The 55,473-nt window shown below is 36.4% G+C and overlaps 2 long non-coding RNA genes and 1 pseudogene across 3 annotated transcripts; 2 read left to right on the top strand and 1 right to left on the bottom strand.

Annotated features, from left to right (window-relative positions):
• Positions 1–22,971: 22,971 nt before the first annotated feature.
• LOC121241904 lies at positions 22,972–36,073 on the bottom strand. The gene is made up of 3 exons (XR_005935839.1): positions 35,936–36,073; positions 32,803–32,805; positions 22,972–22,982 (listed from the first exon to the last, which is right to left on the bottom strand). It is a non-coding gene; the product is annotated as an uncharacterized LOC121241904 (long non-coding RNA).
• On the top strand, positions 32,742–38,863 carry LOC121241903. Of its 2 annotated transcripts, none has more exons than XR_005935837.1 (3): positions 32,742–33,161; positions 33,397–33,494; positions 38,312–38,863. It is a non-coding gene; the product is annotated as an uncharacterized LOC121241903 (long non-coding RNA). The 2 variants fall into 2 exon arrangements; XR_005935838.1 differs by lacking the exon at positions 38,312–38,863 and adding an exon at positions 34,985–35,020.
• A 14,040-nt stretch (positions 38,864–52,903) lies between these two features.
• LOC121242408 overlaps positions 52,904–55,473 on the top strand; it is a 3,797-nt pseudogene continuing 1,227 nt past the window's right edge.

Below are 55,473 nucleotides of genomic sequence, written 5' to 3'. Positions count from 1 at the left end.
GAGGGTAAAGCCCTAACTTGGTTCCAAGATTTAGAAGAATCTGTTATTGATTGGGACTCTTTTGTTAAAGCACTTTTAGTAAGATTTGGCCCTAATGCTTATGATGATCCTATGGAGACACTCACTAAGCTAAGACAAAGTAGCACTGTTGAAGAATACAAAGCCAGTTTTGAGACCCTATCTAATCGGCTCAAAGGATTGTCCGATGCCTACAAACTAAGCTGCTTCATAGGTGGTCTTCGGGATGACATCCGTTTAACTGTTCAAATGTTTAAGCCTCAAGACTTAACCTCAGCCTATAGTTTGGCCAAGTTACAAGAGGAAGCCATTAACTTAACCAAAAAAACCCAAAAAATACAGCCATAGCTTCAGCCCAAGCTGCTTCCCTGATCCAAGAATACTAAAAAAACCCAACCTACCAACCTTCCATCAATCCAAACAGCCACCAGAAACCACCAAAACCTTCTCCAAACCATCACTACCCATATAGAGAGTTAGCCAACAACAAATGAAGGAGAGATGGGAAAAAGGGCTTTATTACTATTGCGATTCAAAGTGGAAACTGGGCCATAAGTGTGAGAGGCCCAAATTGTACATGCTAGAAGATGTGATGCTTGAAGGTGATAATGAAGTGTTGTGTGATGAAGAACAGTGTGCTAATCCACAGAAAATACAACAACCGAATTAATAGTAACTCAAGGAGGTCCTGAAATTTCTCTCCATGCACTGACAGGTTCTCACAACCCGAGAACCATGAGGCTGAAAGGTAAAATTGGTACTCAATGGGTGACCATTTTGGTGGACACAGGATCTACGCATAGTTTCTTAGATCCAACAATTATTAAAAGGATCCAACTTCCACTAAATCTCAGGAAAAAAGTGGAGGTGAGAGTGGCAAATGGGCAACTTATTCCCAGTGAAGGGAAATGCAATGGTGTGAGGGTCCTAATCCAAGGCACTGTTTTTAAAGTGGATGTGCATGTCCTAGTACTAGCTGGATGCGACATGGTGTTGGGAATTAATTGGCTGAGAGAATTGGGATTCATCTTGTAGAATTTTAAGAAGCTGGTGATGAAGTTTCACTACCAAGGGAGAGAGATTTCAATTCAAGGGTTGGAAGCCACAAAAATGATTGAAGAGGGGTCCTTAAGAAAGCTGAATGGGTTTGAACAGAAGGGAGTGTTCTTGCAAGTGATTGAAGAGGTAGTGAGCAAAAAAAATACAACCCTAGAAGAAATTCCAGATTCTTTACAGCCACTGTTAAAACAGTTTGAGGAGGTATTTTCTGAACCTAAAGGCCTTCCTTCATCATGAACCCATGACCACGCCATAAATTTAATTCCCGAGGCAAAACCCATTTCTTTAAGGCCTTATCGCTATCCCTATTTCCAAAAAAAAGAGATTGAGAAAATAGTGCGGGACTTGCTGTCCACTGGTGTTATAACGCCTAGCCACAACCCCTACTCATCCCCGGTGTTCCTGGTTAGAAAGGCCAATGGCACTTGGAGGCTTTGTGTGGACTACCAGGGCCTTAATAATGTGACCATCAAGGATAGATACCATATCCCTGTAGTTGAGGAGCTTATGGATGAATTACAAGGAGCCACGATTTTTTCAAAGCTGGATTTGAGGTCGGGTTACCATAAAATCCGAGTTAAACCTGAGGATGTGCCCAAAACAGCGTTTAGGACTCATGAAGGACACTATGAATTTTTAGTTATGCCATTTGGGCTGACTAATACTCCATCTACCTTCTAAAGTTTAATGAATGAGGTATTCCAGGACCATTTGAGAAAATTTATACTTGTTTTTTTTTATGATGTACTTGTGTACAACAAAACTGTTAAGGAACATGTGGAGCACCTCCATACCACTCTTGCGCTGCTTAAGCAACACCGGCTATATGCTAAGCGATCTAAATGCAGCTTTAGTTGCAAGGAAATAGCCTATTTAGGCCATTTAATCTTTGTTGAAGGTGTCCGAGAAGATCCCTCCAAGCTACAAGCTATGAAGGAGTGGCCCTTACCTAAGTCCCTTAAAGCTTTAAGGGGATTTTTGGGATTAACGGGGTATTACCGTAGATTTATATGGGGATATGGCGGGATTGCTTCTCCCTTACTCGGATGTTGAAGAAAGAGGGTTTTGCATGGAGTGAGGAAGCTAAGCTAGCCTTTCAAAAGCTTAAGGAGGCTGTTACACAGCCCCCCATGTTGGCCCTTCCGGATTTTTCAAGACCATTCACCATTGAGTGAGATGCCTCGGGAAATGCCATTGGTACTGTTCTTATGCAGCAAGGCAAATCCCTAGCATTTTTCACCCAAGCTTTGAAAGGAAGAACACTTATGATGTCAACCTATGAGAAGGAGTTGTTCACCCTAGTTTTTGCTGTGGTTAAGTGGAGGCTCTACTTGCTTGGGCAGGCATTTGTGGTGCGTACTGACCAGCAAAGCCTCAACCACCTTTTAGAACAAAAGGTGGGAACACCAATTCAGCAACGGTGGATTACAAAGTTACTTGGGTACGATTTTTTTGTGGAGTACAAGAAGGGGTCGGAAAATAAAGTTGCCGATGCGTTGTCAAGGAAATCTATGGAAGGAAAGGGGGAATTAATGCTGATCACGTTTCCCAATGTGCAGTGGATAGAAGAATTAAAGGTTGCCAGTGAGTCTAATACACAGGTACAGGGCCTCATTTAACTCTACAAGGAAGGGAAACTAGATGCTAAATATGCTATGAGGGAAGGACTCCTGCTGAACAAGAACAGGTTGTACATTCCCCAAAATGTAGATTTCAAAAATAAGCTATTAGAGTTGTCACACAGCAGCCCGTGGAGAGGCCATTTAGGGTATGACAAGACAATGCACCGGGTCAGGAGGGATTTCTATTGGGAGGGTTTGAAAAGAGATGTCAAGGCCTTCATTAGAAACTGTGATGTATGATAGCGAGTCAAGGTTGACAATACCCTACCAAGTGGACTATTACAGCCTCTACCCATTCCGACAAAATCATGGACACACATCACCATGGACTTTGTGGAAGGGCTGCCTAGTTCACAAGGGTTCAATGCATTGTGGGTTGTGGTCGACCGGTTGACCAAATACAGTCACTTCATTCCCTTGAAACACCCCTACATAGCTAGAGATGTTGCTGAATTATTTTTTAAACATGTCTTTAAATTGCATGGGTTACTACAATCAATTGTATTTGACTGTGATAGCACATTCACAAGCCAATTTTGGCAAGAATTTTTCTCCTTGCAGGGTGTTCAATTGTCCTTGAGCAAGGCGTACCATCCACAAACTGACGAACAGTCCGAGGCCGTGAACAAGACGTTGGAAAATTATCTTCGTTGTTTTAGTGGGGACATACCCAAGGATTGGTCCAGGTGGATCCCCCTAGCGGAGTGGTGGTACAACTCCACTCAACACCCATCCACTCGGATGACTCCCTACGAGGCTTTCTATGGTCAACCACCACCACGACTAGTGGACTATGTGCCTGGAACAACATGTGTAGACACTGTGGCTGCAACTCTGAAGACTTGTGATCAGATTGCAAGAGTGCTCAAACATAATTTACACATGGCACAAAACCAAATGAAAAGATACTCAGATCTCAGGCGCAAGGAGAAGCAATTTCATGTAGGGGAAGAGGTATGCCTGCGGCTTCAACCTTATAGATAGAGCTCAGTGGCACAGCGAAGCAACCTCAAACTGTTGCCTCATTTTTTTGGACTATTTCGAATCACTCAGAAGGTAGGCCAGGTGGCTTACAAGCACGATCTACCAGCATCTTCAAAGATCCATTCCACATCCCATGCCTCCCAATTGAAGAGGAAACTCGGATCCCGAACCATAGCTCTTCCCACGCTACCTCCAGTAGATGATAAGGTAGTGTTTCGGCCAGACCCAGAATAAATCTTGAGTCGTTGCATGATCAAAGCAGGAAACCAAGCTCGGGTGGAGCTTCTGGTGCGCTGGCAGGGCCAAGGGGTCGATGACGCTACATGGGAGGTGTACTCGCGCCTCAAGGAAGATTTCCCCCACCTTGCGGGCAAGGTGTTTTGAACGGGGAAGATCTGTAACACACGCAGCAGTTGAATGTGGAAGAAGAGAGAACGGCGCATGGGAGAAGATGGATGAAAAAGGAAGGAAAAGAAACTGACCTAACTCAAAGATCTACGGAACTGAAGGCAAAACTGAGATTCTAGAAGGAAGAAGTACTTTGGTCGTGAGTTGGAGTTTAGTTGTTATTTGCTTATTAGTTGTTGTAATGGGCTGTAGCCCTTTAGTCCTTTTATTGCAGTCTGTTGAGTTATTTTGTAAGGCCCAATAAGGCCCAGTAATGACCTTTTAATTTTAGAGAACCTGGAACCTGGGAGCTATCAAAAGTTTAATCAAGAAACCCTATTCTCTCATCTATTTTCTCTGGAGGCGCCTACCCTCGAAGGAGGCATTCATCTGATTTCTGTTCCTTTCCTTACCCTATTTGCAGTAGTGTTACAATAGGTCGACCTCGTGCAATTAGTTCCCTAAAGGCCAATATTAGGGTTCACAACCCAGATGTTTTCTTTCTTATTGAGTCACTCCTTAATGCAACTGATACTTCTAATATTGTAAATACCTTAGGTTTTGCTAAGTTTGTAAATGTTCCCTCTACAGGGAAATGGGTTGGTCTTTTGCTTCTCTACCACCCTGGGTTTGACGTTGAATGTGTGAATATCTCTCCTAATATAATATCTATGTTAGTTTATTCAGACCCTCTGCATATGCATGGTTACTCAACTTGATTTACTATCCAGCCTCTTACTGCAAGAAAAAAAAAATTTGGGATTTGTTAGAAGGGATAACTGAGTCATTCCCGGGGCCAGTGCTATCCATAGGAGACTTTAATTTAGTGCTATCTCAATCTGAAAATTAGGTGGTCAACCAATGGCTTCTTCCTCTGTCCCTTACACTTGGACTTGGACTAATAATAGACAAGGACCAAACAATATCCGAGAGAGATTAGATAGGGGTGGCAAATGTTAGCTGAAATTCACTTTTTCCAGAAGCAAACATTACAAACCTCAATAGAACATCTTCTGACCATTCCCCGATTCTGTTAAATACCTCAAATCCAAATACTCTCTCGAAAACTTTTAAATTTGAGGAGTTTTGGACTCAAGATCCAACCAACTTTGACATCATAAAAAAAGCATGGAATCTCAATGTTGAGGGAACCCCGCCTACATCCTCTCAAAAAAACTTAAAGCCACAAAGCTTGCTTTAAAACTTTGGAATAAGGAATGGTTTGGTCACAGACAAACAAACATCAATAAACTGAACATCACTCTCAATTTAGTCCAATCCCAATCTCCATATGATATCCCTCCGAATCTGGAAACAAATCTTAAGGAACATTTGAATTCTCTCCTGAAAAGAGAGGAAACTTTGTTGAGACAAAAATCAAGAATCACTTGGCTGACAACAACTGATCTCAACACTAAATTTTTTCATGCTTCCACAATAATTATACGAAGGAGAAACAAAATTGAATGCTAAAAAACTGGCCCTGGTCAATGGACCACCGATTCTCAAACAATAAATCAGAAATTTCAGGAACATTTCTAGAAAATTTTCAAATCCACAAATCCAACTGTTTCTGATGAACTAGAATACATTTTCCCCAATAAAATTTCAATGGAGGAGAATTTTAACTTGTGGCAAATTCCAACAGATGAAGAAATATGGGCAATTGTTAAACAAATCCACCCAACAAAAGCTCCCAGACCAGATGGGTTCACAGGCCTGTTTTACAAGACTTATTGGGAGGTCATAAAGCTTTATTTTATTGCAGCAATAACAAGCTTTTTTATTAATGGGAATCTTTTAAAGGAGTTAAATCATACCAATATTGCTCTGGTGCCAAAAAAAGGAAATTCCAATGAAGTTTCTCATTATCGTCCAATTAGCTTATTGAATGTTTGTTATAAGATTATTGCCAAAATTCTTTTAAACAGACTTAAGCTTATCCTTCCAAACATCATCTCTCCATACCAAATAGCTTTTGTCCTTGGAAGACTTATACAAGAAAATACCATCTTAGATAGGAGATTTTCCATCATCTTAAGAAGAAGAAGAAAGGACAAAAAGGACAAATGGCCATTAAAATAGACATGGAAAAAGCTTTTGATTATATGGAGTGGTCTATTTTGAATATTTTTCGAAATCTTGGTTTCAACCAAACTTGGGCTAATTGGATTAAAGAGTGTATAACCACAGTCTTGTACTCAATCATCAGTAATGGTTCACCAAAAGGGTTTTTTAAACCCACAAGAGGATTGAGACAACGAGATCCTTTATCTCCCTTCCTGTTCATTTTGGGTAGTGAGGTGTTATCTAGACTAATTCATAGGGAATAAACGCAGTCACATAAAAGGGATTAAGCTATCTAGTAGATGTCCCTCCTTAACCCATCTGCTTTTTGCTGATGACATCATTCTCTTTGGAACAACCACAACTCAAACAACAATGGCCTTTGCTAATTGCCTGGAGATCTACAATTCATGGTCGGGTCAGGAAGTAAATATGGGAAAATCCTCCATTCATTTCAGCAGCAATACCCACACAAATTCAAGACAAGAGATGAAAGAGATCTTTAAAATGAAAGCCTCACCCCCTAATCTCAAATACCTTGGCCTTCTTTTGTTTATTGGATCCAATAAAAAAAATGTTTCTTGTTGAAATCCAAGAAAAAATTCAAACCAAACTCCAAGCCTGGAAATCAAAGCTTCTTTCTCAAGCTGCAAAAACAACACTCATTCGAGCAGTTGTAAGTGCAATTCCCTCTTATGTGATGGCCTCAACTATGATCCCTATTTCCATTTCTAATAACCTGGACTCAATGTTTTGAAGATTCTGGTGGGATATTGATAATCAAAACTCTAAAAAATACACACCAAAATCTTGAAAAAACATATGCACCCCAAAATCAATGGAAGGACTCGGGTTGAAAGAAACTTCTCTTTTTAATAGAGCCCTGGTTTCAAAATTGGCATGGGGATTTATCAAAGATTCCAACAATATTTGGAAACAAATACTAGCTGGAAAATACTTTAGAGATTCTACTTTCCTTGAGGTAACCCCTAAGTTTTCTGACTCTTGGAATTGGAAATGTTTGCTAAAGCAAAGGGATTTTCTAAAGTCAAGCTATTGTTTTCAAATCAACAATGGTGTGCAAGCTAAAGTTTGGTTTGATCCTTGGATTCGCACTCTTCCACATTTCAAACCTGTTGCAAATCGTAATAACATTCATAAAGATCCAAACGCCACTATCTCAGAGCTCACCCTTGAGGAACCTAGAAGATGGAATACCATCTTCCTACAAGCTATGTTCAACTCAAAGACAGTCAAAGAGATTGAAAAGATTCCTCTCTCAAACTTAAGATTTCATAACACTGAGAATAAAATTATTTGGAATCACCATACCTCAGGTATCTTTTATGTGAAATCTGCCTATTCAGCTCTCGTTTCCAACCAAGCACAAATTCAGATTGATTATGTCAACCGAAAGAAACTTTGGAAGATTAAAATTCAGGATAGACTAAAGGTTTCCCTTTGGAAGGTTGCTCATAATATTCTTCCAGCTAGGTCCAACCTAAAGAGAATAATCAACTTGGAAGATGAGCAAACCCGCTGTCCTTTGTTTGATCTAGAGGAAGAAAATCTTAGCTATCTCTTTTTAAAATATACGCATTCTAGGATTTTATGGAGATATTCTCCCTGGTCCTTGGAAATCTTCTCTTTATCTGATCTTTCAATACCAAATTGGATCTAGATCATAATAGACCCCTCACTAAGTCTTCGTCTAGTTGCAAGTGAACATCATTTTTTCCAAATCTTTGCAACTCTTGTAATGGAAAAACTTTGGTTTACAAGGAACAAAGTCATCCATAATATTGAAAAGCCTTCACCAACAAATTTTCTCAATATCCTGACCAAGAGTTACACTGAGCATAAAATTTTATGGTCTCTAAAAAGCCAACAGATGGAAAATGAGAGTCATTTGCTCTTTAAGGATTTCTACCTCCTCTCCTTTGATGTGGCAATAAGAAACAATGGCAGTATCCTTGCTACTTTTGCTAGATCAGATTCATGTTCAACCATTTTGTCTAAGACAGATTACATCCATAACACTAATCCAAATGTAGGAGAAGCCTATGCAGCAAAAATGATCATACAGGAGGCAGCAACAATGAGATTCAAGAGAATAATAGTAGCAGGAGACTCCAATCTGGTAGTACAGGCCATCAACAATCCAAATCAATCAATGGACTGGAAAATGCAGCCAATTATTAGTAATATCAAGCACTTTCTTAGCAATTTTGAAGTATGGAAAGTTGTTAAAATTTATCGATCTGAGAATTGATGCACGCCTTGGCCCAATGGACAATTTCAATGCAGGCCCTTGAAAATATCCCTTTTAGTTTTATTCATTCTAGTCTTCTGAACTTCTATAGTGAAAAAGACTCCTAATATCTTGTAATATAATTAGATTTATTATATTGCGTAAGTTATTTTATATGATATGCTTGATTAAAAAAAAAAAAAAAAAGAGAAAAAAAGTAGCTGTTATACGTAAAAGTGGTAGCTAAGATTATTAAATAATTTCGCTTTTCTTTGTTCTCTAGTGGTATTTTTATTACTATATGGAGGCAGGTAGATAGCAATCAATAGGGGCGTAAAGACAAAAGGCATCACTTTTGTCGTTAGTTAAAACATGTGAAAAATCTCAAAATTGAAAAGGAATTGGTCTTTGGATTGAAGACTAATTTCCCTTTTCTCTGTTCTCTAGTGGTAATTTTATTATTATACGGCGGCAGGTAGATAGCAATCAATAGGGGCATAAAGACAAAAGGTATCACTTTTGTCGTTAGTTAAAACATGTAAAAAATCTCAAAATTGAAAAAGAGTTGCTCTTTGGATTGAAGAGTGTTTTACCATATAGATCTCAACTCATCTTTCAATTCAGAAAAGAGATTATTGGGATGAAAAAGTTATAGGTAGTCGCCTAATGCAAGTGCGGGGCAAATATATTTGATGTGAAAATATAAAAATACACTATTTCACTATCTCTTTGCATTTTTTCAGATCTTTGACTCTCTCTTTCCATTTCTCTTCCTCTCTATGTTCTCTCACTTGAAGACGAATTCTATTTTGCCGAGACTCTCTATGTTTCTATCCCTTAATGTTTGCGACCCATGACGTGCCTGACTCCGTCTCGAACGAAAACAACCCTAATTTTCTTGTATTTGAAGAGCAATTGGATCGGTTCGTAGATTGCCCATTTGTTCTGTCTTGCAAGTCTATTCCTTTTGTACAACAAACCCATATAGATGGCCATGAAAACGAAGTTTGATGCAAATGCACATGATAGACCCAGAACAAGAGTTTTGTTTTTTGATTTTGGGTTTTTAGTCCTGGGGTTTATGTTCAAATGGTTGTGTTTTTGGATGGGTTTGCGACTGTGAGGTGGGGTTTTGGAATGAGGTTGGACTTGAAATTTTGCAGTTTGAAATTTTGAGGTGCACTAGCTTGGTGAGGTTGGCGAACCCATAAGGCAAAGCTTGGAAATTGTTGCGAGGAGGAACCATTTCTTGTGGTGGGTTCAAATCCAATGCTCCCTCCAAACCGATTCTTGGACAAATTAACATATGCCAAGCTTGGAAGGGACCAAAATCAACCAGGCACAAACCCTTGCAGAGAGTTCCCAGAGACAAAGATCTAGGGAAAAGATTTGGAAGGTTTGCCTTCTAGTGTGAAATTGCATCGATGCTCAACTATTAGTGTGAAAGCAGTTTGTTTAGATTGCAATGAGAGTGTACTATTGTGATGCTCTCAATGGCGAATCTCATTTGAGATGTTATTCCCTTGCAGCAATGCAATGCTCAACCCAGAGATAGTGATGCTCAACTACTAGTGTGAAATTGTAGCGAAATGTTTGCAATGCACAAGCTGGCAGGATTCTTTTCCTCTTCTACTTCTACATATAAATATATATATATTTTTTAAATCTAACGTGGCGTGAACGACTGTACACTGATTGTTTATAGAAGAATTGTATTGGGATTATTTGGAAAACACATCTCATCTTAAAATTTTTCATAATTTTCTTCTCAAACACCACTAAAATAAAAATACTATTGAATTTTAAATCTTCAACTTTTTTATTTAATCATTATCTAATCATTACAACTTTTCTAAATTTTCAAACAAATAGAAAAAATAATACAAAATTTTCAAATTTTAAAATAAAAATTATATTCTTAACTATATTTTAATTTTATAATATTTTAATTCAATTTTTTTCTATCATTTACCAAAATTTAATAAAATGTTTTAATTCAAACCATTCACTACTATTTATAAATTATTTCATTATTATTCAAACATTTCTTATTTCATATTATTTCCTAAACATCTCTTAAAGTCCAAAACATGCAATTCTTTGAGTGGATTAACATAAAGTTACTTAAACATGTGTTTAAGGATATTTTTGCATCTTGGACATGTTACTTTCCCAAATTCAAAAGGGCTGAAACAGGCCCCATGAAACTGGGTGATTTTGAAGTTAAAGCCCATCAAAAGATGACATAGGTAACAGCTTAGAAATTCTACCGCCCACCCACCATTAAAGAAATATTGTCATTCTTAATTGTATTTGCTAGGTGGTATTTGTGAAGTGATTGACGGATAAAATCATTCTAAATATACTATATCGATAAGTGTAACTAATAATTAGAATTTAGAGTTGTGCATCCGAATACAGGGATCCATATTCGGAAATACCTGCATCCACATTCAGATTTTTAGACCCATCAGTCAAATCCAAGCGGGTTATCTGGTTTTAGAACTTATAAGGGAAACTTGATACTCAAGTCTATGACCGGACACTACAACAAAACAGGGTCGTTGCAAGGGATTTATTGGAGAAGGCCACTTTCCCTTTGTCTTTTAAGTGTCTGCAATGGCTTTCCTTCGTTTCCCGTCCATGGAAAAAGTCTAATGGCCAAGCCTCACTTCCAACAAGATTTGTAGACCCTACTAATTGTAGTGATTTCAACCAATTCCTCGTCGAGGCCCTTCCAATATCTCGTCGTTGCTAGTATCACATGGATATGTTGGAAGCTCGTTGGTAATTAGGCTATAATAGCCTTGAGGACTCCCTTGTCGTTGGTCATATACCTTGTTTCCCTAACAAGGAGGTTCCGTTGTGTTCGTTGATGTTCTCGACGACGTATGAGTCGTTAGTAATGTCCCTCAACCACTTTCAAGTCCTTGGTGGAGTTCTCAATGAATTGCAAGTGCTTGGCAATGTTCTCAAATATATACCTACACACATCCCATTAAATTAACCAACATTCACCAATATACATACATTCTATATATAGATATTGCCATATATATAGAATAATGTTATATATATATATATATATATATATATATATATATACACACACACATTCTATGCACATGTAGAATAGGGCAAATACCATTTCCATTGAAATAAACAAGGATAAATTAATACAAGATCAACTTTTATCACAGTACAAAATGCGACATCTCCCCATGGATGTCTATCATTCAAAAACATTATTCAGCAAATACCCTATACACATAATTGCAGTTGTTGGATAATGTACATGTCTTACCGATTCGGTTTCTTGGTAATTATCAATACCCTTACATCGGCCAATACATGATCTAAAGTACCACTTCCCTATGTACCTACTGTGACTCACACATTGAACATATATAAAACATGTGCCACCTTATCATGTCCATCTCAAACCAACCATGTAGTTTTACATGCCTCCTATACAAAACATGCATTTAATTCCTACACCACACATTTTCCCTCAAAAGCCCAAAATATGCATATATAACACCCTTCAGAATGTCGTTCACCTGTTAACAAACCCCAAAACCATCAACACCTATATATACATGTACCTGAAGATTCCTAGCCACGCTAGGCGTCATCTTCCGCCCTTCTTTCAGACTCCATAGAGCTGAACCGGAGGTTCATCCGTTCTTTATACTCCGTTTGGGCCTCCATCACAGCCAACAACCCCCGTCTCAGCTTTTAGCACTTGGTCTTGTACATCTCTACTTGATCACGATTAGATTATTGATAAAGGGAGAGCTCATTAACAGTTCCGGTACAACCGAACGTCCCAGCCCTCTGATGTATCCAGATTGTTGCCCAAGTACCTCCGTGAATACGTTCTTCACGACTTTTTTGGAGTTTCCGCTCGGGTCTCTCTCTTTCCATAGATTCACTATCTTGTTCTGCCACGATGTAGCACATTTGGATAAGTCCCATTACCATATAACAATCAATATGGTTTCGTATATTAACATTGACAGCTTTTTATATACCATTTTGGTATAGACATAGATCATGACCATATTACACAATTATATTATAAAACCATTAAATCATGCAGTTTCAAAATAACTCACAAAGGTCACTTCAGCCTATTCTGTCACAAATCCACCATTCACCTGAGACCAATGGCTTAACCGATAGAAATCCACCAAATTATCTACACTATTCACGCTGCAACAATGTATGTAGCAAAATCATCATTACAAGAAGTATTGTGAATAAGCTATCTTACCACGAATAGATCATTTAGATGCACAACCATGCGACCCTTACATTCTCTTGGATGAGCCTTAGAAAGGATCGTGATCCTGGTATATGGTTTGAGCGTGGTGCGTCCCGATTCTTTTAATTTTGGCTCGATAGTTGAAATTACCCAAATGTCCTTATATTGTAACGCAGTGGAAATATCTATCAATTCATTCAACAAATTGATTAGTTGTTAATCATGTAATTATTTAATAATTAAGTAATAACGTAAAATAAATAAATTACAAAACACCAAGATTGGTATCGAAGGAAAACCCTTTAAAGGTAAAACCTTATGGGGCAGCCAAACCTAAAAAATTCAATTTTATTATTTGAAAATCAATTACAAGTAAAGCTCAATTATAAAACATTTGTCAATTGACACTCTTACTTGACTAGACAAATGACCCATTTGTCTCTACCGCAATAGTAGCTAGAACCTTTGACGATCTTCAAATATTGACTTTTCTCTTGAAACTCCAATGGCCGAGTCATGATCACTCCATCTCAATCTTAGATCAACGATCACACTCTTTGAGAGAAACAGTATGGAAATTCTCCAAGAAATTTTTTCACAAAAATATGCACTGGAAAGTACTCTAAAAAAATCCAGAACTAAATCTCTGCAAATCCTAACTAGTAGGATCCCTTAAATAAAAAATCTGATAGGAATTTGATCAACAGTAGGACTCTGTTGATAGAATGAGTCTGGTAGAAATTTGATCTACAATAGGACTCTACTGACAGAAGGACTCTGCTGATGCGTTTGTTGACACCTTGTGCTAAGTCTTCTCAGCAAATGTAGTTTCCATTCAAATTCTTTACAGGATAATTTCAGACTTCTCATAATTCAAATACATACAGTTTTGACTTATTTGCAATATTATCTAACAACCACTAGATAAAATCAAAATAGCCCTAGATAAAATTGAAGTGCTTTTTACATTCATCCAAATTACAAAATCAAAGATAATATAAACTCTATCATCTTATTCACTTAGTCATATACAAACTTATCAATTTAGTCACCTAATCCTAACCAAACTTTTACATCTATAATAGTATTTGTGAACTCAATCATAAAGAACAAGTAATTCCATACTGTGTTACAAATATAATAATCACAAGTTTATGTCTCTTCAATTTTTGAAATTCTTCTTGATGGTTTATTTTTCAGATTTTAGCATGCATGCATAACAGTTTCATTAATATCTCATTGTATTTCATTAAAAGATGTACATCTAAACACATGCCAAACCAAAATAGGTCATCAGTAGTCCCGCTAACATGCCAAATATAGCTTTACGATAACAAAAGCTTTAACTGGAACAATTAACTTTCTCAATGTGCAGATGCAAACATTAGTGCCTTTCAATAGTAAAAAAAGTCAAGACACATTCCCCACTGCATATGTCTCCAACTCCAGACTCTCAAAATAATTACTTCAAAATCTGTATGCTTATCATATGGCACTATATAACCATTCGACATATATATATATATATATATGCATATATACCCATTTACCTGAAATTTAGGGGTTGCCCAACATGCACACAGCTTCTGTCAAACAAGTGCACCGACTAACTTGCACCCTGTCGCCATACAGCTGATGATAGAACATATTGTAAGTGATTTGCAGCTACTTCCTCACACATTCATGATGGTTTCCCTTGTCCCAATCTAAAATGAAATCTGCCTAATAATCATGGATGCATATAACAAACATGTGAAATACCATTGTGGGATGGGGTTTTACAAAGGTACACTAATCAAATCTGTTCAAGGTAAAAACCAGTTTTGAGTACACATTGCTTACCCTCACATGCTGGGTCGACAGCTCCACCTCATTTTCAGCGAAAAAACTCCAACTGGCATGAACCATGTTAGCATAGTGCTTCACAATCCACGTATACTCTGGGTATATATCTTACTGTTAAGGACGTGTTCACAGCTTCTCACACGTGATCATCTACATCCATTACAAGATATTGGATTTTTTGAGACAAAAAATTGTCTCAAAAAATCCAAATTTCATCCCAAATTATATTTGGAGATGAAAAAATTGTCTCTATTTTGTCTCGGAAAGACCATCTCAAAAAGTTTTTTAGAGACAAAAATCAAATTTCGTCTCAAAAATCATTTTTAGGGACGAAATTTGGTGGATCCAATCGAAACCGTTTGAGCGAAATTTTTTTTTGAGACGAAATCGGTTCAAATGAAATATTTCTTGGTTTGAACCGACACATCCATTCGAACAATATGAAATATTCATTTGAACTAATGATCATATTTGATCTTGTTCGAACGAACGGAGTGTTTGAACAGATTTTATACATTCGAACTAAGAAAATTTTCAAATGACTTATGTTTAAACAAAAATTATGTCTGTTCGAACAGAAATCTTATTTTCAAAAATTATATCCATTCGAACGGAGTTTGCATATTAATATTGTTCGAACAAATATTTTATTGTTCGAACATCCGTATTTCTCGGTTGTCGTTCGAATTGGTTAGTTTTTATTCGAATGGGTCGGTTTTGATTCGAATGGAGTTATAAATGGTAATTTACCATTCAAATGGTATTAATTATACAGAAAAGAATTTAATTAAAAATACCATACTAATATTACACAAATTTTAATTCAAACGTCAATTGTTTAAATGTTTTGGAACATCACAATATAAATGCAATTAAAGAAAACATAAATTTTAATACTATGGTGGTGGCATAGAGTTTTGGGACATCATTGACTAGAACTTTTCAAACATTTTCTGGATATTCAACTGCATCCTCTCTTCTAATCTCGCCTTAAGATCCGCTGCTTGATCTAATCAGGTCATTAACTCTTTTTCCTCGGACCTCAATCGTTCTATTTAAGTGTTGCTTCCTCCAATTCTTTAGTCCTGTCGTCATTTGATTTGGCTTGAGAATAGGATGATGATGTTGAGAATGGTTTTACGCAATGTCCTAAGCCCCTCAAATATCCAGAACCTGATCCAAGAACTTGAGAAATGATATGAGCATCATTGACAGATAATGCAACAGATAGATTCGCAACAGTTTCCTTAAGAGATATCATCTTGTCCTACAAAAACAAAAACATTAAAATTAGTATAAGTAATAAAAATATTATGTGACAATGGAATTAAAGAAACTTAAACTTACATAATATGTCTCTACTTCGAGACTGACCCAAACAACATCATGATTTTTATGTGCTTTCACATACAATTGGGTCAAATCATATTCAGCAGGACTTTATTCTTTCTGCAAAAGGAAAATTTATATTAGAACTTAAATAAGAAAAATGTATTATATGTTAATATTTAAAGGACACTAAAATAATTTACCATTTTGTTAGACAAACAATGAAAAGATCAAGAGCTCGCATGATGATTTATCTTTAAATTTGATTTATTTCCTTTGTTCACAATACTCCATTGCTAAAAAAAAGTATTAGTCTATATGTTTATTACATCTATCATATACTATTAAAAAAAGATAGTAACGATATTACTTGATAAGCAGGATCTTCAAATATATCACAAATATTCTCCCATTCATTTGGTGGAATTGCTTGGAATGGATTTTGACACGCCTCTATTGTAGTACTAAACTTCTTATCGTGCGTATAACATTGACCTTTATATCTCTGAAATGCATTCAACATCAGTTCCTCAACCGTTAATCAATTCTCTCGTCGGCTAAAATTAAGCTCAAACTCCTCCTTTCAAGAATTATAAACAATTAGCGAAAATACAAAATAACTTGAAAGTAGCATGTTATATACTTAGTTGCTTGAGATGTAGCTTATTACCAAGCAATGTTTTTTGATGTGATCTATCACATCTTGTAAAACTTTAGAACAAGAAGATGCAGCAATTGGTGCATACGTGTGGGTAAGCATACTAACATAAGAAGCAAGCCATGCTGCCGAATCTCCGGAGCCACCGGTGTGATCATCAGAAATATCAACCTTAATTTTATCCATTTTCCTTACTTTCTCTATGCAGACACCCCTCGTAGTGTCTCTACCTCGACGCTTGCTTATAACAACTATATATACAGTAATTAAAGCATAACTGTTTAATTAAATTATTTTATTTTATAGATATATTACTTAAATTGGGCATAAAATGTGATATTTAATTTGATAAAATACCTTGTTTCGAATCTGGTGATGTTGGCTCACTATTCATGCCAGGTGAACCACACGGGAAGTCAGTAATAGATAGGGATGACACATGTGTTGCTTTGCGTTTGGGATGCATATTTATTTGAAATTGTAACAAATTATTATTCAAACAAATGTTATAGATATTTATAAGAATAATACTTACAAAAATTCATGTTTGAAATTCATTCACTATCTATTTTGCTAGACCAGTCGCCCTCATCCTCACTAGACACTTTAGTTGATTAATCTTCTTTCGATATTTCACCCTCAATTTCTTTGGGTTGAACATCTTCTCTATGCAATGGGAACATATCATATTGGCTTAGATCAACAAATAGAATGATGCCTACTTCGTTTTCTTGATATGCTTCTTCATTTCCTGGACTATAAACTTCTTCATGTGGTTCGTCTGCCTCTGAAATGTAATCATATACATTTCTTGTGCAATCTTCTCCACTACCCGCCATGGGTTTTCGTACTCTGGATCATCTAAATAAAAAACTTGATTCGCTTGGCAAGCGGGAACGAATGGATCATCCTCATACCATGTGTGAGATGTATTGATACTTACAAAATAATCATCGTTACGCACTCCCGACCAAGGATTTGAGACATCCCACCAATTACATTTAAATAACCAGACCATATATCCCCCCACGTACTTTAACACTATGATATCTTCTACAATTCCGTAGAAGTCAATGTTATCAACCTTATGGCTTCCTTTGACTATGACCCCACAATTTTGAGTTTTTATATATCATTCTCTATCAGTTGTGAAATCTATATTCACGCACTAAACATCTCAGTCATATCATCTCCATTATCATCACTGTTATCAGGATCATCCACATTAATGTCGTCTATGTCGATGTTGTTACTTTCCTCAATTTGATTGGTCTGACTGCTAAATCTAACTCATTTGGAAAATGGTTCGCATGAAAGACCCAATGTGAGTATTTGGGATCAATTCTATTTACAAATAAATGATCCTCCACTACCACCAAATTATAAGAACTAAAATTTTTGCACTTGCACGGACATCTTATAAATCATCGACTGTTAATACTTATGCAAGCAAACTCCATAAAAAACTTCACCCCTTGTGCATAGTCCTTATAGTCTCGCCCAAGTCTATCTTTCAGTAACATCCAACTTTTATCCATTGTATTTCCGTTACTTGTCGGATGTCTATAAAAAAAAAACCCAATTCATGGGATAAATACTATCAACAGTACATTTATACTTGTTTACCATTTATTTTATAAGGTAGTTGACCCTATCCAATTCGAGAGACTATCATCTATATCACATATATACTTAGTCCAAAACTTTCATGTTAGTAAAAATTTCAGCAGCATTTTCCTACAATTCTTCAAGTATGCTACTCACGATAAGTTGTTGACCCTATTCATGGGTTGAGAAACTTACAGACAATATATCCAAAGAATGTAAGGAATCACTAAACCAAAATTTTAATTGACTAACACAAGAGTTTGAATTGAATATATCTGCTGTATAGATGATAGAATCTAAAACTATTCATTTTGGACAATTCAAGAGTTTTACACAAACATTCTTTAAGAGAATATTTGGCCACAACTTTTGAACAGGTTTAAGGTTCCAGTACATATAAAAATAATCCTAAAATCCAAAACTGTTCAACTCCTACAATTATACAATAAATTTGAAAGCAAATTACATTCCAAATCAAATTCCAAATCACAATTCCATTACTAATCACCAATATTATAAATATTTAATGATTATTAAACATTAATTTAAGTATTAACAATTGCTATGTTATATTATATTATAAGTTTCCATTTTCATTTTAGTGCAAAATATTTTGTAATTATACTATATAGTTTTTAATTAAATATTTAATAATTATTAAACATTAATTTAAGTATTAACAATTGCTATGTTATATTAAGTCTTTAAGTTTCCATTTTAATTTTGCTGCAAAATATTTTGTAATTATACTATATATTTTTTTAATTAAATATTTTGGAAGTATTAAATATTAATCTAAGTGTTAACAATTGCTATGTTATATTATATTTTATGTTTCCATTTTAATTTTAGTGCAAAATATTTTGTAATTATAGTATATAGTTTTTAATTAAATATTTAATAATTATTAAACATTAATTTAAGTATTAACAATTGCTATGTTATATTAAGTCTTTAAGTTTCCATTTTAATTTTAGTGCAAAATATTTTGTAATTATACTATATAGTTTTTTATTTTTTTAATTAAATATTTTGGAAGTATTAAATATTAATCTAAGTGTTAACAATTGCTATGTTATATTATATTTTATGTTTCCATTTTAATTTTAATATTTTGTAATTATACTATATAGTTTTTAATTAAATATTTAATAATTATTAAACATTAATTTAAGTATTAACAATTACTATGTTATATTAAGTCTTTAAGTTTCCATTTTAATTTTAGTGCAAAATATTTTGTAATTATACTATATAGTTTTTTAATTAAATATTTTAGAAGTATTAAACATTAATTTAAGTATTAACAGTTGCTATGTTATATTATATTTTAACTTTCCATTTTAATTTTAGTGAAAAATATTTTGTAATTATACTATGTAGTTTTGTAATTTTAATTGTTAATTTTTATATATCTTATTAGTCTTTTAAGTAAAATCTTGCACTTAAAATCTTATTAGTCTATTTAAACAGGATTATGTTCGAACAAGATTCTGTTCGAAAAGGATCCCATTCGAACTAACATTATAGCGTTCGAACTGGACAACCCTAGATTCCAGAAACAAAACAGAGACAAAACGTTTGTTACAAAACACAATTTTCACAAACACAATCTCATAAGATATATATTGTCAGAGTGCCCATTTTAAATAAGATTGCATAGACATAGATATACCAAAAATCTTAACATAATTAATTAAAAACTAAAAATTATGAAAAATCAAAAAATTATAAATAGTACTTCAAATTTAAGCAATCCAAACAAAATATGAATCTACAATACCTACATAAGGATAAAACATATTATGAGAAAATCCTAGATTATGTGAAATAAACTAACATTAATGAAACTCGAAATACAAAAAAAAAAAAAAGTAATACTTTTTATAAGCCTCTCATCTCTCTCAGGAATCCCTTCTCTCTCACTTAGTCTGTTCCACTCTCTCTCTCTCTCTCTCTCTCTCTCTCCACAACACTTTCACACACAAAATTGTCTGTCGTACTCTGCCTCCAAAGAAATCCACCTCAATTGTGAAAATGAATTGGAGGTTGAGGTATTTGAATCTGTGAAGTCTTGTTCGAACTGGACATTTACGCATGCGAACACGAAAATTTTGATTAGACGCCAAATCTACCACGATTTAATTCACGTTCGAATGTGTAATAGATTTGTTCGAACTAACAAATCAAAATATTTCTTGGCATATTCTTCAAATGTAGACAAGCTCAAAGAGTATTTTCATAACACTATTTGACCAGTGCGTTCGAATGACGAATTTTCACGTTCGAATAAATTAACATTCAGAGTATTTGGCGTGAAGTTTTCCTCCAAACACATTCCACGAGAAAAATCCGTTCGAATGGGATGTTATTGGGTTCGAACTAATAATAGTATTATTATACTTATAACTAATTTCCTATAATTTTAATAATCTAATTTATAAAATATTTTAATATTATATAGTATGTAATATATATATATATATATATATATACTATAGCAATTATTTTATATTATAATTGATAATATATAATATACTTTTGGACGGAAAAATATACCAATATTATAAAACAAATTAAGGCTCATGTTAAGAAATTACCATGCTTAGGACTCTCATCTCCTCATACTTTGAAAATTGTTGAAACATATGTAATACATGTAGTTACTTCTAATTTTGCGCTATATATTACATAACTTACTACCTTGTCTTATAAAATATAATAAGTATAGTTATCATAACTTATAATAGCTATATCATTAGCTATATAGCTATAACTTATAATACTTACCCTATAGTAGCTATATAGTAACTATATATAATATTTACACTATAGTAGCTATATAACTAATAAGTACTATATATATATTAATTATATTAACGAGTATAGTTATTATAACTTATAATACCTATAGCTATATAGTAACTATATATAATACTTACACTATAGTAGCTATATAACTAATAAGTATTATATATATATTAATTATATTAACGCTTATAATAGTTATAGTTACTAGTAACTTATAATAGGTATAGTAGTTATATAACTAGTAACTAAAGTTAGTGTTATAATATTATATAAACTATACGAGTATAGTTATCATAACTTATATATAGTAACTATATAATTAAGCCATTGTAATTATACTAAGTACTTAGTATGTACTTAGTATAATAGAATAAATATATTTACAAATAATATACTAAATATATTAATTAAAAATACTATAATATTATACTAAGTACTTAGTATGTACTTAGTATAATAGAATAAATATATTTACAAATAATATACTAAATATATTAATTAAAAATACTATAATACTATTATTAGTTTTATTTTTATACTTTTGTACTTTGTAATATTAGTATTATTATTAGTAATATAATTATAAATATATTAGTATAATAACCGTTTGAACGGATATTTATCCAATTCGAACAAGATGCCACAGTCATTATAGACCTAGTTCGAATACAATGAAACAAATCACTCCAATTCGAACCAGTAGCCGTCGAGACCTTCGATTTCACCCCTTACCTCCGCCGCGAAAACCGCCACTCAACCACCGTAGCAATCCCACATTTGAACTTTTAAGAGGTATGGGTCAAGTCTCCACATCTATTGTTTGGTTTTATATTCGAATGGACTGTGTTTGGGGGTGGGGTTATGGATTTCGAATCCGAAATCCCCCATTTTGGTGTATTCCGTAGAAATAATATCAAAATAATCGATAGAAATGATTGAGCTTCACTCCTTAATCATTTCTACCAATTAAAACAAATGATAACATCTAGATTGGATTTTTAAGTTCGAGGCTGAGTCGACTCAGCCATGGCTGTTTGGCTTATTCTCGTTCGAACTAACTCTAGTTCGTTCGAACGTTCAAATGCCAAACAACATTATTTTGTTCAAACAAAAGAAATTTGTTCGAATGAATAAAGATTGCCGGTTCAAATGAATAAAACATTCCATTCGAATAGATTTTAATTTTTTCCATTCAGTTTAAAATAGTATAATTCTTCAATAATATAATTTAAATATTATGGTTAATTATTTTCTTACTTTCCTTATGGTTAAACAGTATATCAATGGCATCCAGTGGAAGAAAACGTGCGAGAGATCAGCCCAACCAAAGTAGTGGAGCAGCTCATGCTCAGGAGACGTGGCCTATACTTTTCGAGCGTGAGATAATTTTATCTGACTTCTCCGATCTTTCATGGGAGGGACGGAGCATACAGTCCATCTTCAACGAGCGGAGATGAATACCGATCTATCAGCAGCGAGGGATTGCATATCCAGATATGGTCGGTGAGTTCTACTATGCCATGGGAGAACCTATCGCTGATACTTTGTTCTACACCTTATCGATCCGGGGAGTGAGTATCAATTTCTCTCCCCACATTATTGCTTATTTCCTTGACATCCCGCATGTGGCCGATGCATATCCTGCAGCGGTTACACGGGGACTAGTAGCTGCACCATCTGTTTCTAACACATCGGCCGCATCTTCCATGCTAGCCCCGAATGTAGAGTCGGATGCTAGTTTGAATGATAGTGAGGATGAAGATCTACCTGATGATGGTGTCACAGACGATCAGGTGCATCAGCTAGTGCGAGACCCATCGGCTCCTCTATATGATGGGAGCAAGGTGATCTGAGGCCGATTGTATAACATTTTTCAAAATGTTTAATTTGATTGTTGTCTATAACATTGATCCGAAAAAACACATGACTGATTTCGGGATCGATCGAGCCAGATTTTTACTGCGGATAGCACGGGGGGACCCCATTGATCTGGCATTGTATTTCTTCCTTTGCATTCGATTGGAGTCATGCTTTTCCAGTGGAGGTAGTCTATCATTTGCACTACTGATATCTAACCTCTTACTCCAATCGGGGTTATAGTGTCTGTGACTGAGTGGAGGTCACCACAGATGGGACTCCTTAACAAGATCACATTCAACAAGAGCAATGAGCACTTGTGAAAGACAGCATCAGAACAACCTAGTGATCCTCCCACAGATCTAGCTTCTAGTAGTACTGCCGTTGTTGAGAGACAGCCTCCTGGGGTTACTTTGGATCAGATACGAGTTCTGTTTGTGGAGTTCGTTGAGCCCATCATGGAGAAGCTTAGAGATCTGAAAGGACACATTAAAATGTTACAAGAGGATGTTGATCTACTTAGGCAATAGTGATCATTTTAGTTATTATTTTACTTTTTTATGTTGTATTGAATATTATATGTTTGGGATGCAATTAATGTATGATTTTTATTTTTTGTGTTTACTACCTTGTTTATGTTTATTTTTTTTATTTTACTTGCCGTTCATGATAATATAAAAAATGATACTATCTTTAAAGTTATATTTATATAAATTTAACATAAAAGAAATCACTATAAAGTTTTGAAATTAATTACATAAAATTAATTTATGAATTTATAAATATTTTAACTCACCGCAAATCATAATATATAATATATACAAATTTTTATATTTTGAAAATGATAACAACTTAATGGAAAAAATATTTATTACTTTAATGGAAAAAATATATGTACAAATCCATACTAATAAACAAATTAATTGAAAAAATGTCCGTTATAACAAAGAAATTTAAGTTCGAACGGTTATTTACTTTCCTCGGGAAAAATAAATTAATTTTCGCCAATTTTATTATTCGAACAGGTTATATACTGTTTGAACAAATATTAATTCGATGTTTGAATCTATTTTGTTCCGTTCGAATGGTTTTCTTTTTTTGAGATGATTTTGTTCGTCACAAAATATCTTGTTCGAATGGATATTTATCCGTCTGAATGAATTTAGTAGCTCATGCATATTTGTAAATTTTGTCTCCAAAAATGACTTTTAGGGACAAAAATAAATTTCGTCCCTAAAAGTCAAATCTCTTGTAGTGAACCAAAGAGTAAAGGAGCTTGGGGGGGTTCGTTGGGACACTTTTGATGCCTAAGTCAGCAAAGAGTAATATGATTTCTCCAGCCAAATATTTAGTTTATGTCATAATCGTACCTAAACTCTACAACTAGAGCTTTGTGACTTCTTCGGATAATATTTGATAACCATCTCACATGTTATTTGAAATTCAAGCGTTAGGAATATTAGGACTTATCTTATCTCCAAATGAGCCGATAATCCTTTCATCCTGAAATATGTGAGCAGTTAGTGGTCTGGCTTCATCCAGATTAGGCTCCATGGGGTTAGGCCTTGTATTCATTAACTTATTGGACCATGCCATGACCCAAACCCATGATAATACCCAGTGGGTCCTTAGAAGAGTATTAAGCCCCTTCCACTCACACGAGGGTAAGATATGTCCAACTGGTATTACATTAGAAATGGGTCCCACCTTTTGGAGCTGATCAAACAGTCTACTTGTCCCTGACCCACGACATCACTTCCTTGATGGTGGCACGAAAACTAAATCACAAGCCAATGTAATACATACTTTTATACACATCCCTACATATGTTTATTGTCATTCGAGGGTAATACCCTTGTTGTAATTGAGAAATATATATTTTGGCATATATATATATATATATATATACCTACCATCTAGATTAGCCTATATATCTACTTTGGGATAGCGGATGTTCATATCTCAATTGAGAACCACATTGTAACTAGGACGTAATTTAGGCCTGGTTTGTATTCGCAATCCATCTCAACTTATCTCAATTCATCTCAACTCATCTCACTACTATTCATTATTATTCATCAACTTTAACTCACAAATCTCACTACTATTCACAACTCATTTCACTACTATTCACAACTCTTCTCAACTAATCTCAACTCATCTTCGAATCCAAACAACACCTTAACATGAGTTTACCAATTAATCTGGTTAGACATTACCTCATCATGACTTCTAGGCTCCTTACCATCACTCTCCCTTATAACAAACGGAGGCTGTTTCGAGTCTTCATCCGTATCCGATGATGTCATTGAACATGAACTATTTCGACCATATAAGCATCTTCTAGGCAATGTATATGGAACTTCACTTTCGCCACCTGCTACTCCCGTCTAATATCCTATTCTAGCATTTTTGTTAAGTCCTCCACGGCTACGTACCATCCTTAATGTCATTTCTAACCCATACTAATACTGCCATCGCAACATGTATACATTATAAAAACAAAAAGCTATAGTGTTCATATGTCTTTTTTGAACGATGTCAAGATGATTACTTTAAGTTATATGTAAAAGAAAATGACCTCCCTTGACCCCCTCTAAGTAACATGTCTTTATCTGTAATTATTGACATCAATATCTAAAACTTTGACTTCACAATTGCCTTTGCAAATCTCCTTAAATATATCTGTCATCATACATATATGGCAATCATTATTAATTTATACTTCAGTTTCTCACACCTCACACTTCAGTTTACAACTTTGTTTATTTTTTAGCCATTTTCAAATTACTTGTTATGATATGCGTTATATTTGTAAGTAACATCTCATCTAGAAAAATAACCCTCGTCGCTTTCCTAGGCTTGGTCTGGCTTCTAGGCACATATCATGTATAACCTTAAAGAACATCACAAACCAAACAAGTACCATGACACATAGTCGACTCAACATGTGTGAAAAAAGTCAATAAAAAATGTGCTAATGATGGGGGTATATACATGCGCAAATCATGAGGTTCTGTTTATAGCCCATGGGCAGAGATCTATGCACCTAAGCACTACCAAAAACTAGTGTTTATGCTAGATGGCTCTAGTTCTTAAGTTGTAGGTTGCAAAATCAATGAGGCTCCATTCACCCAGCCCACATAATACTGATCCTAAACGTTGTGTATAAGTGATATTTTATAGGCCTGCTACCCGCCCCTAGTGGACGGGTAGCCGACCACCTCGCCCCTTACACTCGCATGGGCGGCCGCCTGCATATGGATCTTGACACCTGGTCTAGTTTGGTTGCCCGATGGAAGGATGGCCATGCAGACCGTTCAAAATTGGCCAAACGAACCCAAATTTCACAAACCCCTTCACCAAATCCACACACACACACACACATATATATATATATATATATCCCTCAAATATGCAGGTCAGTCATCAAACCACAAATGTACAAACACAGATCCAAAAAAATAGCATCTTGTACTAAAAAAAGCTTCGTAGCAATGCAAGACCATGGCATGGTTATGAGTTTGCATAGAGACACACATCTTGTAGTGGCCGTGGTCCTCTTCACAAACCCATGGCCATGGGATGGAGATCCAAGCAGGGGAGCTACCCACCCCTTACGGGGCGGGGCCACCCCTTCCCCGTCCCTTGCCCCTCATGGGTAGAGGTGGGGATTTTTTCCCTGTAATCCTCCTTCGTCCATGCGGGGGCGGGGTACCCCGTTTGTTGCAAGGGGTGCGGGGGTGGACCTCCATCCGTCCGCCTCTAGCCCCCTTCCTCCCTTGTCCTCCCCTCATCGGCTCTCCCAATCGATTATAACAAACCCAAACCCAAGAGAGAATGAGAGATTCATCTCGGTGTCTTTTACAATAATGAACAAACCCAAGAGAGATTCATCTACCTCGGCATCTGTTACTTTCATGGCAAACAAAATCGATTCCTCTCAGTCTCAGCTGCGTCTGTTACAACAAGCCCAATCGAGTCCTCCCGGCCATCGTTTGTTACTTTAATGGCAAACGAGATTGAGAGAGTTTAGGATGAGAGAGATCGAGAGAGATTGAGAGAATTCGAGAGAGTTTGGCTGTTTGGGAGTCTGGGTTTGGGACGAGAGAGATTGAGAGAGTTTGAGAAACTGAGGAATCGAGGGGGAGGGGGGGGGGGTTTGGTTGGCCTTAGACATGCAGTTGCGGGGCAGAGGATTTACGGAGTAGGGCTGAGCCCCCTCCGTCCCCCGAATTCGCAACACCCCTTTCATACGGGTGGAGGGCCCTGCCCTCCTTTTGTGCGGGTGGGGCGAACGGGGTGGGCAGCGGGTGCCCGCCCCCGGCTGCACTGCCCCATTTGCCCTGCCTCTGTCTGTGCAGAAAAGATCCCCCGCCCCATACAGGTGGGGGCGGTGTAGCGGGTGGCGGGCACCCGTTGCCCAACCCTAGACCCAAGAAGGGCCATTCGTAGTACCACTAGGAGGGCCGAGGCTAAGAGGGTGGCATTGGGGTGCATGCACGGCTAGGGTGATGAGTCCTTGGGCACCCAAGACAAGGTTAACTAGAGGAGGATCAAGTTGTTAGCCAATTCCTTGATTTTAAGGGTTGGTTGACAAATGCCTTGAATTTAGGGAAGGAGGCAAACACCTTGATTTTGAGAATTAGGCGGTTTCTAGAGGATTGGCCAAATATCTTCTTCAAATTAAGGAGATTATCTATTTGTTAATTTGTTTGAATTTATTTCCTTTATTTTAAGCATTTGATAAGATCGTTTTCTTAAACTTAGGAGTTTGGTTTGTTTTGGGATTATGATTTCAAAAGAAGTTGTTGGAGGAAATAATTGGGAGAGGGCTAACCAAACCCTACTACTATTTATTTCAATTTTTGGTTTGTAATTCAGTATTATACTATTTTGAATGAATGTGAACCTTCTCTTCCAATCTTTCGAAAATTGAGTGCTAGCCTGATTTAGTCTTGATTTTCACCATCCAACCATTCAGATCTTGGTGTTGCCTTGAGGTAACTATCGATTCAATCACCCAACACGCCACAAACACGTGAGTGAGAGTGTGGCTTCCATCATTGGTACTTTCATTGAGAGCATCCAACCCATTGCGAGGAAGCCATGACCAATTGACAACCAACTCATAGGGAGCGGATTGAGAACCTTGAAGCCACTTTGGAGGCACAACACATTGCCACCAATGAAAGGCTTGGAAGGTTAGAGGAGGTGCTCCACCAATTGGTGGATCAAAGAAGGAATGGAGATGTGAGGCGCCATAGGAGAAGAGCTGAGAGACATCATAGTCTTGAGGGCTCCGTGGGGTCTAGGAGAAGCCAACACCAGGAGAGGGTGGAGGACTCGGATTCATCCACTCAAGATTCCTTAAGCGCTAATGTGAAATCAATCGGGGAAAGTGAAAGGGAAGAAGGGAATCGAGGTGAGAGGATAGGTGCACGTATGGGGGAAGTTCTCAAACTAAAAATGGACTTTTCCAAGTTCAATGGTGATGACCCTAGCACTTGGGTTGGTAGAGCCGAGCAAGACTTCGAGCACAATCACATGGAGAGCCATGCTAAAGTTTCCTATGCCGCCTACTTCCTTGAGGGGGAGGCCAACCAATGGTGGCAATGGATGAGGAAGACCTATGAGGCTCGAAGGAGGGAGTTGAAATGGAGGAAGTTTGTCAATGAGCTTTTGAGGAGTTTGGGCCAACTGAGTATATAAACTACCATAAGACTCTCTCAAAGATCAAGCAAACCAAATCTTTAAGAGATTATCAAAAGGAGTTTGAATACTTGTCCACTAGAGCACATGGGTGGTTGGAGAAGGCCCTCATTGGGATCTTTGTGGGCAGCTTGAAAAGTGAGTTGGCGGCGGAGGTAAAACTTAAGAAGCTGAAGACCTTGATGCAAGCCTTGGAGGTTGCATAGATTAAGGAAGATCAACTCCAAGATTTGAGGAAATAAAGCCGCTTGGAGGTGAGGAAACCACCCCCAATGGTTTCCAAGTTTGATGCAAACCAAACTTTTAGCAAGGACATCTCATGGGGAGGTCCTAGTGGAGGTGCATTAAGTGGAACCAAATCATTACCCGTGAGAGTGAAGAGGCTACCTTGGGAAGAGATACAACGACGAAAAGAGAAGGGGCTTTGTTTAAATTGTAATGAGAGGTTCACAATGGGCCACAGATGCAAAGCTAAGCAAATTTTTCTTATAGAGATGGAGTCGGAGGAAGAGGAAGACATAGGGGAGGAAGAGCAAGGGCGAGAAGAGCAATAACAAGATGAAGCCATGAGGGGAGGTCCTCAAATTTCTATCCATGCATTGACGGGTGTTGTGGGGCCTAGAATGATGAAAACACAAGCTCATATTTGCAAGATAGAGATAACGGTTCTTGTTGATAATGGCTCATCCCTAAACTTCATCAACTCTAAAGTGGCCGAGAGCTTGGGGTTGCCTATGACTTCTATCACTCCATTCAAGGTCAACGTAGCTAGCGAGGAGAAGATGAGGTGTAGAGAAGTATTTAAAAAAGTATGTTTGAAAACACAATTCCTTGAAATTGTAGTGGATTTATATTCTTTGCCTATTGTGAGGTTGGACGTTGTGTTGGGTGTGTAATGGCTAGAGGAGCTAGGGAAGATAGTCTCGGACTATAGAAAAATGACTATAGAGTTTATGATGAACGGCAAATGGGTGACCATTAGAATGAATGGAAGAAGGGGATGTAAGGTTGTGGTGCCTAATGAGATGGAAAAACTATTGAGACAAGAGGGCAATGTTTTGTTATCACATTGGCCTCCCAATCGAGAGGCTTGTGTGAGGCACATGAAGTGGAAGATAGGGGCATGGAGAGGAAGCTAGGGGCCAAGGTTCCTAATGACTTGAGGGAGTATATGAGGAAGGGTGGCCAAGTGGCAACAGAAGCCTTGGTTCAATGGAGGGGGCTCCCAACCGAAGATGCTACATGGGAGAGTGTTCGGGTCCTCAAGAATCAATTCCTAGATTTGGACCTTGAGGACTAGGTTGGTCTTGAAAGGGGAGGATTGATGGAGATCCAATAAGGGTCATTCGTAATGCTACTAGGAGGGCTAGGCGTGCGGAGGCTAGGAGGGTGGCATGGGGTGCATGCATGGCTCAGGTGATGGGTCCTTGGGCATCCAAGAGAAGGTCAACTAGTGGAGGATCAAGTTGTTAGCCAATTCCTTGATTTTAGGGGTTGGTTGGCAAATCCCTTGAATTTAGGGGAGGAGGCAAACACCTTAATTTTAGGGGTTTGAGCGGTTGCTAGATAATTGGCCGAATGTTTCCTTCAAATTAGAGAGATTATCTATTTGTTAATTTATTTGAGTTTGTTTCTTTTATTTTAAGCATTTGATAAGATTGTTTCCTTAAACTTAGGAGTTTGATTTCTTTTGGGATTATGATTTCAAAAGAAGTTGTTGGAGAGAATAATTGGGGGAGGGCTAGCCAAACCCTACTACTATTTATTTCGGTTTTTGGCTTTTAATTCATTATTATGCTATTTTAAATGAATGAGAATTTTCTCTTCCAATCTTTCGAGAATTCCGAGTTAGTCTTGATTTTCATCATCCAACCATTTGGATTTTGGTGTTGCCTTGAGGTAACCCTAGATTTAATCACCCAACATGCCACAAACACGTGAGTGAGAGTGAGGCTTCCATCACCATGCTATGGCTTGTGGCTTGGGACAAAGAACCATAGTCACAAATGTCTGTGAGTCTCTTCGCAAATCTACAACCATTCATGGCCTCAGACCGATAATCACGTTGTTGTCTGGATGTCTCACAACCTTGAAGAAGAAAAAGTGGAGGATGAGAAGAGAAGAGGGAGAAGAAGAGGAGGAGGAGGAGGAGAAGAAGAGAAGGAGTAGAAGACATGATGTTTGCTGCGGGTTTGGGGTAGCGACGGAGGAGGAGATGAAGAAGAGAGAAGATTAGCTTCGTTTGGTAAGTAAACTCATCTCAACTCATCATTACAACTTTTTCAAATTCCAACACAAAATATAATAAATAATTTAATTTTTTCAAATTTCAAAATAATAATATTAAAAAATAATATTCTAATAATATTTTATTATCTCAACTCAACTCAACTCAACATCTAAACGTAACTTAAAAGATGGGGTCCTAGCGGGAGAGAGAGAAGAGAGAAAAGAGAATGAAATTTGGGTTCTTTTATACTAGGGTATGAAGGGTGGGTGGGTGAAACCTGGTCTAGTGGGTAGTCCCACCTACACCCCACACCCGCATAGCATTTTTGTTAGAAAGCCTGCCCGCCCGTCTGCTTGGGCCAGGCTAATTGCTTGCCTAGGCTCATGTGGGGGCGGTGAGGATGTACTGGATGTGGGCCTGCCCAACAACCCTAATATTTTATGTAAGATTTTTCATCTTTAATGCACCTTTGGAAACAAAATACTTATGAAAATAACAAAAATCAGAGCTTTCACTTGGCTGAGCAACTTGGCTTACCAATTTGTAATCTTACATTAAAGAACCAAAATAATGAACTATAATAAATTTAAAATTAACAGTAAAATGATAGAAAACCATATGTTTAATTGCGTGATGGACGAAATGAATTAAAATGTATATGTATAAGAAATAAATGTTAGGAGTAGAAGCTTAACTGAAAGCATGAGTGCAGTAAAACATGTTTTGACGAAAGAGACTCTGGAGTTTCATTGTATTAGACTGATGATAGTTAGGTTGTACACTTGGTACAAATTCTCAGCATTTTGAAACGATGTAAAGAGAAATTTATAATCTGACTTATCATATCAAGTTACGTCAATTTATGAATTTATTTTTTTAAATTTTTTTTATAGATGGACCATAATAAAAAGAACGTGATAAGCGATCAAAACCACTAGTTGAAATTTGGAACACTCTACAATTGCGTTAAATAAAGAATATTTATTCATTAAAAAAAATGAAGAATATTTATTTTTCAACATTCACTATAAAGTGCCAAAAGTTATAATGTGCATTGTGAATTATTATTAAATATATAAACTACCTAAAGTTATAATGTGCATTGTGAATGATTATTAAATATATATACAATCAAATAACTAAATTATCTCTTCTAACTTATTATTCTTTGAGCTTTAACATTTGAATCTTAAATAAGGGCACTCAAATTTTTTTTGTGATACAAAGCGTAATTTCGTCGAATTAATTTTCTATCAAGAAGTAAGGCGTAAAGAGCATATAAGCAGAATCCACAATCCATAATTTTACGTTCGCAAACTTTTGTTAAAAATAAAATAAAAAAATAAATTAAATCAAACACTTTTATCTTTGAGTAATGTTACATATATTTACAAGTTTACATATAAGACTCATTTTGTTAGTTTTTTTTTTTAAATCCCATATGTTTTGAATTTCAAAATTCATAATTTTTAATATTATAGCTGACATGTGGAGAAATAAATTTTTTGTAAGTTTTTCTGAAGTACGTTTAGCATTTTTCAAAATAAAACAATATTAGTCTGAAAATTATCAAATTTAAAATTCAAAATTTGAATTTAAAAAGAAAATTAATAAAATGAGTGTTGTACGTAAATTTATAAGTACATGTACCATTACTCTTTTATTTTTCCAAATATGGGTTTTTTAAATCAATTTATAAGAATAAAAAAAAAAAGAAGAGAAATGTAGCTATTCTTTTCATTGTTCAATTTCTATTTTAAAATATTGTTTTAATTAAAACACGCAGCATTCCACCAACGGTAAAACACCGTTTATTAAGATGGTCGAAGGACAAAAAATGTAGCCGTTCTTTTCTTCCATTTTCCAAATTTGAACATTAAAGATTTTGAAAAATAAAGCACAAAACATTCCAGTAACGGTAAAACAGAAAATCCCCAAATCCTTATTGTTTTTTTTTTTTTTTGAATCAACAAGTACTACTTCTCATTCATTCATAACTGAAACTTGTTCATTACAAATCATCTCTCTGATTACAATAGAATTAATCTCAGCAGGTCCATCTTCAATCCAGCAGCATTCTCCTTCTGTCTGCAAAACTTTCTCTGCAAGTTCATGAGCTACACTGTTTCCTTCTCTGAAAATAAAGCCAAACTCCCAATCTGATCTTTTAGTTAAAACACCTCTGATGTCTTCTACAATCTGCCCCATCCTAGCACATATAGTAGCCTTTTTATTGAGACTTCCGGTGAAATTCCTCTTTATTCTCCACCTGCGTCGGTTTTGTCTTTGCCCTCGATTTTGCTCAATTGGTATACTTCCGGTGCGAAACATTGCCTCTCGATTAATAGTTTTCAATGGTAGCGGTGAGTTCTAGTCTGAGCTGAGGTCGTGAGAATCGTTGAAATTAGACGAGCTCGGGCACGAAGTCATTTGTCTGCTCGAATTAAAGATTTACGGTATGCACGCCTTTTTCTCTCCTCCGTTTTGTGTGCTCGTGGTTAAAGATTTGCGATATGCTCGCCCCTTTCTCTTCTCCTTTTTGGATTGGGCATATGCTTCTTGTTCTTTTGCTAGCGAGGTTTTTCTTGCCTGGTTCTTTCTCTTAGCTAAGAGTATTCAGCCCACACTCTTGTTTGTGAATGTATTCCTTTGAGTCTACACGATTTTAATGTTTCTTTGTGATCTCACCAGGTCCTCAGCTATCCGGCAGTGAGAAGCAGCTCAAAGATTTCTCACGGCAAGGCAGACCCACTGCGATCGTTGGTCTCCAAGGCCTCTGCAGGTTATATGTAAGTGAAGGTGATTGGGGGGAAATTTTAACATTAATGATTTGCAATGTATCTTTAGTTTTGTTTTGTTTTTCTGTATATATTTAAATAAATTCGTATTTGAAACGAATGCAGTCATTGTTTTACTTTTTCTTTTCCCCCGATCTTTCTAGTGAAAACTGATTCATATATGTTTATAATTCTCCACAGGGCTATTTTTATTTTGCAGTTTTAATGCAAAGCCATGTCTAATTCTTTTCTGGTTTGGCTCTTGACTAGGAATAGCCCATCCGCACCCTTCAATGAGAACGTATTCGTTGAGTCCATAGGATTTTGATTTTTTCTTTGTGATCCTAGTATCCTACCAGGTCCTCTCAGCTATCACGCAGTGGGACTCACCGAGATTATTGAACATCATGTGCATGATTTGGCCACTGTTGATTATCCAGTTAAGAGTGTGAAATAACCATGCTTCAGTGGCTTCCATCATGCTTGTTACTGAAATTGCGTACAACGTTGTAAGTGAAAGTAATAGGAGGGTTACTTTGGCATTAATGATTTGCAGTAGTTCCTTTCCTTTGCCACCCTCCGACCTCTGTGTTCGTATGTGAAATGAATGCGGCCATTGTTTTAATTTTTCCCCACAATCGGTCTGGTGAAAATTGATTCATTGTATGCTTATAACTCTCCTCATGGGAAGATTCCAATTGGTAAGCTTCTTTGCAACGGATTCCTTTTTGCCTCATTTGGTAAATTATTTTCCATATAGTAGTAGTGTTTTTATGGTGACTACATATTTCAATTACTTAAGGCTTTCTTGTTCGTTCAGGTCAGTTTATTTTATCAGAATATTTGCTTTGATCTGGATTTATAGAAAAGTAGATGTTGAAAATGTGGTAGGTAACCAATATATTGCCTGCAGAGTTCAGCAATCCTTAAGCTATATTGTGCCACCTGTTTGTCTCTTATTGATAAGGTTATCAGTTTACGTATTGCGCTGTTATGTACTAGAATGTTGTAGATGATGTCATTCCTGATTGTACTGCTATGACCTTTTATATGGGTTTAAAAAAGTCTTAAGAACCAATTATCATAATTTGTTTCATGTTTGGTGATTCTCTATCATAGAATAGCTCTAGCTAATTCCTTTTTGTTTATTGTTGAGGTACAAGAGTTGTTTCTTTTTTGCCTTTCTTGTTTAAACAAGAAAGTTTTCATGTTTCATTTACATGGAGATGACGCTATTAAGGTTTTTTTCAACCTAATTCTTGTTTGGGTTGATGGGTTGTTCTCTCTCTATTTCTTTATGTTTTTTATTAGTGACAAATTAAAATTTTTGTTTGTTCTTCAGAGATCACCTTCAAAAACTCGAGTGGTACCTAGATATAATCAAAGAATTGCATAATCAATTCTTCTATGATTTTTTTGTTTATATTCATTTTGATTCTGCTACTTCTTTTCCCTTTTCATCTGACTCTTTTATTTTTAAATTTTCTGTACATGTTGCAAAGGCTAAGAGATCCTTGATTGACGAAGCCCTACTAGATCTGAACAGAGATGAGTTAAGGTCCAAAGTCTGGGATATCTAAACCAGGGAAGGAAATCCAGTCTTCCAATATTAAGGTATCTGTTCAGAAAATAAGACTATAAATTTATAGAAGATGAAATAGCTAGACCCTAGTTTTCACATAGCTGGAACTTAATTTTCTGCTGAATGATTAAGCTTTGTTGTTCGTTTTGTCTCATCGAACACAATATGTTCTTATCTTTTCAATAAAAGTTTTTTTTGTTATGATGTGGTGTTTGCCATTATACCTGCAGTACTTGGGAGTTATATTACTAAGAGCAAAGGCTTTGAGTTTGAATACTATTCAAACTTTTCAAACTTATATTCCATGGACTTTGCATGAACCAAAACTTGGAAAGCTATAAATGGAACCAAAACTTATGTTAGATTGTTAAGAGCAAAGGCTTTGTTATGATGTGTGAGTGCGTTGTGACCTTGGCAGTGAACCTTCCTAATGATATGTAGAGCTACTAGTTATATTATTCATCAGTTCATCTTTCTACCTTGAGTTATATAATCATTTAGGGTATGAGGAAAGGAAAATTGAAGTATATATCTTTATTTATGTGGCCTGCTTCATATTTCTACTCTATGGTGTAACTTGGATGATCACGTTCAAATCTAAGATGCATGTTTGCATTTATGAGTATTGGTTAAATGTTGAAACTTGGATGAATGTTTGAATGGATAGCAAAGATAATTATGTCAAAAGTTGATTATAGCTGTACTAAATCACTGTGCATGGTTTGGTATGCTGGAGAATCAAACTTTTAGCACTATCAAATGCTGAATGCTTTGTTTAACTATTGTATTTAACCTTTTTTTTACCAATTTGTTTACACGTGGATTTATCATGAACTCATGCCTATGAACTTTATTTTTCTTTCTATTTGACAACCCCTATGGGTTGGCTCAAGTGGTAAAGGCCTTGGGATTGGGGGTATGCTTCCCCTATTGTCTAAGGTTAAAATCCCCTTGGGTGCAAACTATCTCTAAGGACCATTGGATTGGGGAATTTTCTCTTTGAATTACCTGAAGTACACTTGCGGGAAACTTCTTGCTGAGGACCTGTGCACACCTGAGATTAGTCGGGACGCTGCTCCCGGACACCCAATGCCAATAAAAAAAAATTCTTTCTATTTGACATATACATTGTTAGAGGCTTATCCCTACATTAGAGCATTGGTATTGGTGTAGCCAAATGCAAATGGAAACACATATTTAGCTAACAATCCCACTTTTTCTACAGCATTGGATTAGCCATATGTAAATTTTTTGCTTACTATGAACAGTGTTTCTACAGATTTCCAGAGGTACTGTTCACCCTTCATATTTTATTTTATTATTTTTTCTCTCTCCTCCCACTTGCTCTCTCTATACCAACGGCTTTATTTTTTTTTTCTCACCCTCTCTCTCTACCACTGTTTCTATATTTATTCTGGACTTTCCTTGTATTGCCTATAAATTTATTTTATGATTTCAATTTTAAGATATCACAGGTTATTATGTTGGTGGGTTTTAAATGCAAAATATATAAATTATTAATTTTAGGGAAAAAAATTAATAATAATAAATATTATTCTTTTGGCTAATAGATGGAGAATCCAATGTGGGAGTCTTTCTTGAATAAGCGAAGGCAAAAGGCAAAACAAGTGATTTTGCCTTTTACATTTGTCTACACCAATGCCAATGCTCTTACTAGGGAGTTAGATTGTTGGGAGCAACGACTATGGGTTTAAATATTATTTCAAACTCATGTTATTTGGATTTTGCATGAACCAAAACTTGGAAAACTATAAATTAAACCAAGACTTATGTTAGATTACTGAGAGCAAAGACTTTGTTATGATGCGTGTGTGTATGCGAGTTTTTCAATGATCGTTCCTAATGCTTTATAGAGTTACTAGTAATACCTGATCATCTGTTCATCTTACTTAGTTCATCTCCTTTCAGTGATGGTTCCAAATGGTCAATTGTCCTCGACTTTAATTTCTTGTATTCAATTCAACACAAAGTTTTAACTGTCATACGATTTAAAAGTAAAAATTATATGTTATTGCAGAGCTAATGTTGTTTAGGGGAAGATCATTTGAATGAGTCCAAGCACACTTTAGTTGCCTCAGTTTATCTTCATAATTGCCTAACTTCTTCCCTGATAACTATCACTAATGTCTCTTTGATCCGATTATGCTAACCAATTTCTTAAGGAACTTTGGATTGCTTGCAGCCACATTAAGATGCAACTAGGTGTTGTGTTTTGGACTATGTCCGTTGCCATCATTGTAATGCAAACAAAGTGCAAAGAGAACTTTTTGTTATCATTGAGTGGAGAGTGGGGGTATATAAGTATATTCATTCTTTCTTTAGGAGATAAAGGGTGGGTTTTAAAACCAATGCATGTGTGCCTTTGTGGGTGTTGGTGTTCTTTTTAACAATGGTATATGAGATTAATTCTATTTACATATATTTTTCATGCAATGTCAGGGATTTCTACATCCTTCCAGCACCTATTTGCCACACTTGATTTTAGACAGCAAGATGAAGGAACAGTGCTTTTGGTAGAGCATTAGCTAAATATGGGGGTAATAACATTTTAATGAATTTGTTCTTGCTCTGTTATTTGATGGGTCCGTAGGTGCTTTATATGACTAATTTTTGTGTGGTAAAGACTTTTAAGTATATATACTTTAACAAGATTATGCTTGTTACTATTATAATCCACTTATATGTTACTACTGCTGATAAGTTTTATAATTTCTTTTCTTAAATGTAATCTTACTGAGTTCACTGGACATAATAACACACACTTGCTCTCTTGTCAAAATGATACTGAAACAACGAAAATTCCAATAAAGTCTTCCTGAAGCCAAATTTTTAATGATGCATTTCTTACCATACCAAAATAAAAGTAAGCTTATCTTCTGATTAGGTCTCTACTAATTGAATGCTCCTATTCATTTTCTCTATGTTTCTTATGTGATATGTATTTCTTCTAATTGCATTGGTGTTAGGGGGAGACTTGAACGCACATTATATTCATTCTCAATGTGAGATATTGCAAAATTACTTTGTCCATGTTTCTTCTATTGTATTTGAGTTATTCTTGAAAGATGGCTTTTATACTTCACTGGAATTTGCTTAACATTTAGGATTAAAGTTGCTTCGTTGTATATTACTTATATTATTAGGATTCTCTTTATTATAGTCATTATTGGTGGTTTACTCTACTAACCACGAGTATAGATTGACTGTGTTCTCTCTTCCTTTTCAGAATGGAAGCATGCGACAAGGTGTGATTAACTTCCCCTTTACATCATAAGCATTGTACAAATCTGTTTGACTTTAAATTCTTGCACAAAAAGTAGTGGGAGGAAAAGGACATAGGGGGCTTCTTTCTATCCTCTTGCAAGTAAACTAAGGGATCATCTCGCTCTGCCTATATCTATTCGTCTTGGCTCCTCCTCCTCCCTCTCCACCATCTTTCTCGCTCTTCCTCCTCCTCCACCTCCTCCCATCCCTAAGTTCCCTCCTCCTCTCACTGCCTCTATCATCTTATTATCATTGTTATCATCATCACAATCTCATCACCACTCATATTACATTCTCATCTTCATAACCATCATGATCCATCTAATTACATAATTATCCATACTCATCATCATCATTGCATCATCTTTTCACATAATCATGATCTCATCAGTCGTCATCTTCATAACCATATCAATATTCATCTCATTATATCATTATCCATATCAATCATCATCATCTCATCATATTTTCATATCATTTATCATCCCATTATCTTTTCATATCATCATGATCTCATCACATCCTCATATTCTTAACCATCATCCATCTGATTACATCATTATCATACTCATGATCATGATCTCATAATCTTTTCTTGTCATTGGGATCTCATCACATCCACATCTTCCATCTTTCCATGTCATTTATCATCTCATCATCTTTTCATATCATCATGATCTCATCAGATCACCATTTTTGAAATCATCACGATCCATCTCGTTGCATCATTATCCATAATCATCTCATCATTATCTTATCATATTATTATTATTGAGACCATCCTCATTAGTTTCATCATTGGCATTATAATGAAACTTGAGTGTTTAGAAAAAGTCGTAGTGTATAAGGTTAAAATGAAGCTGGATCAATGAAAAAATAATTTTTTCTCGAAGTTTGATAATGATATTTGTACATTATTTTTATTTGTTAGAGAAACATAATTCAATTTTTTTTTGTTGTATATTAACGCTTTGTTAATCTATTCTTAATGTTTGCAAAAGATTTTGTGAGGACTGGTTGTTAAGAGACGAAGTTATCTTGAAGTTGTTATAAAATTACAGGTTTGATAGATATATTTATTTATAAAATATTAAAATAAGTATTGTAAAATATTTATATTATTATTATTATTGGTGGTTTACCTTGCTCTCTACAAGTATATATGGATTATGTTGCCTCTTACATTCTTGTGCATATGGAAGAATTTGACTTACACCTTCTACTTTACATACTAAAAACAATATGATTATATTTTTTTTGTTATTGAACAAAAATTAGAGAGAGAAATAGGCATAAGAGTTTTTACTATCATTTTACAAAAGCATCCAGACTCCATTAAAGATGTAACCTGCATGCCCATAAAGATGGGCTTTGCCCGTCCCTCAGCACATGGATCGGTGGTAGATTACAAAAAGGTCCAAAACAATTGCACAAAGCAAAGTTAAAAAGCCTACAAATCCAAATAAAAGCAAAAACAATCTTAGAGATGAAACTAAACAAACTTATAGATGAGAAAAATCTCCTAAATCCAACAGAAAATAGTTCAAACTTATAAAATTACAGATCAAACCAAAGAAATAAATAAAACCACGTGTCACTAGTCATAAAAAGATGTGTGGACAGATCTTTGAGATCTATGAGCAGATCTTTATGGCCCAGGGTCATCATGGCTACACATGTGGGTCATTAAACTTGTAGACCCTGTAACTCTCGGTTTTAGTCGTGGGTTAAGAAGAAAGAAATAGAGGGGTATGAAGCGTGGGAAATGATGCAAGAAGTGTATGGTATGATACAACAGGTAACCTTAAGGAGTGGCGGCAAAGCTCTTGATTGGTCATGACATATAGATCCACGTCAATGATCGTGTTCTTAAGTCGTAGAGACCAACAACCAAGCTGTGATCTTACCACTGTAGATTGCTCCTTGGTCGGGAGTTGTGACTCATGACAAAGAAGAGAATTTAGAAGTTGGCTTAGAGGAGGAGGAGGAGAAGAAGATGGGAAGAAGGAGGAGAAGGGAAGGTAGAGAAAAGAGGATAGTGGCCACTGAGGCGTGAAAGCTTGGAAGGCAGGGAGAAAGGAGAAGAGGGAGGAAAAAGAGGACGATGACGACTGGGAAGAAGAGAAATGAGAGGAGAGACAAATAATGGTACTTATAGTTAGGGTTTTGTTTATTTTTTTATATATTATATATATATATATATATTAAAGATTGGGTAGACTGTTGAAACCTCGACAGGCCAAAGGCCTAGCCCGGCACTAGCCCCTTGGGCTTTGAAACAGGAGAATTAAAGCCTACCCCCATGCTATGCAAATGGAGGCCTCTGCCTGCCCCATGTGGGGGCTGGACCGACGGGTCGGCCAGGTCGGGTGTTGAGTCTTGCCTGATAACGTTACTATCGATTGCATAGTAGGCCAAGGTGTGAGGTCACCCAAGCCTCTTTGCCTAGCTTAGCATATCATTTATCATCTCATAATCTCATCATATTTTCATATCATTTATCATCTTCATAAAATCATGATCTCATCACATTTTCATATTCACAACCATCACGATCCATCTCATTGCATCATTACTCATACTCATCATCATCATTTGATAATCTTTTCATATCTTTCAGCATCTGTTCATATCATCATGATCTTATCACATCATCATTTTCATAACCATCATCCATCTCATTACATCATTGTCATGCTCGTCATTATCATCTCATCATATTTTATATCGTTGTGACCTCAACACATCCTCTTCTTCCTAACCATCACGTTCTATCTCATTACATCATTATCCATACTCATCATCAACATCTCATCATCTATTCATATCATCATGATCTCATCACATCCTCATTTTCATAACCATCATTCATTTCATTGCATCATTATCATACTCATCATCATCATCATCCTTTCATATCGTTGTGATCTCAACACATCCCCATCTTCCTAACCACCACGTTCTATCTCATTACATCATTACCAATACTCATCATCAGTTCATCATGTTTCCGTATCATTTATTAAATTACATCTTCATAACCATCACGATCTATCTCATTAAATCATTATTCATAATCATTATCATCTCATCTTCCTTTCATATTATTATTATCGAGACCATCCTCATTAGTTTCAACAATGGCATTATAATGCTTCTATAAATGAAAATTGAGTGTTTAGAAAAATTGTACAAAATAAGATTAAAATGAACCTGGATTAATTCACAAATGACTTTTTCTCGATATTTGAAAATGGTATTTCTACATTACTTGTATTTTTTTTATCGCTTGTATTAGTTAGAGAAATTTTATTTTATTTTATTTTTTATTTTTTATTTTTTTATATATTGTTGTTGTTAGTGATATTTGATGTTGTATATTAATGGTTTTGCTAAATTATTCTTAATGTTTGCAAAATATTCTGTGAGGACAAGTTTTCAAGAGACTAAGTTATCTTGAAACTGTTATAAAATTACAAGTTTGATCTACTATTTATTGCATTTATCCAATAGTTATCAATTTATAAAAAATTAAAATAAGTATTGTAAAATATTTGTATTCTTATTCGCATTCTCTATTATTATCATTATTGGTGGTTTACCTTGCTAACCACAAGTATATATGGACTATGTTGCCTCTAACATTCTTGTGCAGGTGGAAGAACTTAACAAAGGGTGTAAACATTATACTTTAGAAGCTAAAATTAATATGTTTTTGTTTTTTTTGTTCTTGCACAAAAATTATAGCGAGCGAGAAATAGGCATAAAGCATTTTACTATCATTTTGCAGAAGCAACCAATCTCCATTAGGGATGCTACCCGCCCTTGCCGTACTGGTGGCCCCCCAGTTCTATATCGTTGGGGGACGGGGAAGGGGGTAAGTTGGGCCCCAACCCCACCCTTTATTGGCCGATGACCACCTCCAGATGTCGAGCAGCAGGTTGGTAGCACCATCATTCGAGAACCCTGTCTAACATCACATTTTTCTCAAAAAAGTCCAAAACAATCGCACAAAGCAATGTTACAAATGTTACAAATCCAAATAAAAGCAAAAAAAAAAAAAAAAAAAAAAAAAAAAAAAAAAAAAAAAAAAAAAAAAAAAAAAAAAAAAAAAAACTTACAAATCAAACTAACCAAACTCACAGATGAGAAAAATTTCACAAATCCAATAAAAAACAAATTCAAACTAACAAAATTACATATCAAACCAAACAAATAAACAAAAGCAAGTAAGAATCACACAGATCTATGTAGAGACCCATGTGTCACAAGTCTTAAATTGATTTGTGCACGAATCTTAAAAGATCTGTGGGTAGATCTTTATGGCCCAAGGTCATCATGGTTGCAAGTTTGGGTCATTAAACTTGCAAACCCGTAACTCTCGGTCCCATTCGTGGGTCTCTAACTTATAGATCCATGTTGACGACCGCGCTTTTAGGTCATAGAGACCCACAACCAAGTTGTGATCTTACCACTGTAGATTGTGCCTTGGCAGTGAGTTGTGACCCACAACAATGAAGAGAATTTAAAAGTCAGACTAGAGCAGGAAGAGAAGAAGAAGGGAAGCTGAAGGAGAAGGGAAGAGAGAGAGAAAACATGATGGTGGCCATTTAAACCTGGGTGGGCCCAAGGCCTAACCTAGCGCTAGCCCCTTGGGCTTTCAAAATGGAGAATACAAGCCATTGTCCGTGGTATGCAGGTGAAGGCCTCTACCCGCCTAAGGCGGGGCCTGGACGGAAGGGTAAGGCGGGTCGGATGCAAGGGCCCGCCCAGACACTACTCTCGATCCTATAGTAGGCCAAGGTATCAGGTCACCCATGCCTCTTTGCCTGGCTTAGCTTATCATTTATCATCTCATTATCTTTCCATATCATTTATCATTTTATCATCTTTTCATATAATCATGATCTCATCACTTTCTCATCTTCATAACCATTACGACTCATCTCATTATATCCTTATCCAACCAATCTAAGACCACATTTTTTATAAAAGAGCCCAACACAATCGCACAAAAGAATGTTACAAATCTTACAAATCCAAATAAAGGCAAAAAAAAAAAAAAAAAACTTATAGATCAAACAAACCAAACTCGCTGATGAGAAAAATCTCACAAATTCAATAAAAAATAAATTCAAACTTACAAAATTACAGATCAAACCAAACAAATAAACAAAAGCAAGTAATAATCGCACAGATCTGTGCAGAGACTCATGTATCAGGAGTCTTAAATTGATCTGTGCACATATCTTAAAAGATCTATGGGTAGATCTTGATGGCCCATGGTTACAACTTTGGGTCATTAAACTGGCAAAATCGTAACCCTTAATCGCATTTGTGTTCTCTAACTTATAGATCCACATCGACGACCATGTTCTTGGGTCACAGAGACCTATGACCAAGTTGTGATCTTACCACTATAGACTGCGGCTTGTTCGTGAGTTTTGACCCACGACAATGAAGAGAATTCAGAAGTTGGCAAAGAGTAGGAGGAAAAGAAGTGGGCAGATGGAAGAGAAGTGAAGAAAGATGGAGAAAAGAGGATGGTGGCCACTGAGGCATTAAAGCCTAAAAGGAAGGGGGAAAGGAGAAAAGGGAAGAAAAGGACGACAACGACTGAGAAGGAGAGAAATGAGAGGAGAGACAAACAATGGTATTTGTAGTTAGGGTTTTGTTTTTTATTTTTTTTAAGTATATGATGTTATGACTTATACTATTATATATTTATATTTATATATATAAGGACCGAGCAGACGGTTGAAACCTGAGCGGGCCCAAGGCCTAGCCTGGCACCTGCCCCTTGGGCTTTCAAACGGGAGAAATAAAGCCCTCTTTGCCCACCCCACGCAGGGGCTGGAAGGAAGGGTCAGGTGGGTAGAATGCGAGGGCCCGCCCTATAATGCTACTCTCGATCACATAGTAGGCCAAGGTGTCTGGTCACCCATACCTCTTTGCCTAGCTTAGCTTAACATTTATCATCTCATCATCTGTCCATATCATTTATAATCTTATCATCTTTTAGTATAATCATGATCTCATCACATCCTTATCTTTATAACCATCGCGATCCATCTCATTACATCCTTATCCATACTCATCAACATCATTTAATAATCTTTTCATATCATTCATCATCTCATCAGCTGTTCATATCATCATGATGTCATCACATCCTCATTTTCATAACCATCATCCATCTCATTACATTATTATCATACTCATCATTTTATCATCGTTTCATATCGTTGTGATCTCAACACGTCCTCATTTTCCTAACCATTACGTTTTATCTCATTACATCAATATGCATACTCAACTTCATAACCATCACGATCCATCTCGTTATAACATTATCCATAATCATTATCAACTCATCATCATCTCATCATCTGTTCATATTATTATTATCAAGACCATTCTCCTTAGTTTCAACATTGGCATTATAATGCCTCTATAAATGAAAATTGGGTATTTAGCAAAAGTTTTAGTAAATAAGATTAAAATGAACCTGGATTAATGCAGAAATGATTTTTTCTCAAAATTTGAAAATGATATTTCTATATTCTTTTTATTAGTTAGAGAAAGTTAATTCATTTTTTATTTATATATTTATGATTACGATTTTTTTGTTATTACAAAGAAAATGAGGCAGAAATAGGCATAAAGGCTGTTACTATCGCTCGCCACATGGCTTATTGGGGAGGGGGGGTTATGTTGGAACTCGGCACTTGTTGCCCCGAGGCAGCTCGTGCCAACTTGTCGGCCGTTTGGGTCTTTCACCTCAGCATTTGTTGAATATGGAAATATAGGAAATGGTTGCGCCTCTCACACTAACTGCAGGTATTTCTTCAGACTCTTGCCCTTGGTGGCGAATTCTTTGAGGACTTGGTTGACAACCACTTGGGAGTCAGCTCTTTCTTCCATTTCGGTAGCCCCCTGTGACTTGATGACCGCTAGTTCGGCCAATAGTGCTTCATATTCTACCTTATTGTTGGTAGTTTTGAAAGCCAGCTTGATCGCATAGTTGTGTTCTTCCTCAATATCCGTGATAATATGCACTCCTACTCCCTCACCAGCTCAACAGGATGAATCATCAACGAATACCTACCAGGGCTTTGCCGTAGGTGCATCTTAGATTTCTTCAGGAAAACTAGTGAGTTCTGCAACAATGTCGGCCAATACTTGTCCCTTCTCATGTTTCAAGGTAGATAGTTGACGTCGAATTCGCTTAATTCGATTGGCCAGTTCATCAAACGACCTACGATGTCTGGCCACTTCAATATCTTCTTTAGAGGTGCTTCTGTTAGAATGATGATCTGATGGGCTTGAAAATATTGCCTCAGTCGCTGAGCTACCATCACCAGTGCAAAGGCTAGCATGTGCATTCGAGTACCTCGTCTCTACTCCCTAGACAGCTCAACTAGTGTAGTACACCGATTTCTGGGAGCCCTTCATGTCTCGTACCAAGGTTGCGAAGATGGCGTTTGGGGGTACAGATAAGTAGAGGCTCAGAGCTTCTCCTAGGTTGGCCTGCCTGAGAAGTGGCAAGCCAGTAAGGTACTCGTTGAGTTTTTTGAATGCCTGATTGCACTCGCAGTCCTAGGTGTATGCCTTCCATAACACCTTGAAGAATGGTAGGCACTTGTTTATTGACCGGGAAATGAACCAATTGAGGGTTGCTACCCATCCAGCTAATCTCTATACTTTGTTTACATTTCGGGACGGGGACATGTCAATTACGATCTTCACCTTTTCAGGGTTCGCTTATATTCCTCTCCGACACCATAAAACCCAAAAACTTTCATGATTCAACGTCGAAAGCCCACTTGGCTAGATTGAGCTTCATCCGGTACTGTCGTAGCATTGTGAAGACCTCTCGTAAGTCTACCAAATGATGTTCGGGCGCTTTGCTCTTAACGGGTAGATCATCCACAGACTTCCATATTGCGCCTTATTTGGCTCTTAAATAGGAAATTGACCAACCCTTGGTAGATGGCTCCCACATTCTTAAGCCAAATGGCATGGCTTGGTAGTAATACAACCCCTGGTCTGTATGAACGATGTCTTCTCTTTGTTATCAGGGTTCATCCGGATCTAGTTATACTCCGATATCTTCTCCCATTGCCCCTAGTTCATGAAACTTAGCATGCGATGGCTTATGGTGGAGTCCACGATCAGGTCAATGTGGGGCAATGGGAAGTTATCTTTTGGGCATACTTATTCAGGTCGGTGAAGTTTATGCACATCTTTAACTTCTTGTTCGACTTCTTCACCAATGTTACATTGGACAACCATTATGGATAATGTACTTCTCGGACGAACCCCACAGTCAGGAAGCAGTCTAGTTTGTTAGCTACAACACATTTCTTCACGCTGAAAACTTGATGCTTCAGCCTAACCTACGTCACCCCTGGATCCACGCTGAGGTGGAGTTTGATTATCGCATTGTCTATCCTGGGCATGTGCTCGTGCCTCCAAGCAAACACCTCCCATTGTTCAATCAGAAGCTGCTTCATTGCCTGTCCTATTTATGGTTCCATCTTGGTTCCTAGTCTGACCGTGTCCTCGGGGAGGTTTCTGTCCAGGGCAACTAGCTCCAATGGCTTGTTTGGCTCCGCTTGCTTGAGGGTTTGCTCATCCCTGACCTCTTCTTCTCTGCTGGTGAACTCTAGAGAGGGTGGTGGTTTCGTCTCAATGGTCAAGCCTTCGATTGTGCGAACCTCCCCTCCAGTCTTCAAGTCCTATACATAGCACTCGTGCACTAGCTATGTTAGGGGCTTTGCCGTGCAAGATCGACAAGATGATGGTTCCTAAGGGTTGGACCACGTCTCTTGAGAACCCTTTGAGTAGCTTGGGCACTGGTCACAAGTGATTGGGATTGATTCCCATGTTAGTGAAAGCATCCTAGAATAGGATATGTAACACGCCTCTCCCCAGGTTTAAGGTTTAAGAACAAAATCACTTTTAAAAATTTTAGGAGAAGCCAGAGTACTACTACTGAACTTGAATTAAAAATATTTTCTTTTATTTTGAAGGTCAGGTACAAATTTTTTATAAATAAAATCATTTTGTGTTAAAATATTGATATCATAAGAGAGAGTGCGCAAAAGCATTTATTAAAGTTTCTTAAAGTCCGTGTCATAAAAATCATAATTTAAAATCTTTGTACATGATATAGGCTACTATCACGCCACCCTAGACTAAGTCCATTCTTGCAACTCTACCTTCATAAATATTCTGACCTGGGGTGGTTTAAAAATATAAAATAATTAAAATTAGTCGATAACTTAATAAGAAACGCATCATAACGTAAACATTATAAAATAAGATTTTCATAAAAGTTTTCATGCTAAGAATTAAAATTATGAATGTTCATACTCATGCTTATGCTATTCATGACTTGTATTAATTTATCTAAGTTAACTGATTGATCTGACTGGTCAACACACTTAATCTAGGGTGCGAGGTTGTGCATTTACCCCACGTCTCGCGGCCGCAAGGGGAGCTGCTAATAGTATTTTCGCATACTATGGTAGACTACTCTTGAGTCCGTGGCTTGCACATCCACCCTGACACTACATTGGTACCATGCATTTGAATGACCGTTTGATTAATTGTTCTAAGCTTATCTTATACTTTATCTTATGAAACTTACGTGTTTTATGCAACGTGAGATGCATAATACATATATAACTATAATATGTGGAATAAAACATGATGAATGACATGCTTGCAAATATCATGAAATGCATAGTACATAAACACTGGCTTCTAAAGAACTGGTTTTAATAATATATATATCTAGCTAACATGTACTAATACTAATTTATGTTATTTCCTAAAATTTTCGACACAAAATCGATCACGGTGCAATGGAGGGACGATGGTGTTTATGATTAAGGGGGAGGAAGAGACGATGGTGTCCTTGCCATGTTTCATGGTGGGGGTGACAAGGCTACGACATGTTGAAGGTAAAAGGAGTGCTAAAAACAAAAAGCCTAGGCTTGTAGAGGTAGGTGCACGTATAGTGCATGAGACTCTATTTGTAGGATGGTAATGACCAATCTTTAAATTATAAAAGGAGTCTCACTCCTTCAATAAATAAAAAATAGGGTTTAACCTAATTATTGAGTCTAATTAAAACTCCAAATTAATCTCAATAATGTTTCGCTGATGAGCTTATCCAATATAGCCCATTAAATATAATTTAGGCCTAATAAAAATTATCAATATTTCAACCTTAGAATTACAGGATAATTGCCGAGCTGCTATTGTCGTTCAGGATCCTCCTAGTTGTGAAGTTGGCGACAAGTATAGTTACAACCAATGTGTTGTTGTGGGGTACAGGACTCGTTCTTTGTCGTCATCCCTGAAGGAGATGAAAGCTGTCATTGAGCATCTTCTCAACTTGGCGGGGGGTCGTTCTGTCGTATACACTTCTTCATAGCGTGCCATTCGAGCATGCACTTTTCTACTATATACCTTGCTCCGACTCCCTCCTTTGGTCTGTTGGATACCGGGCCACGAGGCGCTCCAACTTGTCCCTTTTCCTCCTAAGGGAGTAGTATTTTTTTGGTGTTATGGGTTCCATTCCTTTGGTCTTATGGGTTCCACTCTGGTGGTAGGTGCAAAAACAACTGTTAGCCCGGTCGCGATTGTCAGCTTCTCAAGTGTTTGGTTTGCAAGCTCTCTAGCAAACCCGAGCAAGGTCATGTCGGCTTTGAAGTTCTCCAGACGCACGAGAGGATCTTTGGACCTGTTGTACATCTTGACCTGGGAACTTGAAACTTTGGAACTAGGGGCGCGACCATCACTTCCGCGCTATAGAGCTAGTCAGTCATGTTAAGCAACTAGTCAACCAATGACGAGGCCACTATCCTCTTCGCCATCTCCTCATACTTCTCCATGAGGCTACGCAATTCGTGCTTCATCCTCCTCCGTTCTTCATTGACGACGTCTATCCCGCTGGCGCTTCTGGATTCAGCATGTAAGTTTTGACTTGGCCCTACGTCCTTTCGTGGCTTGCTGTTCCTCCTCTTTGAGGCTTGGTTTTCATGCTGAAGGTTCTCCACTTCATCCGCCATTTTCATCATGCGCTCCTCCATTTCTACAATTCTTCCTTCCAAGTTTGTTGATAAAGCTTCAAGTCCACGGGTTGTCTGAAAGCACGTTGTAGCCAGCGTACGAAGGACACATTATGTTTATACGAATTCCACAAACGACGACGTGTTTTGCACACCAGGTACTAAGCTCAGTTACCTACAACACAGAAAGGATGAGAGGCTCAAGGTTGAAGGGTGACCTTTAATGCTAGTTAGCTTTTTGGTTCCTTGGAGAGAATACTAGTAAACAAGGGAATATAAGTCCCAAATTCAGACTTCGTTCCCAGCTTTTATATTGCTTGCCGAGATTGTACTCTGTATCCCGTGGCAGAGGCACTTGTCTCTTGTATGGGATACCACTTTGTCGTGTTTAATGCCACCATCTGTGCAGTCTGTCAGGGACAAGGGGTCTCACTGTAACCTCCACCCATGTCCCTTATCTGCTCTTAAATGCGGCGTGACTCTGTAATGATGTGCGTCTGCAAGATGGTGTCAGTGTAGGCGATGTCCTTCCTTTACACATCGTCCAGTTTCTCGTGCAGGCTCTAGGCCTTTTTCTTCCTTATGCAATTCATGGGCCGACTATACTGCCACTTACTAGGCCTTTAGGATATGCTTAGCATGGCCTGGGAGGGGTGTAAATACCCTTCCCATAGATCATTAACCTTAATGATTTTTCTTGTATTTTCACTTTGGTTTCCATATCAAGAAGTCTAATATTGTATAATAAAAATTTTGGGATACATATTACTAAATTTATTATTTCTCTAAAAATTAGTTTTAATTTAATTTTGGTGGTGCCACAACTGGACTAGCTTTGGAAAAAGCATATATTTTCTGGGAGTAGCACTTTATTTGACTGCTAGGTAAAATTAGTTTATTTTTGTAATTTATATTTTTTATCATTTTAAAATATTTTAAAAAAATATAAAAAAATATCAATACACTAATAGTCATTTCCTTAACTATTAAATAAAGATAAAAATAAAAAAAATAAATTAAAACATATGAGATATCTGAGGAGACAAATTAAATGGATAAAATAACATTTTTAATTTTCTTGACTATAGTTGACTAGTTGACTTGCTGCTCAGAAAAAGAAAAATATAAAAATAAAAGTTCTTGACTAGTTCAATCGTGATGAGCATTGAGTGATGTCGGCAAATGGGCAGTAGTAGTTGGCTCCTATAAAGATAAGGCCATCTTCTAAAGTAGTACTAGGAACGAACGAAGGATCAACGCGGTTCCGCCAGTACCGCTCGATTACCTACAAAGAAATAGAAATCAATTTTCTTGACTATTTCAACAAGAAATCAAGAATTTTCTTGACTTCTTTGGGAAAAACGCAATTAACTAGCAGCTATGTCCTCCTCCATTGAATCTGTTCTGCTTGGGGTACTTGTAATTTCAGCAGCAATATTTAATTTGAACAAATAAGTTTTATGTGCTATAGAGTCTTTGGAGTTTAAATCTATATTGTTGAGAGGGTTTTGATGCCACAAGCCTCCCTGGAGCATCGCCAATGTGATCTTCTTGTCTTGATCATCTGTCGTCATATGCTCTTTGTTGAAACTGGCCATGTATGCTTTTAGGCTTTTATCCTCCTGCTACTTTATGGTTAGGATGTAGGGAGCTGGACGTCTTCTTATTCTGCTCGCCATGAATTTTGTTAGAAATAGTCGTGCCAACTTGCCAAGACTGTCAATCGAGCAGGGTTGTAGTGCCCCAAACCACCGTCTCGCAACTCGCTTCAAGGTCAACGGGAAAGCCCTAACAATCTCACTAGGAAACCCTTGCAAGGTCATGTCGGCTTTGAAGGTCTCTAAATGCACGAAAGGATCTTTAGACCTGTCGACATCTCCACCTGGGAGCTTGAAACTTTAGAGGTAGGGGCGCGACCATCACTTTCACGCTATAGAGCTAGTCGGTCCTATTAAGTAGCTAGTCAAATGATGAAGAGGCCACTATCCTCTCCACCATCTCCTCATACTTCTCCATGAGGCTACGCAATTTGTGGTTCATTCTCCTCCGTTCTTCATTGACGACGTCTACCCCGCTGGCACTTCTCGATTCTGCATGTACGTTTTGACTTGGCCCTGCATCCTCCCGCGGCTCATTATTCCTCCTCTTTAAGGCTTCATTTTCACACTGAAGGTTCTCCACTTCCCCTGCCATTTTCCTCATGCGTTCCTCCATTTCTGCAATTATTCCTTCGAAGTTTGTTGACAAAGCTTCTTGTCCATGGGTTATCTGAAAGCGTGTTGTAGCCAGCATACGAAGGGCACATTATTTTTATACGAATCCCACAGATGACGACGTGTTTTGCACACCGGGTACTAGGCTCAGTTACCTATAACACATAAAGGATGAGAGGCTCAAGGTTGAAGGGTCACCTTCAATCCTAGTTAGTTTTTTGGTTCCTTGGAGAAAATACTAGTAAACAAGAGAATATAAGTCCCAAATTCTAACTTGGTTCCCAGCTTTTATATTGCTTGTTGAGATCGTATCTGTATCTCGTGGCAGTGGCCCTTCTCTCTTGTATGGGATACCACTTTGTCGTGTTTAATGCGGCGTGGCCTCCCCAGGCCACGCCCTATTGGCAGGTGGGTGGGTGTGGCCACCATCCATGTAATCTGTTAAGGATAGGGGATCTCATTGTGATTTCCGCCCATGTCTCGTATCTACTCCTTAAATGCGGCGTGACTCTGTTATGACGTGCGTCTGCAAGATGGTGTCAATGTAGGTGATGTCCTTCCTTTCCACGTCATCCAGTTTCTCTCGTAGGCCCTAAGCCTTTTTCTTCCTTATGCAATTCATGGGGGACTGTACTGCCACTTTCTAGGCCTCTACGATATATTTAGCGTGGCCTGGGAGGGATGTAAATACCCTTTCCATAGATCATTAACTTTAATGATTTTTCTTGTATTTTCACTTTAGATTCCATATCAAGAAGCCTAATATTATATAATAAAAAATTTCGAGATCCATATTATGAAATTTATTATTTCTACCAAAATTAGTTTTAATTTAAATTTGGTGGTGCTACATCGTGACTAGCTTTGGAAAAAGCCTATATTTTCTTGGAGTAGCACTCCATTTGACTACTAGGTCAAATTAGTTTATGTTTTTTTTTTTAATTTTTTAATTTATATTTTTTATCATTTTAAAATAGTTTTAAAAAATATAAAAAAATATCAATACACTAATAGTCATTTTCTTAACTATTAAATTAAAAAAAAGTTAAAGAAAAATGAAAACATACGAGGTATCTGAGGATACAAATTAAATGGGTAAAATAACATTTTTCATTTTCTTGACTATAGTTGACTGGTTGACTTGCTGCTGAGCAAAAGAAAAATATAAAAATAAAAGTTCTTGACTTGTTCAATGATGGTTGGGGTGATGTCGGCAAATAGGCAGTAGTAGTTGGCTCCTATAAATATAAGGCCATCTTCTGAAAAATAGATCAGATTAGAGACACAGAAAATTGCATTTAACTAGCATGCAAGCTATGTCCTCCTCGCTTCAAACTGTTCTTCTGCAGCAACAAGCTGCTGTAAAACTCCTGCTTGGGGTACTTGCAATTTCAGCAGTAATATTTGTAGCAGCAGCAGCTGAACCTAATTCCAGCTGCAACAGAACATGTGGATCGCTTGAAATCCCCTACCCACTTGGAACATCCGAAGGCTGCTATCTTGACTCATCTTTTCTCATTACTTGTAACTTCTCCTCCTCCAACTCCAAGACGAGTACTGCAACACCATTTCTGCGCGTTAGCAACATAGAGGTACTCAACATATCAATATTGGATGGTGAACTACGAGTCTCATCTTCTGTAGCCCGTGATTGCCCACAGGAATCAAACTCCAATCCCGACAATAGTGATACCTCTCTCACCCTGCGAGAGTTCCCCATCTCATATACGAAGAACGTGTTCACCGCCATCGGTTGTGACACTCTCGCACTCATGAGAAGTTTAGAGTCTTCAGACAAGAATTATAGGACATGATGCTTGTCACTCTGTGACAGCATGGACGGTATGATTAACGGGTCTTGCTCTGGCGTAGGCTGTTGCCAGGCTCCTATCCCAGATGGAATAAAAGATTTTACTGTGTCGATTACCAGCCTTTACAACCACTCCAATGTGAGCAAATTCAATCCATGTGGTTTCGCCTTTGTGGTGGAAAAAAAAGAATACAACTTTTCCACATTAGATCTTCAAAATATGCAGGAGAAAGATGCTTTTCCCTTGGTGTTAGATTGGGCAATTGGGAACCAGACATGCGAAGATGCTAAGGAGAATACAACAGGATACGCATGTAAGGTATTGAATAGTGAATGTTACAATTCCACAAACGGTCTTGGGTATCGCTGCAACTGCTCCTCAGGTTTTTACGGAAACCCATATCTCTCTAGTGGTTGCCAAGGTACATAAAATATTCATGTTCTATATATGCCTTAATTTGATAATTTCTTAGATCTTTATTTTCTCTGTTTTCGCTGAGTTTTGGTGTGATGTTCCATCAAATCCATATATATTCCGAGAATACTTTTTTATAAATATATTGAAAATGAATATTAATCTATAATATATTTAAAAATATTCATTCATAATTATTAAAATGACTATTTCATAATATATACAAAAATATTTTGAGAATAGTTTTATACAATTCTTAAAAATGATACTTTTACAATATATATAATTGATAATATTCTGATAGTATAATCTCATTTCTTTTATATATATTTTGAATCAATTTTGATTTTTCTTTGGGTTATAACTTTTTCTTGTGCATATATGACATTGTATATAGAAAAATATTGCAAATATCAAATCATACAATGATATTATAAATCTATTAGTAGTTAGAGGAAATATTTAAAATAAATAAAAAAAGATTTAAATAATTATTTAAATAATCGATATAGAAAAACTTAATAGATCATAAACTATACTATAAAAGTAATTAAATAAAGATAGAAAAAATGAATTTTGAAGTTTTTTTATTGCTACGATGGATGTGAGTTTTGACATGGACTTTATTCATGGTACTGTTTCAGATACTGATGAGTGTGAAACTCTAAATCACGAGTGCGCTGATAATGCAATATGCGTCAACCATGAGGGGTCTTACAGCTATTCTTGCCCCATCGGGTACCAAGGAGATGGGTGGAAATTAAATGGAACTGGTTGCGATCCAACTAAACCAAGCAATTCTAAGAATATCATTATTGCACTAAGTAAGTATATATAAGTGATTTTTATAGTTTTAAGTCGTCGTGCAAATTTCGCATTTTTCATTTAAGAAAAAAAGTGAATAAATCATTTTCTATAGTGGGTTCCATTGTTATTTAATATATCTATATATTTTGCGTGATAGCAATTTGTTAGAATTTTTAATTACTTCATAAAGACTTCCCAATCAGTCGATATATGCAGATCAAAAAATAAAAATTAGCTAGTTAAAACGTCTAGTTAGAAAGTGAAAATCATAGATGCCAATTCGTGTCATTCTAGTATCTGGAAGAAAGATTAAAGCCAATTGAAAATATAATGGTTAACCATATCCATTTTAAATAGTTTATCATTTTGGCTTTAACATCAAGTACCACATAATTTGAAAGCTCTCAAAGGTAGATATATCTATGCTAGCTTCTGAGGTAATCAATCTGCATGTAAATAGTTTCTAGCTCAAATATTCATTTAATCATCCTAAATATTGGTTCTTAATTAACTTGGTTCAAAATTATTGTAAATTGTAAACCAGATAATACTAGTATTGAGTAAACATGAAGAGAAATATTTTAACCACAAAATAATTTCATAAAAATAAACTCACAATAACGTGGCTTGATGTAATTCATCAAATTATAAAACTACTTTCATTGTACAACAGATCTACTATATCATATGTCACATCAGTTTTTTGAGTTTACTTTTATAAAATCTCTTTGTGTCTATGGCACTTCTCAAACATGAATGATGAAATATTGAATTTTAGTGACTAATTTACTTGAA

The sequence above is a fragment of the Juglans microcarpa x Juglans regia genome, chromosome 8D, assembly GCF_004785595.1.
Source record: "Juglans microcarpa x Juglans regia isolate MS1-56 chromosome 8D, Jm3101_v1.0, whole genome shotgun sequence".
NCBI lineage: Eukaryota > Viridiplantae > Streptophyta > Magnoliopsida > Fagales > Juglandaceae > Juglans > Juglans microcarpa x Juglans regia.
Note: the sequence above shows the minus strand (reverse complement) of the source record. Positions and strands in the feature narration are given on the sequence as shown.